Source organism: Bubalus bubalis, chromosome 15, assembly GCF_019923935.1.
Source record: "Bubalus bubalis isolate 160015118507 breed Murrah chromosome 15, NDDB_SH_1, whole genome shotgun sequence".
Classification (NCBI taxonomy): Eukaryota; Metazoa; Chordata; class Mammalia; order Artiodactyla; family Bovidae; genus Bubalus; species Bubalus bubalis.
The window spans coordinates 5,011,984-5,078,439 of NC_059171.1; the positions used below are offsets into that span (position 1 = coordinate 5,011,984).

The 66,456-nt window shown below is 41.2% G+C and overlaps 1 protein-coding gene across 1 annotated transcript; it reads right to left on the reverse strand.

Moving 5' to 3' along the window:
• Positions 1-30,251: 30,251 nt before the first annotated feature.
• LOC123329533 (carbonic anhydrase 1-like) lies at positions 30,252-40,231 on the reverse strand. The gene is made up of 7 exons (XM_045162770.1): positions 40,084-40,231; positions 39,402-39,599; positions 37,812-37,930; positions 34,956-35,051; positions 34,173-34,235; positions 31,767-31,922; positions 30,252-30,926 (listed from the first exon to the last, which is right to left on the reverse strand). The coding sequence occupies exons 1-7, from the start codon at positions 40,118-40,120 to the stop codon at positions 30,810-30,812; spliced, it is 786 nt and encodes a 261-aa protein (XP_045018705.1). The 5' UTR covers positions 40,121-40,231; the 3' UTR covers positions 30,252-30,809.
• Positions 40,232-66,456: the final 26,225 nt, after the last annotated feature.

A 66,456-nucleotide genomic window follows, 5' to 3' on the forward strand; every position in this document is an offset into this window, starting at 1 on the left:
AATTTTACGATAAGGAGCTTGTGATCTGAGCCACAGTCAGTTCCAAGTCTTCTCTTTGCTGACTGTATGGAGCTTCTCCATCTTTGCCTGCAAAGAACATGGGACTGTAAATTGGTGCAGCCATGATGGAAAATGGCATGAATATGCCTCAAAAAATTAAGAAGAGAAGTACCATGTGACCCAGCTATTTCATTTCTGGGTATTTATCCAAAGAACATGAAAACAATAATTCAGAAAGATAAATACGCGTGTGTTCATTGCAGCATTATTTCCAGTAGCCAAGATATGGAAACAACCTCAGTGTCTACTGACGGTTGAGTGGATAAAGGAGATATAGTGTATGTAAATGTATATTCACAATGAAATGGCAGTCATATAAAGCAATGAACTTCTGCCATTCGTGACAGCATGGATGGGCCTTGAGGACATTATGGTCAGTGAAATAAATCACACAGAGAAAGACACGGACTATATGATTTCACTCCTATGTGGAATTCAAAAGCAAAACAAACTCACAAATAAGTAAAACAAAATAAAAAGCAAACTCATAGATACAGAGACTGGATTGGTGGTTGCCAAGAGGGGAAAATGGTTGGCAGTTGGGCAGAGTGGGTGATGGCAGTCAACTGTATGGTGATGGATGGTGACTATTTGTGATAATACAGTCAACGGTGATGACTCTGTAGTGTATACAGGTGTTCAAGTATAACACTGTACACCTGAAACATATGTAGCTAAATATTTATCCTGGACACTCAACTTTAAAGCTTGTCTTAGAATAAAGCAGACATTAGCAAAGTTAGCATGTACAAAATGTACCTCTTCTCTCCTGGCCCAACAATTTTCCCTCTCAGTATTCCACCTATAAATGGCACTAACCGCCCTCCCTATTTCTTCAGGAAGAACTCTAAGTCTGTTTTGAGCATTTCTTCGGATAGAACCTATGTACAAACCACTAGCAGGTTTAATATTTTCTCCCTTTATAATATATTTTTAAGTTTATCTACTTTCCTCCATGAAATTAAAAGATGCTTATTCCTTGGAAGGAAAGTTATGACCAACCTAGAGAGCATATTAAAAAGCAGAGACATTATTTTGCTAAGAAAGTCCATCTAGTCAAGGCTATGGTTTTTCCAGTAGTCATGTATGGATGTGACTCTGCCCAACTGCCAACCATTTTCCCCTCTTGGCAACCACCAATCCAGTCTCTGTATCTATGAGTTTGCTTTTTATTTTGTTGGACTATAAAGAAAGCTGATCACCAAAGAATTGATGCTTTTGGACTGTGGTGTTGGAGAAGACTCTTGAGAGTCCCATGGACTGCAGGGAGATTCAGCCAGTCCATCCTAAAGGAGATGATTCCTGAATGTACATTGGAAGGATTGATGTTGAAGCTGAAACTCCAATACTTTGGCCACCTGATGAGAAGAGCTGACTCATTTGAAAAGATCCTGATGATGGGAAAGATTGAAGGTGGGAGGAGAAGGGGATGACAGAGGATGAGATGGTTGGATGGCATCACCGACTCAATGGACATGGATTTGGGTAGACTCCAGGTGTTGGTGATGGACAGGGAGGCCTGCCATGCTGCAATCCATGGGTCACAAAGGGTTAGACATGTTGAGCGACTGAATTGAACTGAACTGAACTTTCCCCCAGCTTCATAGCCCTTCCCCTTTTGCCATGATTTCTCTCTTGCCAAAGCACTGGGCTGTGGAAAGATTTCACTCTTAGAGAAAATGCTGATCATGCAACAGGTAGTTGATCCTTTCAGGAAATGCACAGTCTCTCTCCTAACCCCCAAATTAAGAGCTGGGTCTTAGAGACAGATGTGGCATTGCCCTTAGAATGGGTACCAATGATACTTCTGAGGCTTGGGCCACTGGGATTGAACCTCTGACTCTTCTGCTGAGCCTAGACTCTCAAAGAAACTGAACTGGCCCATGCATGGTGATGGAAAGATTGTCCAATTTAGAATTTAGGACTTTTACAAATAATGATTAAATGATAAGCTTGTGATAAAAGACTACTATTAGAAGAAGACAAGCACTGTATATCTCAAAGATATTGAAAAGGTTAATACACAAGAAAACATCTGTTTCCAACATCTGCTGGATCATTGAAAAAGCGAGAGAGTTCCAGAAAAACATCTACGTCTGCTTTATTGACTAAGCCAACGTCTTTGACTGTGTGGATCACAACAAAATGTGGAAAATTCTTAAAGAGATGGGAATACCAGACCACCTGACCTGCTTCCTGAGAAATCTGTATGTGGGTCAGGAAGCAACAGTTAGAAAGGGACATGAAACAACAGACTGGTTCCAAACTGGGAAAGAAGTACATCAAGGCTGCATATTGTCACCCTGCTTATTTAACTTATAGGCAGAGTTCAGTTTAGTTCAGTTCAGTCGCTCAGTCATGTCCAACTGTTTGTGACCCCATGGACTGCAGCACCGCAGGCCTCCCTGTTCATCACTAACTCCCAGAGTTTACCCAAACTCATGTCCATTGAGTAGGTGATGCCATCCAACCATCTCATCCACTGTCGTCCCCTTCTCATCCCACCCTCAATCATTATGCAAAATGCCAGTCTGGATGAAGTGCAGGCTGGAATCAAGATTGCTGGGAGAAATATCAATAACCTCAGATATGCAGATGACACCACCCTTATGGCAGAAAGTGAAGAAGAACTAAAGAGCCTCTTGAGGAAAGTGAAAGAAGAGAGTGAAAAAGTTGGCTTTAAACTCACATTCAAAAAGCTAAGATCATGGCATCTGGTCCCATCACTTCATGGCAAATAGATGGAGAAACCGTGGAAACAGTGAGAGAATTTATTTTGGGGGGCACCAAAATCACTGCGGATGGTGAGTGCAGCCATGAAATTAAAAGACATTTTCTCCTTGGAAGAAAAGCTTTGACCAACCTAGAAAGCATATTAAAAAGGAGAAACATTACTTTGCCAACAAAGGTCTGTGTAGTCAAAGCTATGGTTTTTCCAGTAGTCATGTATGGATGTGAGAGTTGGAGTATAAAGAAAGCTGAGCGCCGAATAATTGATGCTTTGAACTGTGGTGTTGGAGAAGACTCTTGAAAGTCCCTTGGATTGCAAGGAATTCCAACTAGTCCATCCTAAAGGAAATCAGTCCTGGATGTTCATTGGAAGGACTGATGCTAAAGCTGAAGCTCCAATACTTTGGCCACCAGATGCGAAGAGCTGACTCATCTGAAAAGACCCTGATGCTGGGAAAGATTGAGGGCAAGAGGAGAAGGGGATGACAGAGGATGAGATGGTTGGATGGCATCACAGACTCAATGGACATGAGTTTGGGTAATCTCGGGAGTTGGTGATGAACAGGGAGGTCTGCCATTCTGCAGTCCATGGGGTCACAAACAGTTGGACATGACTCAGCGACTGAACTGACCGACACAAGAAGAAGATGGAGAGGTAACGTATGTAAAGCATTTAGCACAATGGCCGAAGTGCAGCGGGTGTTCCTCACTAGAAGCTCCGTTTGGATCTCACTTCACACGTTCTTTTCTGAGTTAGTGCTCTTCGTACTGAGTCCTCCAGTTGCTCTCATACTGAAGTATGCACTGATCTTGACTGCAGTCTCAGCAGGCAGTGCACAGCATCATGGTCCAGGATTTATGGCAAATGATACATAGAAGAAATATAGTATTAATGGTTTTCTACTGTTGATGTAACAAACTACCAAAATTTAACAGCTTAAAACAATGCAAATTTATTCTCAACACTTCTGGTGATCAGAACTCTGAAATGAGTCTTAGGGACTAAAATCAAGGTTTTAGCAGGGCTGCATTCCTTTGCCAGGCTCTAGGGGAGATCTGATTCTTTGCCTTTTCTGGATTCTAGACACTGCCTACACTTCTTGACACATGGCCACTTTTCTGTCTTTAAAGCCAGAAGCTTAGCATCTTTTCTCTTTCTGCTCTCATCTCACGCTTATAAGGAACCTTGTGATTATATCAGGCCCACCTGGATAATTCAGAATAAGTACAATCTCAGGTTTATTAATCTGAGATTAACTAAGGATTAACTAAGATCATGGCACCTGGTCCCATCACTTCATGGAAAATATATGGGGAAACAAAGGAAACAGTGAGAGAGTTTATTTTTTAACTAAGGATCTTAGTTAATGCAAAGTCCCTGTAAAGTACCAAATTCATAGTTTCTGAGGATTAGGGCTTGATAATTTTGGGGGCCATTATTCAGCTGACCAATGACCAGCTGTGGGTGTGTCTGGTGGTGAAAGTAAAGCCTGACGATGTAGGGCACAATACTGCATGGGGACCTGGAAAGTAAGGTCCATGAATCAAGGTAAACTGGACATGGTCAAGCAGATGGCAAGAGTGAACACTGACATCTTAGGAATCAGTGAAGTAAAATGGATGGGAATGGGTGGATTTAATTCAGATGACCGTTATATCTACTACTATGGGCACGAATCCCTTAGAAGAAATGGAGTAGCCGTCACAGTCAACAAGAGTCTGAAATGCAGTACTTGGGTGCAGTCTCAAAAATGACAGAATGATCTTGGTTCATTTCCAAGGCAAACCATTCAGTATCACAGTAATCCAAATCTATGCCTCAACCACTAATGCCAAAGAAGCTGAAGTTGACCAGTTCTATGAAGACCTACAAGACCTTCTAGAACTAACACCAAAAAAGGATGTCTTTTTCATCATAGGGGACTGGAATGCCAAAGTAGGAAATCAAGAGATATCTGGAGTAACAGCTAAGTTTGGCCCTGGAGTACGAAATGAAGCAAGGCAAAGTCTAATAGAGTTTTGCTAAGAGAAAGCACTGGTCATAGGAAACATCCTTTCCCAACAACACAAGAGATAACTCTACACAAGCGCATCACCAAATAGTCAAGACTGAAATGAGTGTACAGTATACAGTCAGCAAAAACAAGAGCTGGAGCTGACTGTGACTCCGATCATCAGCTCTTAGAACAAAATTCAGGCTTAAGCTACAGAAAGTGTGGGACACCACTAGACCATTCAGGTATGACCTAAATTAAATCCCCTATAATTATACAGTGCAGGTGATTGGTAGATTCGAGGGATTAGACCTGGTAGACAGAGTGCCTGAAGAACTATGGACAGAGGTTTGCAACATTGTACAGGAAGCAGTGACCAAAACCATCCCAAAGAAATAGAAATGCAAGAAAGCAAAGTGGCTGTCTGAGGGGGCTTTACAAACAGCTCAGGAAAGAAGAGAAGTGAAAAGCAAGGGAGAAACGGAAAGATACACCCAACGTAATGCAGAGTTCCAGAGAACAGCTAGCAGAGATAAGAAAGAAAGTGGAAGTGAAAGTCACTCTGTCCTGTCCAACTCTTTGAGACCTCATGGACTATACAGTCCATGGAATTGACCAGGCCAGAATACTGGAGCGGGTAGCCTTTCCCTTCTCCAGGGGATCTTCCTGACCCAGGAATCGAACTGGGGTCTCCTGCATTGCAGGCAGATTTTTTACCAGCTGAGCTATCAGGGAAGCCTGACAGATAAGAAGGCACTCTTCAATCAACAATGCAAATAAATAGAGGAAAACAACAGAAAGGGAAAGATGAGAGATCTCTTCAAGAAAATTGCTGCAGTCCATGTGGTTGCAAAGAGTTGGACATGACTTAGCCACTGAACAACAACCAAAACAATTCAGCTGACCACAGATAGGGAGCAGGGAACAGCTTCTCAAAGATTCATTATTAGGGGTGCCCATTGATAGTGATGGTGGGGTATTTAGGAGGAAACTGTCTAAATGGGGAAAAGAGATGGATTTCAGCCCTGGACATGATTGCCTTGGTATATTTCAGAAAGGAGAGTCAGGGAAATTAACTTCATCTGGAGTTTAAAATGATCCAGAGATTTTGCTTTCTAAATTGCAGGTATAATTGTGTGTGTGTGTGTGTGTGTGTGCTGGGGCAGGCCTAGGGTGCCTGAAATAATATGCTAAAGTAATAGTTTCCTTAGTATTGTAAAGAATATTGCTCTTTGGATATTTTTTGTGGTTTCTTAGATTTTTAATGGGAGGATAATTGCTTTACCATGCTGTATTGGTTTATGCTGTAGAACAACATGAGTCAGCTAAAGCATAAGATGCCCCCTCCCTCCTGCACCACCCTGACAACCCCGCCGCATAGGTCATCGCAGAGCTGAGCTCCCTGTGCTCTGCAGAGGCCCCCACTAGCTGTCTGTTTCAAATGTGGCAGCGCACCTATGTCAGCGCTGGTCTCATGGCCCTCTCATTCACCGACTGCGTCCACAAGTCCAGTCTCCACATCTCCATCTCTATTTCTGCCTTGTAAATGGGGTCATCAGTACCATTTTTTCTAGAGTCTATATATATGCATTAATATACAAATAAAAACAATATTTGTTTTTTTTTTCTCTCTGACTTACTTCCCTTTTATGACAGGTCCATCTAGATAAAATGATACATTTTATCTAGGTTCATCCATATTACTAGAAAAGGCCCAATTTCATTCCTTCTTATGGCTGAGTAATAGTCAATGGTGTATATACACCACAGCTTCTTTATCCATTCATTTGTCAGTGGACGCCTAGGTTACTTCCAGGTCCTGGATATTATAAACAGTGTTTTAATAAACATTGGGGTGCATGCGTCTTTTTGAATTGTAATTTTTCTCAGGGTATATGCTCAGTAATGGGATTTCTGGGTCATATGCTGCCTTTATTCCTAGTTTCTAAAGGAACCTCCATACTTTCTCCATTGAGGTTGTGTGAATCTACCCTCCCACCAAGGGTGCAAGAGGATTCCCTTCTCTCCACATTGTCTCCAGCATTTATTGCTTGTAGACTTTTGATGATAGCCATTCTGACCAATGTGAGGTGATAATCTCATTATAGTTTTGATTTGCATTTTTTCATTGACTGTGGCTGGTAGAGCAGAAGGGAGTGGATTTTTCTATATTGATTCTTCTGGAGATCTGATTGGATTTTCAAGTTCTAATTAGTCATCCCTTGATTCTTTTGGATTTTTTAGAAAGATAACATATATCATATACTATTTTGAAGAAAATATCAATGCTGATGCCAATAATAGGTATGTAAGAGGAAGTGGTTAAGAAGAGCTGAAAACGTGTGGTTTGGCAACACAATTACCAATAAAGTCATTTATGTGCACTGTTCATCTTAATTCCCCTGTGGCACAGTTGCATAAAGGTGAGTCAGGTTGATTTTGATGTGAGTTTTATTTTATAAGGGCTGTTACAAAGCCACACAGGTTTGCTCTGTCATCATGGCTGGTGTTTGGGGGCATGTTCATCTCCTCACAGTTTAAGGAGAAAGGGAAGGGAACGCTTTGTTTTTCAATGCTTTGGCTTCAGGTAGCTCTTGTTACTTTTCCTAATAATGGGAGAAATGCCAATTTCTCAGTAGCTAATTCAAACACTAACTTATATCCATATCTTTTCCACCGCTGGTGGAGTGCCATGCACTGGGGCAGAGCACCATAAATATTTCCCTTCATGCAGGTGATGAATGTGGTCAAGTGTCCCACCCGTTAATCACTTAAGAGGTATAGACTTACATACTTGCAAGGCATCGCTATGAAAATGTTACTCTTTATTTTCCCCTAAATCCTATAATCAACTTTATTCAAAACTTTTTGGAAATGTACATCTGACAACAGCCACTGCCATTGATAATTGCTATCTGACAATAGCCAATGCTGCATTTCAAACCTGCGACCTATATTGGTTGTAAGTGAACTCAACCTTATGCTTAGTTAAGCAAGGCCCAAGATCAGCTTTACATGCGTTAGTGAATCCTGATTGCGACCATCTTCATTGTGATTCAACAGATATTCCTGTCCTTGTGAAGCTTACATTCTTACAGGAAATAGACATATGGTATACAAATAAGTCACATTAGTCTGTCTCAAACCCCTTTAACAAAATGTTCCTCTTTTAACTGAGAGCTCCTCTGGAGAGGGTAACAGGCAGGAAGGCCAGGGGTCTCCAAGCAGAGGAAATAAGCTGCAAGTGTCGGGCATTTTTTGTCTCTCTCTTAAGCTGAAGGAGGAAACAAATTAGTGATGTATTTTTTTTCCCCTTCTCTATACAAATTTAAAAGGAGGTTTCTCTTAAAATACTGTGTTGCCATAATGACACCTGGTTCCACCTGAAGTTAACTATTCTCAAGCCATTAGTTAACCAATGCATTTTTCTTATGGAGATGTTTGTCTTAAGCTATGGTAATGTACCATGCATTTACCCCAGACTCTGTCTTCAAGTCCTTTCTGCCTAATGGCTCAGAACCGACTTGACAAACCATCATGTTATACTCAGACATTGTTCCCCTAATCTATGTAAATGAAACTATTTGTATGGTAATCTTCCCTTCTACAAGATTCAAGTCAAGCATTGGTATGGCCCTGGATGACTCCTCTGGTGCCAAGATAATCCCAAATACATGCTATGGATGAGAGGCCTGGTGCTATTCTGAGTTTTAAGACATTCCTTTCTTTCATTAACAGACTGCTAGTGACTTTGTAATATCCAGCTAAAAACTAGCAGGGGGGCACTCTTTCTGCCTTCTTCTGATGTCTATGTCAGAAGCTTTCTCTATCTCCTTTATACGTTAAGAAAACTTTATTGCACAAAAGCTCTGAGTGATCAAGACTCGTCTCTGGCCCTGGATTGAATTTTTCTCTTCCAGAGGCCAAGAATCCCGGCATCTTTTTGCGGTTCAGCAACAATCTTTCACTCTGCTCAGTCTTTCTGCTGTGAGATCGGCACCGACTGAGTGACTGGCTGGCACTCAGTCTTCCCGCCTGCAGATGGTCTCGTGGTCCTTCTCCTGCCTCCAGTGTATCAGTTCATGTTGCCACAAAGCCTAGGGGTGGGGGCTCAGCCCCCAGGCCTGGACTTCTCACGATCCCCTCTCTTTCCTTAGGCTCCCACACATGAAAACTGAGCTTCCCTCATAGCTCAGTCAGTAAAGAATCTGCCTGCAATGCAGCAGACCCAGCTTTGATTCCTGTGTTGGGAAGATCCCCTGGAGAAGGCAATGGCAACCCACTCCCATATTCTTGCCTGGAGAATCCCATGGACAGAGGAGTCTGGTGGGCTACAGTCCATGGGGTCGAAAGAGTCGGACATGACTTAGCAACTAAACCATCACCACCACCAGCACACATGAATGCTGTAAATTCTGCCTCCACAACACCACTGGCACGCCTTCCTGCCTTTCCCTTTGCATTATCTTTCACCTGTTGACAAGACTTTGCACCCCCCAAACCTCACTGCCTGAGCCTCTGTCCCCTTCAGTGCAGCTCAGGTCCTCCTGTGAGGATCATTGCCCCAAGACCTGGTTCCATTCAGCTCATTCCTGGACTGTTAACTTTCAACAGCTCCCAAAACTTTTCATAAAAGGTGAACACCACAGCCTGGGCTACAAACTTGTTTCTCTAGTCTTACATCTTGCTAGTTCCTTTTATATTCTTTACATTTTAGTAAAACAGGATTATATGTTCTCCTCAAATTGATTTTGTCTTTCTCTTCACCTTCAGGCTTTGCTGTATGCTGCTTTTACGTCTGAGACATCCAGCTTTCCAGTCCAAACATACAAATCCACTTGGGAAAATCCAGTCATTATTCAACGTAAATCTCAGATGATAAGTATTTCCTTAATGAAGTCTTTCATGAAATTAGTAAATTTCCCAAGGTGGAAAAGATCTCTGGGTGGCTGTAGAATTTGTTTTATATCTTTCTTATGACATTTTTCATATGAAAACCTTGGTTATATTTATGTGTATACTTGTCTTTCTCCTAGATGATAAGATGTTAGTAATCTTCCACTACTCTTAACAGATCCTCAGTAATTACTTGTCAAATGTTGGGATGGATAAACGAGTGAGTTGAGTCTGTTCTTTATTTCCGTGGGACGTTTGTGACGCTGAGAACAAGCAATGTGAGGCGACCAGAATATGTAGCTGAGCAGGAGTGACAGCAACTTCAGTCAAGGAGGGCTGCTGCAGTGCACACCAAGCTGAGAATCATCTCCTCTCAGGAAGATGGGCCAGAGTCTGGGCACAGCATTTTCAGGAAAGGGATACTGTCTCTTTACTTAAGACTTGCTCTAATCTTAGTACTAGAAACCCGAAACCTAACTGGAGAATAAATGTTTCAGCGTTCACTATGTCATAAACTGTGACAGAGGTGAAAGTATTAAATTACCCTGAACACTGGCCAACTTGCAGTGCCAGCCAAGGGGTACGTGGTGAGGGAGGAGGTAGAGAAGGCTGGAGGGGGGTCTTCAGCTTCTGGTCATGGGACTGGCAGCAACAGCTGCTGCTGGCTCTGAAGGCGGCCCTCTGCTCTCTCAGTATGGCCAAAAGAAGGATGCAAAAAGCCCCAGCATCTAGGAGACCCACGCTGCGTGGGGGAGGTGGGCAGAAACACGGGCAGGGGCTTGAGGAAGACTCTGGCCTCAGAGGGGCTGCTGAGCTGCAGGAAGCAGAACGATTCATTCGATCATCTTCATCCTATAAATGGGTGACAATCTGAATTGCTTCATAATATCTGCTCAAGAGACTATATTGCATCAGTTTAAACAACAAATTCTATATTTCAGAAACATGGCTTTATCTGGGGTGTAAACTTACTCATTTTGGAGCAAAATGCAAAAATTACAGACACATAAATCTAGAAGTAGATACTTTAGGCTCCACCTTAATGGGTGGTGAAAGGTGAGACTAAATGATTTTGAAACTTTACCTGACCTGATAAACCTCTATGAGTTAAGAAAGTGAACCCTGCTTGGCTGGACACAGCCTCCCTAATATTATTACAGTAGAAGGAATTTCTCACATTGCAGGCGGGGGAAGCCAAATATGGTCTTCATGCCACAGCGGCCTGCACCCTACGTACCCAGAATGTAACTTCAAGATCAGCGTTTGCAAGAGTCTGTAAGTCACTTAATAGACTTTGTGTGAGTTTTATTCTAGATAACTTTATAAAAAGTTCACTTCAGTATTGTTGCCTTGAGAATCCCATGAACAGTATGAAAAGGCGAACTGATAGGATACTGAAACAGGAACTCCCTGGGTCAATAGGTGCCCAGTATGCTGCAGGAGATCAGTGGAGAAATAACTCCAGAAAGAATTAAGGGATGGAGCCAAAGCAAAAGAATACCCAGTTGTGCACGTGACTGGTGATAGAGGCAAGGTCCAATGCTGTAAAGAGCAAGATTGCACAGGAACCTGGAATGTCAGGTCCATGAATCAAGGCAAACTGGAAGTGGTCAAACAAGAGATGGCAAGAGTGACCGTCGACATTCTAGGAATCAGCAAACTCAAATGGACTGGAATGGGTGACTTTAACTCAGATGACCATTATATCTACTACTGTGGGCAGGAATCCCTCAGAAGAAATGGAGTAGCCATCATGGTCAACAAAAGAGTCTGAAATGCAGTACTTGGATGCAATCTCAAAAATGACAGAATGATCTCTGTTTGTTTCCAAGGCAAACCATTCAATATCACAGTAATCCAAGTCTATGCCCCAATCAGTAATGCTGAAGAAGCTGAGGTTGAACGGTTCTATGAAGACCCACAAGACCTTTTAGAACTAACACCCAAAAAAGATGTCCTTTTCATTATAGAGGACTGGAATGCAAAAGTAGAAAGTCAAGAAACACCTGTATTAACAGGCAAATTTGGCCTTGGAATACAGAATGAAACAGGGCAAAGACTAGTAGAGCTTTGCCAGGAAAATGCACTGGTCATAGCAAACACCCTCTTTCCAACAACACAAGAGAAGACTCTGCACATGGACATCACCAGATGGTCAACACCGAAATCAGATGGATTATAGTCTTTGGAGCCAAAGATGGAGGAGCTCTATACAGTCAACAAAAACAAGACCAGGAGCTGACTGTGGCTCAGATCATGAACTCCTTATTGCCAAATTCAGACTTAAATTGAAGAAAGGAGGGAAAACCACTAGACCATTCAGGTATGATCTAAATCAAATTCCTTATGATTATACAGTGGAAGTGAGAAATAGATTTAAGGGCCTAGATCTGACACACAGAGTGCCTGATGAACTGTGGACAGAGGTTCGTGACATTGTACAGGAGACAGGGATCAAGACCATCCCCATGGAAAAGAAATGCAAAAAAGCAAAATGGCTGTCTGAGGAGGCCTTACAAATAGCTGTGAAAAGAAGAGAAGCGAAAAGCAAAGGAGAAAAGGAAAGATATAAGCATCTGAATGCAGAGTTCCAAAGAATATCAAGAAGAGATAAGAAAGCCTTCATCAGCGATCAATGCAAAGAAATAGAGGAAAACAACAGAATGGGATAGACTAGAGATCTCTTCAAGAAAATTAGAGATACCAAGGGAACATTTCATGCAAAGATGGGCTCGATAAAGGACAGAAATGGTATGGACCTAACAGAAGCAGAAGATATCAAGAAGAGGTGGGAAGAATACACAGAACTATATAAAAAGATCTTCACGACCAAGATAATCACAATGGCGTAATCACTCACCTAGAGCCAGACATCCTGGAATGTGAAGTCAAATGGACCTTAGACAGCATCACTACGAACAAAGCTAGTGGAGGTGATGGAATTCCAGTTGAGCTATTCCAAATCCTGAAAGATGATGCTGTGAAAGTGCTGCACTCAATATGCCAGCAAATGTGGAAAACTCAGCAGTGGCCACAGGACTGGAAAAGGTCAGTTTTCATTCCAATCCCAATGAAAGGCAATGCCAAAGAATGCTCAAACTACCGTACAATTGCAATCATCTCACACGCTAGTCAACTAATGCTCAAAATTCTCCAAGCCAGGCTTCAGCAATACATGAAACATGAACTTCCAGATGTTCAAGCTGGTTTTAGAAAAGGCAGAGGAACTAGAGATCAAACTGCCAACATCCACTGGATCATGAAAAAGCAAGAGAGTTCCAGAAAAACATCTTTTTCTGCTTTATTGACTATGCCAAAGCCTTTTGACTGTGTGGATCACAATAAACTGTGGAAAATACTTCAAGAGTTGGGAATACCAGAGCACCTGACCTGCCTCTTGAGAAACCTATATGCAGGTCAGGAAGCAACAGTTAGAACTGGACATGGAACAACAGACTGGTTCCAAATAGGAAAAGCAGTACATCAAGGCTGTATATTGTCACCCTGCTTATTTAACTTACATGCAGAGTACATCATGAGAAGTCCTGGGCTGGAAGAAACACAGCTGGAATCAAGATTGCCGGGAGAAATATCAATAACCTCAGATATGCAGATAACACCACCCTTATGGCAGAAAGTGAAGAGGAACTCAAAAGCCTCTTGATGAAAGTGAAAGAGGAGAGTGAAAAAATTGGCTTAAAGCTCAACATTCAGAAAACAAAGATCATGGCATCTGGTCCCATCACTTCATGGCAAATAGATGGGGAAACAGTGGAAATAGCGGCAGACTTTCTTTTTTTGGGCTCCAAATTCACTGCATATGGTGACTGCAGTCATGAAATTAAAAGACGCTTACTCCTTGGAAGGAAAGTTATGACCAACCTAGATAGTATATTGAAAAGCAGAGACATTACTTTGCCAACAAAGCTCTGTCTAGTCAAGGCTATGGTTTTTCCATTGGTCATGTATGGATGTGAGAGTTGGACTCTGAAGAAAGCTGAGCACTGAGGAATTGATGCTTTTGAACTGTGGTGTTGGAGAAGAGTCTTCAGAGTCCCTTGAACTGCAAGGAGATCCAACCAGTCCATTCTGAAGGGGATCAGCCCTGGGATTTCTTTGGAAGGAATGATGCTAAAGCTGCAACTCCAGTACTTTGGCCACCTCATGCGAAGAGTTGACTCATTGGAAAAGACTCTGATGCTGGGAGGGATTGAGGGCAGGAGGAGAAGGGGACAACAGAGGATGAGATGGCTGGATGGCATCCCTGACTCGATGGACATGAGCCTGAGTGAACTCTGGGAGTTGGTGATGGACAGGGAGGCCTGGCGTGCTGCAATTCATGGGGTTGCAAAGAGTCAGACATGACTGAGAGACTGAACTGAACTGAATCTCTAATTCTATATCCTGTCCGCCTGCCTTATCCTGCCCAAATGTGCATAAAAGATCTGTTTACCCTTTTTTTAAATATAAATTACGATTAGAACACATATTTTACCAGAACTGAAAAGATTAAAACAAAGACTGACATGACAGAAGCAATAAATAAAATAGGCAAAAACTTCCTCAGGGAAGAGCACCACACTTTCAAGAATTGATGTCTTTTCAAGAGGAATAAGGGGCATGGTACTGAGGGGACGTTTGATAAGATGGATGAACCACAACCAGGAACTCAGAGGTACCATGGAGCCTCCCACACGAGGACCTTATGCTGGGACTTATAGCCCAGATTTCAGAGATGGAAGAGTGTGTGTAGCTGAGCTACAGATCTTGAGCTCAGTGCAAACCTAGATAATACTCTAAAATAAATATCAGATGGGTTGTGTTTATCAGGTAGGGAGTGATCTATAAAACAATAGGGTTATGGATAAACCAAATATGTAAAGGATAAAAACATGCAGATTCCAATTATGCCATGAAGACATAAGTTAAATTTACTCAAGTGCTGAAGAATATTAGCTTATAGAGTATAAACTACTAACCCGAAAAAAGTTATGAGATTAATGTTAAAAACTGGGGAAAGACGCACATCATGCACAGGCTGCACACGACGGAGTGAGCTGGAAGCATTCTACTGCCTCCAGGACACACCCCGCAGGTTGACCTTTGGCCCATGAGGAGTCCCCCTGGCCCCTGATAGCAACAAAGTGGGTCCTTGTTCCTCCCTGGAATTCTTTAATTGGCATTGATCTTCAGAGCAGTAACCTCAGCCCAATGAGATCATATGTCTCTTCTCTTCATTTTAGCAAGCAACTCTGAAAATTGGGAAAAAAAAGATAAAATGATGAAATGAATTGTAATGGTAAAATCAATTAAAATGAGAGTATTAACAGGTTTGTACTAGGTTTAGAAATTATTTAATCATTGGACTAATCTATGAAATATTACCTTTAAGGTGCTTGAAATAATGAACAGAACCTGACATTTTACAGTCTTACATATATGAGCCTTTTGATTTCAGAGGTTTCGGAGAACTTCCTTAAGTTTGTACAGTGTTTAAATTCTTAAGAGAAGATAACTTACTAATGCATATATTTGATTTATTTCTTTTATCAGAGTTACTTTATTAGAAAAGCCCATCCCCTACTCCACTCCAGCCTTTACTTGTTAAGTGTATAAAAGACTAACATGTTAGACATTTGAGATGCTTGAGAGACTCCATAGACTAAACCTATATTGACATATTTTAAAATGTTTAAAGAGATTTCATTAAGCAGGCCTATTAATTTCACTAATGGTTTAGAGGAATTAACATTGGACTGAATCTTCATCAAGGATTGAATATAAGTAATAACTACTTGTATTTCCAGTTTTATAAATATTTGTTTGCTAAACGCTAAAGCTTCAGAAATGAAATTAAAAGACACTTACTCCTTGGAAGGGAAGTTATGACCAACCTAGATAGCATATTCAAAAGCAGAGACATTACTTTTCCAACAAAGGTCTGTCTAGTCAAGGCTATGGTTTTCCCAGTAGTCATGTATGGATGTGAGAGTTGGACTGTGAAGAAAGCTGAGTGCCGCGAAGAATTGATGCTTTTGCACTGTGGTGTTGGAGAAGACTCTTGAGCATCCCTTGGACTGCAAAGAGATCCAACCAGTCCATTCTAAAGGAGATCAGTCCTGGGTGTTCATTGGAAGGACTGATGCTGAAGCTGAAAGTCCAGTACTTTGGCCACCTCATGCAAAGAGTTGACTCATTGGAAAAGACTCTGATGCTGGGAGGGATTGAGGGCAGGAGGAGAAGGGGACAACAGAGGATGAGATGGCTGGATGGCACCATCGACTCGATGGCTGTTAGTATGGGTGAACTCTGGGAGTTGGTGAGGGACAGGGAGGCCTGGCATGCTATGATTCATGGAGTCGCAAAGAGTCAGACACGACTGAGAGACTGAACTGAACTGATCTGAACTGAAAGCTTCAGAAAAGCTTGTTTTTAAACTTGGCAGCTTTAATACATTAAACAGCAATTAAAACCTATGTAGAACAGCAGATGACACCACTCTTATGGCAGAAAACTAAAACCTAAAGAGCCTCTTAGTGAAAGTGAAAGAGGAGAGTGAAAAAGTTGGCTTAAAGCTCAACATTCAGAAAACTAAGATCATGGCATTTGGTCCCATCAGTTCATGGCAAATAGATGGGGAAACAATGGAAATAGTTACAGACTTTATTTTGTGGGGCTCCAAAATCACTGCAGGTGGTAACTGCAGCCATGAAATTAAAAGACACTTGCTCCTTGGAAGAAAAGCTATGACCAATCTGGACAGCATATTAAAAAGCAGAGACATTACTTTGTCAACAAATGTCTGTCTAGTCAAGGCTATGGTTTTTCCAGTAGACATGTATGGAAGTGAGAATTGGACCATAAAGAAAGTTGAGCACTGAAGAGTTGATGCTTTTGAACTGTGGTGTTGGAGAAGACTCTTGAGAGTCCCTCGGACTGCAAGGAGAACCAAAGAGTCCATCCTAAAGGAAATCAGTCCTGAGTGTTCATTGGAAGGACTGATGCTGAAGCTGAAGCTCCAATACTTTGGCTAGCTGATGCAACGAGCTGACTCATTGGAAAAGACCCTGATGCTGGGAGAGATTGAAGGCAGGAGAAGGGGACAACAGAGGATGAGATGGTTGGATGACATCACCGACTCAATGGACATGGGTTTGAGCAAACTCTGGGAGTTGGTGATGGGCAGGGAGGCCTGGCGTGCTGTAGTCCATGGAGTCACAAAGAGTCAGACACGACTGATCGACTGAACTGAACCGAACTCAGAGACAAAAGTATGGAACGAAGTCTTAACCAGAAAGGATCAAACCTTGAAACAGATTCTGGATAAAGCCTGAAGAACTTCAAATACAAGAATGGTGTAAGCTTGGACCCAGGAGACAAGCAAACCTTCATGCTCCAGGGTCAGCGAGACAAGCAGTGTGCTCAATGAGCTCAACTGTGGGTGTCCTACCTGTTTGCTCACGAGCCCCAATACCTATGGGGATCTTTTCTGAATGTTGACCTAAACCAAAGAGACTGCCAGCTATTTCCCCATGAAAAAAGGAAAACAAAAGTTCATTTAAGATCAGCAGAGAATTGCAGTTCGGTGTCTGCAGCCTTGGAGAGCCACGTTCAAGTCCCACATCCACCCCCCCAAACCCCGCTACCACCCCACCCCCGCCCCCACATGACAAGGGAAGAAGGCTTTTACGGGGAGTGGAAGGAAGTTAGGAGGCTACAGGAAACAGAACCCACTGCTCTCTACCGACCGGGTCCTCATCAGGGAAGGTAGGTCTTTGGCTCCAATTCTTGCCGGGCTCTGCTACGGTCACAGGACGGGAGAGCACCCTATTCTGGTCTCCAGACTCTGTTCTGTTGAGATTTCTGTTTATTAACTTTTGGAATAGACATAGAGGATTATAGTGATCCAAGTTGTGTTTGAAAAGTTGGAACCAAAGGAATCACTTCAAGTGCAGAGGTGGCATCAGTTAGTCAGGGCCACATTTGACCTTTTCCACACTGCTGGAGGCTCAGTGGCAAGAATCCTCCTGCCAAAGCAGGAGATGCAGGTTAGACTCCTGGGTTGGGAAGAACTCCTGGAGAAGGAATACAACTTTTGCATTATTCATGAATGGACTGACTATGCTCTTTTCAGCAATGTATGGCAGTTCTTATTTCTTTACATCACTGACAACTCTGTGTATTATTTTAAAAATATTTACCAATATTATATGCAAAGAATCAGAGAACATTGTTAAAGCTATACTTCTTTGATGATTAAGACTGAGGATTTTTTAACACATTTGTCAATTATTTGTCTTCTTTACAGAGTTGCCTATGTATGTCTTCTTGCTATTTTCTCTTAGGAATTCGATTTTTATGTTGACAAATAATGAAAACTCTTTCTATAGGAAAGGCCTTGTTCCTGTGGCTGGCATTTCTATTGAACACTTTCTTCCAGTTGCTATGCTATGCTAAGTCACTTCAGTCGTGTCCAACTCTGTGACCCCATAGACAGCAGCCCACCAGGCTCCCCCGTCCCTGGGATTCTCCAGGCAAGAACACTGGAGTGGGATGCCATTTCCTTCTCCAATGCATGAAAGTGAAAAGAGAAAGTGAAGTCACTCAGTCATGTCTGACTCTTAGCGACCCCATGGACTGCAGCCTACCAGGCTCCTCCGTCCATGGGATTTTCCAGGCAGGAGTACTGGAGTGGGGTGCCATTGCCTTCTCCTTTTCTTCCAATTACCACTTTCCTTTTCATTATAATCTTTTGTTATTGTTGTTTGACCTACATATTTAGGTTATTTCTCAGTGTGTGCTTTGGTATTTGAGAAAAAGTTCTTTTACCATAGATTTAAATATTTATTTATTTTTATAACATATTATTTCATTGAAAAATCTAATCCATCTCAGGTTTATTATGGGGTATGAGTGAGATACACCAAAGTAACTAATTTTCTAACTAATTTTTTCTGAATAACTAAATATTATTCCTGTATGGTATGCTTGTTTGTTTTTGCTGGCATTTTGGGTGATTTAATAACATAATGGAAAATAACATATCCAAATAGCTTGGCTTGTATCTGCTTCTAAAAGTGTATTAAAATATTTGCTGATGGTTTGGGGAAGTTATATTCTCTAGTCTTTGAGGGGAAAAAATAAGGCCAAGTAAACGCTATTCCTCTCTGACATAATTGCTATTTCTACCTTCTCATAATAAGGGGATTAGCCTACATGCCTTTCTGAGAAACCTCTAATGAGTGCACTTGGGCTCTGAGCATTCTAATGCTTGCAAACATAACCCTTTGTCCATCGATTTACTTTTAGGATAAAGATACTAAAGATACTTGTAAAGATTCAAAATGAGGGTATGCATATATCTTTACGACTCTAGGTTACTCCTATGAGTTACTTCTCTGTTAAAAGTGGTATTTGTAAGCAGAAATACGTGTGGCCATTTCTCCTAACTTCTTTCAAGTATGTTACATTTCTATTAAGATCTTTTTAATTTTATACATTTCCCCTAGCTTTATAAATGTGTCTATAGAAGCCCAGGAACATAAAATCCACTATTTTCTTGCAGTAGGTTAAACATCCATATCCATGTTTCCATTATGTCAAATGGAGCAGTCCTGGAGTAAATGCAGCTTTTCATGTTTTTTTTTTTTTTTTTTTTTTTTTTTAATTTTATTTTATTTTTAAACTTTACATAACTGTATTAGATTTGCCAAATATCAAAATGAATCCGCCACAGGTTTACATGTGTTCCCCATCCTGAACCCTCCTCCCTCCTCCCTCCCCATTCCATCCCTCTGGGTCGTCCCAGTGCACCAGCCCCAAGCATCCAGTATCGTGCATCGAACCTGGACTGGCAACTCATTTCATACATGATATTTTACATGTTTCAATGCCATTCTCCCAAATCTTCCCACCCTCTCCCTCTCCCACAGAGTCCATAAGACTGTTCTATACATCAGTGTCTCTTTTGCTGTCTCGTACACAGGGTTATTGTTACCATCTTTCTAAATTCCATATATATGCGTTAATATACTGTATTGGTGTTTTCTTTCTGGCTTACTTCACTCTGTATAATAGGCTCCAGTTTCATCCACCTCATTAGAACGGATTCAAATGTATTCTTTTAATGGCTGAATAATACTCCATTGTGTATATGTACCACAGCTTTCTTATCCATTCATCTGCTGATGGACATCTAGGTTGCTTCCATGTCCTGGCTATTATAAACAGTGCTGCGATGAACATTGGGGTACTCGTGTCTCTTTCCCTTCTGGTTTTCTCAGTGTGTATGCCCAGCAGTGGGATTGCTGGATCATAAGGCTTGTCTATTTCCAGTTTTTTAAGGAATCTCCACACTGTTCTCCATAGTGGCTGTACTAGTTTGCATTCCCACCAACAGTGTAAGAGGGTTCCCTTTTCTCCACACCCTCTCCAGCATTTATTACTTGTAGACTTTTGGATTGCAGCCATTCTGACTGGTGTGAAATGGTACCTCATAGTGGTTTTGATTTGCATTTCTCTGATAATGAGTGATGTTGAGCATCTTTTCATGTGTTTGTTAGCCATCTGTATGTCTTCTTTGGAGAAATGTCTATTTAGTTCTTTGGCCCATTTTTTGATTGGGTCATTTATTTTTCTGGAGTTGAGCTGTAGGAGTTGCTTGTATATTCTGGAGATTAGTTGTTTGTCAGTTGCTTCATTTGCTATTATCTTCTCCCATTCTGAAGGCTGTCTTTTCACCTTGCTAATAGTTTCCTTTGATGTGCAGAAGCTTTTAAGGTTAATTAGGTCCCATTTGTTTATTTTTGCTTTTATTTCCAATATTCTGGGAGGTGGGTCATAGAGGATCCTGCTGTGATGTATGTCAGAGAGTGTTTTGCCTATGTTCTCCTCTAGGAGTTTTATAGTTTCTGGTCTTACGTTTAGATCTTTAATCCATTTTGAGTTTATTTTTGTGTATGGTGTTAGAAAGTGTTCTAGTTTCATTCTTTTACAAGTGGTTGACCAGAGTTCCCAGCACCACTTGTTAAAGAGATTGTCTTTAATCCATTGTATATTCTTGCCTCCTTTGTCGAAGATAAGGTATCCATATGTGCGTGGATTTATCTCTGGGCTTTCTATTTTGTTCCATTGATCTATATTTCTGTCTTTGTGCCAGTACCATACTGTCTTGATAACTGTGGCTTTGTAGTAGAGCCTGAAGTCAGGTAGGTTGATTCCTCCCGTTCCATTCTTCTTTCTCAAGATCGCTTTGGCTATTCGAGGTTTTTTGTTTTTCCATACAAATTGTGAAATTATTTGTTCTAGCTCTGTGAAGAATGCTGTTGGTAGCTTGATAGGGATTGCATTGAATCTATAGATTGCTTTGGGTAGTATACTCATTTTCACTACATTGGTTCTTCCAATCCATGAACATGGTATATTTCTCCATCTGTTAGTGTCCTCTTTGATTTCTTTCACCAGTGTTTTATAGTTTTCTATATATAGGTCTTTAGTTTCTTTAGGTAGATATATTCCTAAGTATTTTATTCTTTCCGTTGCAATGGTGAATGGAATTGTTTCCTTAATTTCTCTTTCTGTTTTCTCATTATTAGTGTATAGGAATGCAAGGGATTTCTGTGTGTTGATTTTATATCCTGCAACTTTACTATAGTCATTGATTAGTTCTAGTAATTTTCTGGTGGAGTCTTTAGGGTTTTCTATGTAGAGGATCATGTCATCTGCAAACAGTGAGAGCTTTACTTCTTCTTTTCCAATTTGGATTCCTTTTATTTCTTTTTCTGCTCTGATTGCTGTGGCCAAAACTTCCAAAACTATGTTGAATAGTAATGGTGAAAGTGGGCACCCTTGTCTTGTTCCTGACTTTAGAGGAAATGCTTTCAATTTTTCACCATTGAGGATAATGTTTGCTGTGGGTTTGTCATATATAGCTTTGATTATGTTGAGGTATGTTCCTTCTATTCCTGCTTTCTGGAGAGTTTTGATCATAAATGGATGTTGAATTTTGTCAAAGGCTTTCTCTGCATCTATTGAGATAATCATATGGTTTTTACTTTTCAATTTGTTAATGTGGTGTATTACATTGATTGATTTGCGGATATTGAAGAATCCTTGCATCCCTGGGATAAAGCCCACTTGGTCATGGTGTATGATCTTTTTAATGTGTTGTTGGATTCTGATTGCTAGAATTTTGTTAAGGATTTTTGCATCTATGTTCATCAGTGATATTGGCCTGTAGTTTTCTTTTTTTGTGGGATCTTTGTCAGGTTTTGGTATTAGGGTGATGGTGGCCTCATAGAATGAGTTTGGAAGTTTACCATCCTCTGCAATTTTCTGGAAGAGTTTGAGCAGGATAGGTGTTAGCTCTTCTCTAAATTTTTGGTAGAATTCAGCTGTGAAGCCGTCTGGACCTGGGCTTTTGTTTGCTGGAAGATTTTTTATTACAGTTTCAATTTCCGTGCTTGTGATGGGTCTGTTAAGATTTTCTATTTCTTCCTGATCGAGTTTTGGAAAGTTGTACTTTTCTAAGAATTTGTCCATTTCTTCCTCGTTGTCCATTTTATTGGCATATAATTGTTGATAGTACTCTCTTATGATCCTTTGTATTTCTGTGTTGTCTGTTGTGATCTCTCCATTTTCATTTCTAATTTTATTGATTTGATTTTTCTCCCTTTGTTTCTTGATGAGTCTGGCTAATGGTTTGTCAATTTTATTTATCCTTTCAAAGAACCAGCTTTTGGTTTTGTTGATTTTTGCTATGGTCTCTTTTGTTTCTTTTGCATTTATTTCTGCTCTAATTTTTAAGATTTCTTTCCTTCTACTAACCCTGGGGTTCTTCATTTCTTCCTTTTCTAGTTGCTTTAGGTGTAGAGTTAGGTTATTTATTTGACTTTTTTCTTGTTTCTTGAGGTGTGCCTGTATTGCTATGAACTTTCCCCTTAGGACTGCTTTTACCGTGTCCCACAGGTTTTGGGTTGTTGTGTTTTCATTTTCATTCTTTTCTATGCAAATTTTGATTTCTTTTTTGATTTCTTCTGTGATTTGTTGGTTATTCAGCAGTGTGTTGTTCAGCCTCCATATGTTGGATTTTTTAATAGTTTTTCTCCTGTAATTGAGATCTAATCTTACTGCATTGTGGTCAGAAAAGATGCTTGGAATGATTTCTATTTTTTTGAATTTACCAAGGCTAGCTTTATGGCCCAGGATGTGATCTATCCTGGAGAAGGTTCCATGTGCGCTTGAGAAGAAGGTGAAATTCATTGTTTTGGGATGAAATGTCCTATAGATATCAATTAGGTCTAACTGGTCTATTGTATCGTTTAAAGTTTGTGTTTCCTTGTTAATTTTCTGTTTAGTTGATCTATCCATAGGTGTGAGTGGGGTATTAAAGTCTCCCACTATTATTGTGTTATTGTTAATTTCTTCTTTCATACTTGTTAGCATTTGTCTTACATACTGCGGTGCTCCCGTGTTGGGTGCATATATATTTATAATTGTTATATCTTCTTCTTGGATTGATCCTTTGATCATTATGTAGTGACCATCTTTGTCTCTTTTCACAGTCTTTGTTTTAAAGTCTATTTTATCTGATATGAGTATTGCTACTCCTGCTTTCTTTTGGTCCCTATTTGCATGGAAAATCTTTTTCCAGCCCTTCACTTTCAGTCTGTATGTGTCCCCTGTTTTGAGGTGGGTCTCTTGTAGACAACATATGCAGGGGTCTTGTTTTTGTATCCATTCAGCCAGTCTTTGTCTTTTGGTTGGGGCATTCAACCCATTTACGTTTAAGGTAATTACTGATAAGTATGACCCCGTTGCCATTTACTTTATTGTTTTGGGTTCAAATATATACACCATTTTTGTGTTTCCTGTCTAGAGAATATCCTTTAGTATTTGTTGGAGAGCTGGTTTGGTGGTGCAGAATTCTCTCAGCTTTTGCTTGTCTGAAAAGCTTTTGATTTCTCCTTCATACTTGAATGAGATCCTTGCTGGGTACAATAATCTGGGCTGTAGGTTATTTTCTTTCATCATTTTAAGTATGTCTTGCCATTCCCTCCTGGCTTGAAGAGTTTCTATTGAAAGATCAGCTGTTATCCTTATGGGAATTCCCTTGTGTGTTATTTGTTGTTTTTCCCTTGCTGCTTTTAATATTTGTTCTTTGTGTTTGATCTTTGTTAATTTGATTACTATGTGTCTTGGGGTGTTTCGCCTTGGGTTTATCCTGTTTGGGACTCTCTGGGTTTCTTGGACTTGGGTGATTATTTCCTTCCCCATTTTAGGGAAGTTTTCAACTATTATCTCCTCAAGTATTTTCTCATGGTCTTTCTTTTTGTCTTCTTCTTCTGGGACCCCTATGATTCGAATGTTGTAGCGTTTAATATTGTCCTGGAGGTCTCTGAGATTGTCCTCATTTCTTTTAATTCGTTTTTCTTTTATCCTCTCTGATTCATTTATTTCTACCATTCTATCTTCTAATTCACTAATCCTATCTTCTGCCTCTGTTATTCTACTATTTGTTGCCTCCAGAGTGTTTTTAATTTCACTTATTGCATTATTCATTATATATTGACTCTTTTTTATTTCTTCTAAGTCCTTGTTAAACCTTTCTTGCATCTTCTCAATCCTTGCCTCCAGGCTATTTATCTGTGATTCCATTTTAATTTCAAGATTTTGGATCAATTTCACTATCATTATTCGGAATTCTTTATCAGGTAGATTCCCTATCTCTTCCTCTTTTGTTTGGTTTGGTGGGCATTTATCCTGTTCCTTTATCTGCTGGCTATTCCTCTGTCTCTTCATCTTGTTTGAATTGCTGAGTTTGGGGTGTCCTTTCTGTATTCTGGCAGTTTGTGGAGTTCTCTTTATTGTGGCGTTTCCTCGCTGTGTGTGGGTTTGTACAGGTGGCTTGTCAAGGTTTCCTGGTTAGGGAAGCTTGTGTTGATGTTCTGGTGGATGGAGCTGTATTTCTTCTCTCTGGAGTGTAATGAAATGTCCAGTAATGAGTTATGAGATGTCTATGGTTTTGGGGTGACTTTGGGCAGCCTGTATCTTGAAGCTCAGGGCTGTGTTCCTTTGTTGCTGGAGAATTTGCTTGTTATGTCTTTCCCTGGAACTTGTTGGCCCTTGTGTGGTGCTTGGTTTCAGTGTCGGTATGGAGGCGTTTGATGAGCTCCTGTCAATTAATGTTCCTTGGAGTCAGGAGTTCCCTGGAGTCAGGGATTGGACTTAAGCCTCCTACTTCCAGTTATCGGTCTTAATTTTACAGTAGTTTCAAAACTTCTCCTTCTATACAGCACCACTGATAAAACATCTACATTAAAGATGAAAAGTTTCTCTACTGTGAGGGTCACTCAGAGAGGTTCACAACGTTACATGGAGAAGAGAAGAGGGAGGAGGGAGTTAGAGGTGACCCAAATGAGATGAGGTGGAATTAATAGTGGAGAGAGTGGGCTAGCCAGTAGTCACTTCCTTATGTGCACTCCACAACTGGACCACTCAGAGATGTTCACGGAGTTATACAGGGAAGAGAAGAAGGAGGCAGGAGACAGAGGTGGCCAGAAGGATAAAAGGGGGAAATGAAAAGGCGGGAGACAGATCCAGCTAGTAATCAGTTCCTTAAGTGTTCTCCACCGTCTGGAACACACAGAAATTCACAGAGTTGGGTAGAGTAGAGAGGGGTTAGGGAGGAGATACAGGTGACCTGGTGGAGAAAATGGAGAGTCCAAAGGGAGAGAGAGCAGTCAAGCCAGTAATCTCGTACACTAGTGAAAAATGGGTCCTGAAGATTGGGTTCTTAAAGGTACAAAATTGGTAACAAATACATAAAAACAAAAATTAGAAATCTAGAGTAGAGTTTGGAATTTCAAAAAAGCGATGTTAATGAAAAGGAGAAGGAAAAGAAAGAGAGAAAAAGCGAACAAAGAAAAACAAACAAGGTCGTGAAAGTAATAAAGAAACTACAGGTACAAAATTGATAACTAATACCAAACAGCAAAAATTAAAAATCTAGAGTAGAGTTTGGAATTTCAAAAATACAACGTTAAAAAAAAAAAAGAAGAAGAAGAAGAAGAAAAATAAAGAGAGAAAACAAACAAACCAACAAAAACAATGTCGCAAAAATTATAAAGAAAATACAGGTACAAAATTGATATCAAATACCAAAAAGCATAAATTAAAAATCTTGAGTAGAGTTTGGAATTGCAGATATACGATGTTATATAAAAGAAGAAGAGAAAGAAACAGAGGAAAAAAAAAGTCACAGCAATTATGAAAAAAACTATAGGTACAAAATTGATAACATATATCAAAAGGCTAAAATTAAAAATCTAGAGTAGAGTTTGGAATTTCAAAAATGCAATGTTAAAGAAAAGAAGAAAAAGAAGAAGAAAAAAAAAAAACCACGGTCAAAAAATTATAAAATATATATATGAAGTTTGCTGAAGAAGAAAAAAAAAAAAAAATAGGGTCTTTTTTTTTTTTTTTTTGCAAAGTAATAGTTATAAAAGTGAAAATTAAAGGACAATAGAGGACTTAAAAAAATTTTTTTTTTAATTAAAAAAAAAAAGAAAGAAAGAAAGATTGATCGTAAAAATAGTAAAAATATATCTAGGTCTTTCTCTGGTTTTGTTGTGAGTATTGTGGGTTCAGTTCATTTTTGGCAGTTCCTTAGTCCGACTTATATTTCTCAAGATCTATAGGCCCCTTCCTATGTAATCCGTAGTAACCACAGGGTTTTAATCTATGGCCTGTAGCTTCCAAGGCGTTTCCCTCTGTTATAGCTTCTTCTGTTTGCTGGTCTCTTCAGTGTCTGGTTCCCGCCGACACAAAGGGGACGGTGGAGGACCCTATTTTTTTTTTTTTTTTTTTTAATTTAGGCTCACTTGTTCAGCCGCGCTGTGGGGAGGGAGGGAGGGATGCTGCAAACAGATAACACTGGCGTGCGCTCGAAGTGCCTCGGCCACACTGGGTCTGCCCCCGCTCACGGCGCGTGTAACCTCCCTGCCCACACTGCTTGGGCTCTAGGTTGTTCCGCCGGGAACAATCAGAGGCCGGGCCCTGGACTGAGCTCCCAGGTCCAAGCCGCTCAGGTTCAGGCACTCGGGTAGTCCTCAGAGGCGCAGACTCGGTTGGGCCTGCGTTTTGTGTTCTTCCCAGATCCGAGCAGCTCAGGTGATGAGGTGTTTGGCGGGCGCCAATGCTGCGACTTATCGCCTCCCCGCCACTCGGTTATCTGGGTGTAAAACCGGCGCACCTTCTCAGGCAGATATTGACCGTCCAGACCCCCAAGAAGTTTTAGTTAGCAAAGAAGCCTGCTTACAGTTTTATAGATAGTGTCTCTCTGGGGCTGCGATTGCCCCCTTCCGGCTCTGGCTGCCTGTCACCGGAGGGGGAAGGTCTGCAGCCGGCTATCTCTGTTCAGTCCTTTGTTCTGTGCGCGGGCCTGGCGGTGTCTTAGGTTAGGGCTGGCTTTTCGCGTGGTAGATATCCCACAGTCTGGTTTGCTAGCCCAAATTATTTCGCTCAGATAGCGCTCAGGACATTCGGCCCGATTCTTACTCTAAGGGACACAGCCCGCGCCGCACTTCCCTGCCCAGCCCCCGCTTGCTAATGCTGTGTGCAGGCGTCTGCGCTGCTTCTCCGCTGGGGGAGTTACCGTAGGGCTCACAATCCGCGATTTTTAATTGTTTATTTTTTTTTTTTCCCCTCCCTTTTATGTTGCCCTCTGTGCTTCCAAAGCTCGGCACAGATTCGGCAGTGAGAGGGTTTCCTGCTGTTTGGAAACTTCTCTCTTTTTAAGACTCCCTTCCCGGGACGGAACTCCGTCCCTCCCTCTTTTGTCCCTTTTTTTGTCTTTTATATTTTTTCCTACCTCCTTTCGAAGAGTTGGGCTGCTTTTCTGGGTGCCTGATGTCCTCTGCCGGCATTCAGAAGTTGTTTTGTGGAATTTACTCGACGTTTAAATGCTCTTTTGATGAATTTGTGGGGGAGAAAGTGTTCTCCCCGTCCTACTCCTCCGCCATCTTGGCTCCTCCCAGCTTTTCATGTTTATCTATGCCTGTCTTTCTCTTTGTCTACCTTGTGAAATTTAAAATAACCAAATCTGATAAGAGTAATAAGGGAATCCTAGTACAATGACTCATAGAGAATAGTAGGTAACTAAGTATTTGGTATTTGTAGATAATCATGAAGATAATGTTCAGAATGTAAGTATTTCCTTATGCTTTCCTGGTCTTAGATACAAAGAGTGTCGATGACTTTCAGAGTGATTTGAGTCCATTATTATCGGATGATCTCTTCCTCAAAAGATATTTTTCTTCTAAGCCCTTATACTCTCATTATAATTCTTGGTTAGTCTGACCACAAATAAATGAACAAATTCACAGAGATTGGATTATCTTTTTTTTTTTTTTTTAATTTTTCATCTCTTTTACAATGGGACCTCATACCAACTCAAAATTATATTTGGAAAATAGAAAAACAGCAAAGGGTTAATTCATGAGCTATATTGGAAATACACTGTTATTCTATCTCTAAGGACCTGCTATAAAAAATGAGGCACAAAAGCAAAAATAAATGTTAAGAAGCGAGATAGAGAGAGACCTGGAGTCTGTGGTAGCTCAGTTTTTGTTTTTTTAATATACTTTAGAGTCAGGATCTTGTCCTGGGGTCCAGGATTGACTTTGTTATGGGAAACCAAAGAAGGGAATGAGTCTCTAAATACTCTAGAAATCTATGTCAGATTTCACATATATAGAATTCTTTTCATTTTGTGGGGAGGTAGGGAGAAGTTTCATAGCTTTACTCACATATTTATTGAATTCGTGATCGCAAAAAGGTGAAGAACCACTAATATAGAACAACCAGAATTACAAGAAAGGACAATTTTCTCTGGAGTTCTGTCGGGAAATTAAATCTTTCAACATTTCCCCACTTCCCTTCCTTTGCTCTAATTCTCTTTGATGAATTTAATGCTTTCAGAGTTATTTTGCTGAAGCTTATCGAAATGAATAATTTAGAAAAGACCTGGAGGTACCTGGACTCACAGATTAACTAAAGGGTTTCATGAAAGCTCAGCGTGATATTTATGAAGAGGGTGGTCCTAAGACAAAAGACAGCAGGGAGTAGAAGCACCTTTCTACTCCTGAACCTATTGCTGAGCCCATCAGCTGGCAGTGTTATTCTGGATGGTTAGAAGCCCAGCAGATTTGGCATAAAGAAAGTCAGCGGCCAAACATCGGGGAAGAAAAAGAGAATCCTTGCAGGACGTTCAAATCCTCCACCTAAGTTGGCAACAAAGGGAGAGGGCACAAAACAGGAACGTGAGTCAAAGAAACATTCAAGCTGCATGCTTAGGTGATCCGATGTCTTGTCCACATGCCTCCTCTCAGCAGCTGCTTTTATCGGCTACTTCAGAGAAACAGGGACAGCTCCCATAATGCACCTCACGAGCTCTGCCAAATATGTGAAATTCTGGCAGAAGCAAGTAACCGGGAACCACGCTTTCCAACTGGCATTTAGCTAAGGGATAAGGTTTGATGACCATCATATATCTTCTGTCATTTCTTTGCCCTTTCCATACTAAGACTTACAGACGTATTTAAATCCTGGAATCCATTTTTAACTTTCTTAAAAAAAAATATGGATCATCAAGTCAGGTCCTTTTCTTTTCCTTGCCATGAGATTTATTTTTAAATTGTTCAATTTATTTTCAGAAAATACTTCCAAACGTTATAGGTCCTGAGCCTCTTTGCAAAGGTATTTCTTAAAATCATACTCCTCTTTCTTTGGCCCTCATGTTGACCTTTGATAACTTAAGATGAAAATTTTATCAAGCCTGTTTCAGGCCTTCTCAATATCTGGCAAATATATATTAAAACACACAGTCAGAGTAGGTTTGCAAAGAAAGTATTTAATTCTTTAGAATGCTTATGCGGGCTGAGATAAATGAAGTGTTCCTTGGCCCTTCCATTTTTAATAAAGATTCACTTAAATTCTGGGCCCAAATAAAATATCCAAAGATGTCTCCTAGGATTTTGAGGTACAAAGATGTCTCCTAGGATCTTTATTGCCCTCAGAGCAATAAAGAATCTGGTTTGTCTGTCTTTTTAACCATGATTACATGAGAAGTTTTGACTGATTCTGTGACATTAGACAAGACTAGAACATGGGAATGGATGTGGGTTTTGATCGTCATTATGATTTCTCAGAGAAGAGAAAGTAAGTATATCACAAAACTAAACGCTGGACATGAGATTTGTAGAATTCTGAGTGTAGCTATGGCTTCAGAAAGAGCTGACTTCAGGTTAAGTACACACCAGACGAAAAGAGTATGTGATGTTTCTATATGATTCTAAGTCAAGTGATTCCTTCATTATTTGTAAAAATAAGTCACAGGTGATTTTTCTGCCAAATTTGACGTACAGATTCTTCATGTAGGCTAACTAGTTATAATGATGGAACAGCCCCATTGGCCTTGCTAATGGATGGAGGAATAACCAGAAGTGTCAGTTCTTATATGAGATACATCGTGTTTATAATAGAGCACACAAACGGTAGCAATGTTGGGCCATTTATTTTATCATAATATAAAATCCAGTTGTCATCTTAGCTGCATATTTGTCTTCAAGAGTAAGCGAATGAATTCTTAACATTTCATCTCAAGCTGCTCTTAGGGCATTATATTTGAGTAATAGACCTGATATTGCATCAGAATAATGTTGCAAATGAAAGCATTTAAGATTCTTGAATGTAAACGGAGTAGAAACCCAATGCCATTTAAAAGTATAGTATGTAATAGACAAGAAGAAAGGGATAAAATGATTTTTGGTCCAATTAAATGGAATAAAATGGGAAGGGATAAAAGTCATTAAGAAATCAAGTATGCCTTAATTGCAATGATAAGGAAGTCAATGCAATAGATTTGAATTTAAGCACAAGTTTAGTGAACTTCCAGATTACTGTTTGAGTTCAACAGAAAGAAGAAAAAGATTTTGCGTTCTGCAGAGTAAATTCGCAAGCAGGCTGTCTTGCTAATATTGAAATAAATGTGTTTTTAAAGCTTGTTTTGTTGGATTATGTCAGAAGCAGAGCTGTGCTTCTTGAAGGACGATGAGCTTCCTCCTGGGCCCATCAGAATGAGGCTTTCACTGTCCTGCCCTTCAGAGGCTGGGGTGGTCGGTGGTTCTGCTTGATGCAGAGTTCTCCATCGCCTTCAGCACTTGCTAGCAGACAGCGGAACTGCGCCAGCTTGGGGGAAGGATAACATGTTTAGAGAAGCAAAAGCTATTGATGTCACACAGAACACTTTTTTTTTCCCTAATATGATTGATGCAATGTTATTTAGAAAATCAGGTTGAAGACTGCAATGGTTTCACTGATGGAAAGGGAGGAAGCCAACAGTTCTTCCACATGTCTTTGCACCAAGCATTTGGCTTAAATTATCGATGACTGACTGGATTAGCATTCCAGCTTTCTCACACTTGGGTAAGAGACTTCCCTGCTTGGCGCCTCAGTTTCCATATGGTACTATTTCATTGTGTTTTGGTGAAGGCTAAATGGCTCAACACAGATAAGGTTCTTAGAAGGCATTTGGCATGTAGCTCTTATACCAACAGGTCACACTGCAAGTTTGCTGTGAGACTTGACTGACAGAATGTATGTAAGGCACCTGATGAAAAGAGCTGCTCAATCAACGGCAGTTTTTATCAAAATTATGAACAATGATTAATGAGATATTTTACTGAATATTGAAGAGCTTAAGCTTTAAAAAAGAACGGAAAACCAATGTCAATGATCAAGGTATGCCACTGGAGAGTCACAGTTCCCTGAAGAGGTTGGATTTTTCCTTATTAAGGTGAAAAGAAGAGCAGGAATTCTGAATTTCTACATAGAGGAAAAAAAGTGCTTATAAATACACTCTACTTTTTGACTATTAAGTAGACCTGATGTCACTAATAAATCTTTTTCAGTTGAAAGGCAAAGGGAACTCTCCAAAATCGAATGGCAGTAATAATTGCTCTCAGTATGAATTGAACTGATATTCCTGCTTTGTACTTCCAATTCCCGCGCATGCCCCTCTGACACTACCTGTTCCGAGCTCGCACTGATGGTCTCTTTAAAGATGATCCAGGTGACACTCTCGTGAAGAGGAGGGTGAGTCAGTGAACCAGAGTAGGCCCAGTAATCCAGGGATGGAGGCAGGAGGACAGAGGGGTCGAAATTTGTGAATGGAGCTTTCTTGTTCTGAAAGAAAAAGATAAGTGATGTATCATTATGCCCTGATGTAAAATATTTACATCATTGCATATATGACATACATATTATTTGGTAGATAGGTCTTAGCAAAGAATTTAATCAATGTTTCTACTATATAGTATTGCATAAGTGGTATGTTTGTGGTGGCTCAGCTGCCCATTAATGCAGGAGACACAGGTTTGATCCCTGGGTGGGGAAGATCCCCTGGAGAGGGACATGGCAACCCACTCCAGTATTTTTGCTGAAGAATCCCATGGATGGAGGAGCCTGGTGAGCTACAATCCATGGGGTCACAAAGAATCGGATACCACTTAGTGACTAAACAACAACATGTTTGTAGATATAAACAGTAAAAGTAACAGATGACTGAAAATAAGCTACAATAGAATTGTGACTGATCTATCTTCCTTCTTCATTTGGCTAAGTGTAAGCAAAGGTTAAACATTTGTTTATCATCTATATTCTTTATTCTTATTTCTTTACTGATTGGTCATGTTGGTATATACAAATAAAATGATATTCATATGTTAATATTTTATGTAGTCGACTTTATTAGAACTTGTGAATTAATTATGTTGATTTTGTAGTTTTCCAGGTGGATGTCAATGATCATATCCTCAATACTTGATGACAGCTTTGTCTCTGTTTTTCTAATATTTATCCTAGTATGTACTCATTTGTTTCCTTTAACTACATTGAATGGACAATCATTGGAATGTTCATCTGTGGTGGTCACAATTGATACCCTGGTCTTATTCTTGATTGAAATGAAAAGGCTTCAAATATTTCACTACTAAGTTTGATGCTTGTTTCAAATTTCTATTTGATATTCTTTCTTAAGTTCAGTTTAAATTTTAGAGGAATATTTTTCTTTCTCTCTTTTACTCTTCAGGAATGGATATTGAATTTTAATCAAACATTTTTCAAGCATCTAACAAGTGAAATTTGCTAATGTAATGGATTATATTGGGAGATAGTTTAATACTGAATCATCTTTGCATGCTTTGGGTAAATTCTACTAGTTTGAAAGCATGGCTCTTTTAACATACTGTTGAATATGATTTTTTGTAATCTATTTTAATATTTCTTTTAGCTACACTGCTAAGTAAGATTGGCCTATGATATCCTTTTTGTGGTGTTCTTACCCAGTTTGTGTATTAGGTATCATTAAATTAAATTAATTTCATTAAATTAAATTAAATTAATTCATTAAATTAGGTTTTTTGCTCAGGTAGTGGGGTACCGCTGACCCTTGAGCAATGTAGGGATTGGGGTGCTGGCCTCTTGAGCAGTTAGAAATCCGCACATAAGTTTATGGTCGTCCCTCATAATCGTGGTTGTGCCTCAGCAGGTGCATTTAAGGGACCATTGTGTGGCGCTAGAGCAAGCATTTATCCAAAAAATAGTCCGCAGGTTACTGGACCTGTGCCGTTCAAACCCATGCTGCTCTAGGGCCCACTGTACAAACTTCTCTCTTTTAAAACCTTCTAATGCGTCTTAAGTTATGACCCATTTCCCGATTTGTAATAATTTGTTGTATTTCTATTTTCCCCCCATCATTAAACGTGCCAAAAGTGTCTTTTTTGGTTGTTTTTTCCCCAAAGAATTAGTTTTTCACTTTATTAATAAAATTTTACCTGTATTTGTTCATTTTCTTTCTTATTTTATTAATGTTTTACTTCATTTTAATTAATCATTTCCTTCTACTTTCTTTTCACTTATCATCTTTTACATTCTTGAATTGAGTGCTTATTTACCTTTAAACATTCTCACTTTATAAAAGTATAACTTTTTTGGACTCAACATGAACTAGATTTATTTTATATAAAGGTATGATAGTTCTACAAACTGTGAATGACAATGGCAAATCTCTGACAATGATTTAACTCTTTATTATCAAAACGGTGAAGCTAAGGTTAAATATATCAGAACAACCCATCTTTTTCTAAGCTGACAGTGGGCATCACAGTTATGATATATGAAAAGGCTATGAAAACTATTCTTCTACAGGCTTCATCTTGCTGAAATAGATAAGCGGTAACTATGAAAAATGAAACCCAAATAAATCACTGCTCAGAGACCTCAGAAACCAGGAACGTGTAAGCAGCACCTTGATTTTCAGATTGATGGTTGTGCTCAGGACTTCCTACTCCTCACATCAAATATTCAATTAAATGATTTCTGAGGTTCTGTAGATTCTTGTTCTCTGATTTAAACTAACTTAATGAGTTGATTTACCTTATTTTTAACTGCTTTTAGGGCATCAAGTACTTTCTGAAGGTTTGGGTTGGCCTGACCCACCTGGAGATTAAAAAAATAAAGTGTGAGATAAAAATTGTTACCAAGTAAAATCCTATTTAGTTAATTTTTAAAAAATTAAAACCAGTAATTGAAGAAAAGATATGCAAGTCAAAATACAGGAATTTAGCACAACTAAAATACAAAAGCAAACCTCTTTGGTCTGTTCTATTAATTCTAATCAGTAAAATGAATGGTATGTTACAAGCGTTCAATAAAGATTCACTAGAATTACTATAATTCCAAAAGTTAGTCACCCAAATAGCCTGAATTTAATAGTAACTTCCCTATAGGACTTTTCAGGGACTCTCCTACAGAAGATTTGAATCTTCCATATTAAATATCAGTTCAACTTTCTTTATGGGAAAAAAGTCCTCTTCATATTTTTTTCTGATGAAAATTAAATTGATAAACTCCTGCCTCTGTGATGTACAAAGTTTAGAAGAAAAGTGAAAGGTGAGCTGAAAAATAAAAAAATTAGTGCCCCCATCAACACCTTCCCATTTCCTCTCTGCCTGAAATGTATTTCTCTCTTCAAGAGGGGAAAGTCCAGCGGAACAAACATATACCAGAGACCTGCTTGCTCACCTGTGCAGTCGCTAGGAGACGGGCACACTTCAAAAAAGAGAGACGCAAACGTCCCGCTGCTCTATTTCACCCTAGTTTGCGGTCTGATTGGTAAGGAATAATTTTAGCAGAGCTCCGAGACGCTCTATGACTCACCTTCACCAAAACGCCAATCATGGCCAAACCATCAGCCTTCGAGGCAGCATCAGCAAAGCTGGGGTACTTGGCAGAATTCCAGTGAACTAAATGAAGCTAAAAAACACAGCGGGATGGAGCAGTTATTCACACCACGGTGAAGGGAAAAAGCAGGTTAGACCTTAACATGTTGATATATACAGATACATCTTGGCTTGGGTAGACAAAACTTGTGTGACCCTTTATCCAGGGCATGGGAAGGGCTATGTTTGCACTCTTAAGAAGGGTTTTCTTAAGAACATAGAGTTGAAGGGAGTGGGCACGTTGCAAATCCTGGAACCAGTAAGTAGAACTTGTTTTTTCCACAATATCATAACTATTCAATATTACTTCTTAAATCAAAACAAAAAACCAAACACCTCTCTGTTTGGTGTGAGAAGATCAACTATTTCTGGCTAACTAGTTTGGACACAAAAACTGAAATAATTTTCTAACTTGAGGTACCCGGTAACTTTGTGAGAAGGGGCTCCTGAGATGTCTGGAGTGGTGGCCAAGGGCAGGTTCTCCTGAGCAGATCCAGACACCTTTCAAACCAACATCCCCTTCCTACGTTCTCTGTGAAACTCTAGCCCTGTATATCCAACCAAGTGCGTGTGCACGTCTTCCTGATGCTTTCTTGATATCTCCACGTGGATGCCTGATATGCACCTCAAACTTAACATGGCCAAACTAGCACTCTTGACTTTCTCTTTTCCAGATCCATTTCAATTTCCCGCTTTAGGAAAAGGCATCACCTTCCATCTGACTGCTCAACCGAAAACTGCAGCCGTTATTCATTCTTACTCTTCTCCACTGATTGGCATGCATCCTTCCGTGCAGCGCATAGATGTTACCCTGGCACTTAGTCCACAGCTTTAAGGCTTTGCATAACTGCTGGCTGTCCTCTGGGAAGTCAAGTCAAAATGGGAAGATTTTGACTTGAATTATGGCTGAACTCAAATGCTACCCCTGAAAAAGTGTTTTTCTGACCACCTAATGTCAAGTGATCACCGGGTCGCTTGGATGACTCTAAACCAAAGCAGTCTTCTCCCCGCCACCCACACGTCTCCTCTCTATCTCAGCTCTGTCTTTCTCCCCACCACTCCCCTCTCCTGGTCTACTTCCCACCCTCCCTACCCTCTCTCATATGTCGAACTTAGTGACTAGTGCCTGTCACCTCCAGCCTGGATTAACTTCACTTTTCTCAAATTAGAAGAGATTCATTGATTCAGATTTCTTCAGTTCAGTTCAGTTCAGTCGCTCAGTCGTGTCCGACTGTGTGCGACCCCATGAACCGCAGGGCCAGGCCTCCCTGTCCATCACCAACTGCCGGATTTCTTAGATACAGCCAAATATCCTCCCCCAGATGTAATACTATTACTAATTTAGACTTTCAGCCCATTTGATTTCAGTCCACTTTCAATTTTATGAAAAATAAATAGGAAAAAACAAAACATGTAGTAGATTTCTGCACCATTGAAAGTGCCTAGCCTGCCTTTCTAGTGTAACATAAAGTAAGTTTTAGTTGTGTACTATTCCCAAGTCTTCTCTCAAAATGAATGCTACACATACTCTGTACCTAACAATCCCTCTTACAAAAATGCCCTATACAATTGCTTTCACCAGTGTGTAAGATATTTGTACAAATGTATTTATTACCCATTTTTTTTGGTAAAGAACAAAAAACAACAGCAGAATGAAATGCGAAAGGCATTGCAATTGTTCCTATATAGTAGTTAGTTAATAAATTCTACCATATGCATACATGGAAATACTGTACAGACTTTAGGAATTCCTACTGACTTGGAAAAATGATCATGATCATTGGTAAATGAAAAAACAAAAAAAAGATTGTTGCAAAATTATGTGTATTACAGATTCATTGTACAAGAGTAAAACAAAAAAGCCAACCAGTCTGTATTGGTACAAACTTATTGAATAGTCATGCATACAAAGAACAAAAGTTTTTTGTTTTCAGTCTCTATACCCTCTTTGAGAATTTGATGCACATTTTCTTGATTTTACTGTGGATATACAGGCAGAATGTCTTGAACTGAATCACAGACTTCCATGTGGAGGCAAGTCAAGAGGACAGAGGGTAGTGGCCTGCTGCCAGGGAGCCCCAAACCCTCGTCTAGAGTATGCTGCTCGTTGTGATGACTCCTGAGGTTAAACTGGCCCTCTTAGTCAAATCTTAATGGAGTGCCTCGGCCTGGCTACACCTCTGCTGCGGGTGTGTGCACACTCTAACCTTTAAATGAGAAGAGAATGATGGTGTGTTCCCCCTGGGGCTCAGAGCATTAAAAGGACAGCAGCAACTCCCCTTGAGGATAGCCTGATGTCAGGCAGCAGTTTCTGAGACATTCTGAAATGAAAGCGGATTCTGAAGCTCAGGAGTTTGACTGCAAATTCTCCTGCCTCCCTCACGTGAAAAAATTTCCCCTATTGCCAAATGCAGTGTGTCACTGTTTAAGTTTAAATGAGCCTAGGAGTTCTTCACAGGCCCCAAAATGCTCATTCCTTTGGGCCATTGAAATTGTGTCTTAAGTGATAAGGGGGGCTTCCCTGGTGGTTCAGACAGGTAAAGAATCCTCCTGCAATGCAAGAGACCTTGGTTTGATCCCTGGGTGGGGAAGATCCCTTAGAGAAGGGATAGGCTACCCACTCCAGTAGTCTTGCCAGGAGAATCCCATGGACAGAGGAGCCTGGCGGGCTGCAGTCCATGGGGTCACAACGCATTGGACATGGCTGAGTGACTAACACACATCCACATGTTATAAGGGTGCTACCTCTGGGAGGACTCTGTGTAGCTCTCCCTCACTTACTAAGCTACATTACCTCTGCAGAAAATTTGGCTCCATCCACTAAGTGCTCAGAGCCACAGTCATCCGTGACGCCCCAGTGAAAATGGAACTGCCGCAGCCTGTAGCTTTCAGACAGAGGACCCCCTTTCAGCACTGGAAGAAAAAGGAAACTGGTATTAGTGTTACAATCATGAGCTCCAGCTTGTCTTTGCATTTACTACAAATTAACATTAAATTGGGGCGAGTAGAAATGAAAATAAACAGTAGTCCGAAGTTTCCATCTTGTTGGTTTTTCCCCATGTCCAAATGATGGGCTTCAGATGTGCGGAGCACCTTCAGATAGTGCGTGAGTTCCATGGTTCTCAGCACATGGGCTATAATTTTATCTTTTCCTGTTTTCAGGAAAACATATTGGAAGATGAGTGAATTCTAGGATTAGAGGTCTTTCCTTGAATCTGCTTTAGTTTATAAGTTCATTCATTCTTTCAACAGACAGTAATGGAAAGTATGCATTAAGATATCTAGCAATTTATTTTTAGTAACAAATCACTCTGCACATATCTTGTAACTGATCAAGATACAACAAGGTATTCTGACAGCGTTACTGAGAATTCCTAGCCAGGGACCAAAAGAAAGTTCCAGCAGGATGGTAGAGTCACTTTTAAAATTCTAACACTGAAGGATCATTTTGCTTTAGAGAGTCTATCCAACCATATGAGTAATAAAACACAGGTAGTACCAGACCTAATCCAATATTAACAAAGGACGTAGCCCCAAGATGTCTAAAACTTAGGCTCAGAACCTCGTAGGAAAGTGCTATGACTAACTTTGCCTTTTGACAATAGAGCTGATTTATGAAATTGCCATTTAGTAAATTATTCAGTAAACAGTTTTGAGAATTTTCCTGTGAGCAAGAAAGTATGCTAGATTCTGGGAGATGAAGATAATTCAGTTACTATGATCTAATAGGGAGAGGGGAAGCTAGACAAAAATACTTATGCACAGAATGATTCCATGCAAGATACACCCAAGACCAGTTTTTTTGTTTGTTTTTTTTTGGTACTGGTACCCAAGCACTTCATGAGCTGGTGATGGACAGGGAGGCCTGGCATGCTATGATTCATGGGGTTGCAAAGAGTTGGACACGACTGAGCGAGTGAACTCAACTGAACTGAAGCACTTCATTGTTATGGAGCCATTTTCCTGGCCACAAAAAATAAATATACTCTTCATCTGCATTTCTTCCCTAATGCACTCCTCCAACCTCATCTCAGTTAGAAAATATTTGCTTTTTCAGTTTTTACATTCATGATGATTCATAGACTTTTGTGAAAAAGTACTGTTTATTCAGAGGGTGTAAAGTTAGCATAAAGATATTGGAAACCAGAAGAGATGGAATAGAGTCACTGAGAAGGAGAAGGGATGAAAAAAGACCGAGCTGGGAGTCCCCAGAATCATCTTTAACACTTGGAAATATTTTAAAACTTCAAGACACCTCAGTAGATGGCATCAATGCTACCCGTGTGCACCCACTGAACATGGGTGTTCGTGTTTCTGAAAGCCCTACTGTTTACATTTCCCCAGTAAAGTCAAAGACAAAAATTAGAAGGATCTTTTGGCTCACCTGATCTATTATCACTGTCCTCAAAGTTTACATGAAAGGAATGTCCCACGTTGACGATTTCTTTGGCTGTGGCTGGATTGTAGGAGACACTGAGGGGTTTTAGAGAGGGATCATGCTTGGTTTCACTGGTTTTAATGTCGATAGGAGATTGGTTATTTCCATTTGCGATGGGGTACAGCTTGCCCCAGTGTTCAGGACCTACCAGGACAAACACGATTACAATCAAAACTGATCTAATGCTTGAGTCCAAGTTTTAGGGATATAATTTTACTAGATTAGGATTTATTCAGGTATCTCAAATGGTATTCTGGTTAGCTTAATGGAAATCCAAGGTTTGAGAACACCCCTTTTCTATGCTACACTGGCAAATAGTCTTTGCCAACAGAAGTCACATAGTCTATGGGATCAGACTATACATATTTTGCTGTTCGCAATAGACCTCTCTATACATAGGGAGGGAGAGAGGCTGAGAGGGAGAGAGGAGAACAGAGGCAGAATACATTTTGTAGACAATCATGGGCCCTAAGGACAACTGTTGAGAATGCATGCAAAGCTGGTATAAGTCAAAGGCACTTCAAACCATTAATCTATGACTTTACCGTTATTTTAAGGGCTCAGTATCTCTTTTCCTGGAAAAGGGAAGAAGCCGTTATTTGATCTACATGAGGAGAAGAATGCTTACCGTTTTCACCATCATATCCCCAGTCAGGACTTGCCATGATCTTCTACTTAGTTTTCTTTTCCTGAAAACAAAGAGAATACCTGGAATAACTGACTGTAACTGAGTGTGCAATAGACAACTGAAACCACAGTTCGCAGGGTTTTTATAGAAAGTCTCTGCCTTTGTGCATGTGTGTTAGTCACTCAGCCCACTATTTCATCATCTTTATCTATCAGGAAGTATATGCATGTTAAAAAAAAAGGTATTGTTTAAAAAAGCTCACAAAGGTAAGGTCAATTCCAATTGCTTTATTCTCTTATATTGTTAAAGAGAAATATCAAAATCTTAGCTTCTGCAAAACCAAGCCCTGTTATTCTCATGTTAGTAGAAGATATGGCTGAGTTATCACACATGATGCTTTGAATTTCCAGTTAAAAAGGACTGCGCATTTGAGATTCCCAGCTTTTACCCTTGCTGGACACTTAAGCAATACTAGCAACAGGAATTGAGTGAGGAGAATAATTTGCATATTTACAGGCAGAGCAGAACCAATATCATGATGTTAATTTAAAATCAGATAAGAGAATCACTCATCATTTGTAATACATTGGGTTTGCAGTTTGTAGTATATTGTAAAATCATAAGGAAAAATGCAAACTTTTTGGCCAACTCAGTATATTATTGATGACAGTACATTTCGAAGACCTACAAGGTGAGAGTCAAGTTCCTCGTTTTTGAGCAGTATTGGAATTTACAAATGGAGATTTGTTTTATGTGTGAGCACGGTCGTGTCCGACTCTTTGCAACCCTCTGGACTGTAGCCCACTCCCCGCCCTCTGTTGCCTCACAGGCTGCCAGCTGTGAGCTGTGTGCACTCAGTCATGCATTCAACAGATCATTGTGTGTGCTTAGTCATGTGTGAGTCTTTGCAACCCTATAGACTGTAGCCCGCCAGGAGCCTCTGTATGGATTCTTCCAGGCAAGAACACTGTAGTGGGTTGCCAGTTCCTTCCCCAATGCATGAATGCATGCTAAGTCACTTTAGTCGTGTACGACTCTGTGCAACCCCATGGACAGCAGCCCACCAGGCTCTTCTGTGCACGGGATTCCCCAGGCAAGAACACTGGAGAGAGTTGCCATTTCCTTTTCCCTAGAGCCACCATAAATGGAGAACATTTTATTAAGACTGAAATTACATACAGTGCAATATTTTTTTACACATCAAATATGAAATAGAAGCCTTTCTATAGTATAGTTCTATACGATCTATAGGAAAAAAACCCAAACAAACATACCTGCTAATGCAGGAGATTAAGAGTCATGAGGGTTCAATCCCTGGGTCAGGAAAATACCGTGGAGGAGGAAACGGCTACCGACTCCAGTCTTCTGCCTGGAAAAATTTCACGGACAGAGGAACCTCATGGACTACAGTCCATGGGGTCCCAAAGAGTGAGGCACGGCTATGCGATTATAGGGCACTTTCATATTATTTTACCATCACACCACACATAAAAATCCTATACAATGAGTTATCATTTTGCACCTGAGAGAAGTTGAGGGGTTCACCACAACCAGGGAGAAGCCAAGACTCCAGCCTCCACATCTAGTTGCTTTCTTTGCCTCCATCTCCGCTGAAGGCCCCACTGGCGGAGCCAGGAGGCGGCTGATCCCCAGTTTCCCGTCTCCTCTCATGATCCTCTTAAGTCCAGCTGAAGCCTGGACTGAGGTGAGACTTGCCAGCTGTTGAGTGATGAGAAGATTCACAGGACTTGTCAAGGAGGCAAAGAAGAGTGATGAATGTGTGTCAGATCTTGGCTAGGTCTGCATTTCCAAGGCTCTAAATGCGCTCAGAGGAAACGCAACCTCAAAAAAGACGCTTTCATAGTAACGCTTTCCATGCCTGGGAGTCGTACCTGCTTCCATATTCGCATACTGTGAGCTCCCTGGGCTTTCTGAAGGAAGTGGGTCTGTCACAGCTCTTAGCCAGGCTTATCAGAGCCACGTTTTCTGCCCCTTTGGGTGCTGACAGCCCACCGGCTCAGACGTAGAATGGGAAGACACCTGAGTTTCCATTCCTCACTTTAGTAAGTGGAAAGAATGATTACGTAAAGGGAACTTTTAAAAGATACCATTTATTGAGGGTCCAGGATATCTCAAATGCTATGCTAAAAGTTTATATGCAGCAAATAATTAATTCTCACAATAACCCAATCAGGTATTAGCATTTGTATTCCACATAAGAAGAAACTGAAGACAACTCTGCAGGGTTATAAATGCTTTTAAATGGATGTGTATATTGTGTCAGGCGAGGGTTTAAACTTAGATCTATTTGTTTCCAATGCTTCTTTCTTGACTTTCCACTGTCAACAAATACCTACTAATCTCCACTTGATTCTGGTTGCAGAAGGACTGACTTGGTGGATCCAGACTAGTCTGTCTCAAGATGACCCTCAGGTCAGTGTTGACCCTTGGGTTACTTTATTTTAGATTTAGAGTCACAGGTTGTCCAGAAGCTCATAGAGGGATAGAAATAGGCTTCTGCTGCTGCTGCTGCTGCTGCAGCTGCTAAGTCGCTTCAGTTGTGTCCGACTCTGTGCGACCCCATAGACGGCAGCCCACCAGGCTCCCCCGTCCCTGAGGTTCTCCAGGCAAGAACACTGGAGTGGGTTGCCATTTCCTTCTCCAATGCATGAAAGTGAAAAGTGAAAGTGAAGTCGCTCAGTCATGTCCAACTCTTAGCAACCCCATGGACTGCAGCCTTCCAGGCTCCTCCGCTCATGGGATTTTCCTGGCAAGAATACTGGAGTGGGGTGCCATCGCCTTCTCCAAGAAATAGGCTACCCTTTGTCAATTATTGCCCTTATTTCTTTGTTTAGTTGCTAAGTTGTGTCTAGTTAAGATGCCTGCTGACTGATTCTTTGTTAAAAGTAACTTTAAGTTGAACTACGATATTAATCAACCTATTTGAGAAGAGATAACTCCCTTTTTATTTCATGATTACATGATAACTCATCACATGAATGTTTAACATTCATATAGGAATGGTAATTTATTTAAAGTTTAGGCACAAAATTGGCTTGAATCCTAACCATTATGACCCTTTATTCGATTATGTAGCTTGGGTGTGTTTGTTTAAGACCACAAGCAGAAAGCTATATAGAGAAAGATGTACAATTTAATGAGCATCTGTGGTTTACGTCCTAACACTCCTCTCATTTACTTGCATCAGTTTTTCTGCTTACAAACGTCACCTTTCAGCTTAACATTGGTACTAAATCCAAATGGCTCCCTTTGTGTTCCTTCCACTTTCACCTGTAGCATCCTCACAGGACATTTTCCTAGGCCTATAATCTTTGGACTGCTCCTGCATACCAAAGAGTTTAGTCTACACTGAACTCTGCTCTTCTAATTTAAACAGTTTATTCCTTAAAAATTACCATCAAGGATGCAAGCATATATTGTAGAAGGCTTCCCAAGCCCTGTTAGAATATTCCAAAGAAATCCATAGGTACTTGGAACTGGTGCAGGAGCAAGTAACCTGATGGGAAAACATATATATTTTTTTAAAGTACTGTAAAACTGCATAAATCAATTTTCATAGAGTATTGGTTAATTGATAACATTTAGAAGTATCAAGCTATATGTCAAAAAAATGGAGAAAATAAGAATAAAATACTGTAGTATTTTAAATAAAAAATTTTAAATGTTGAAAGAATGATGTGCAGAATGTTTAATTTTAACAATTACATTGGCTTAATTTTCAAATTTGATGAAAATGTATTAATGGGCTAGGGGAGAGGGAAGAAAGATTCCTTTCTTAACCTTCTAAAATGGAATTTTAGAAGTCAAATATTACTGATAAAAACTTAAAGCTAAAATGTTGATATTATCTTTACTCTTAAACTATATGCACTAATTTTATCTCTTGACCATCCTTTGCAATAAATAAAATTCTTGCAGCAAACACACAAACAAAAAGAACTACTAAGAGGATAAAAGATTTATTGTGGTTCTTAAGATGGCTGGATGGCATCACTGACTCAGTGGACATAAGTTTGGGTAGACTCCAGGAGTTGGTGATGGACAAGGAGGCCTGGTGTGCTGCGGTTCATGGGGTTGCAAAGAGTCGGACACGACTGAGTGACTGAACTGAACTGAACCGAACTAAGTGGTGCTAGTGGTAAAGAATCCGCCTGCCAATTCAGGGCGCATAAAGACATGGGTGTGATCCCTGGGTTGGAAGATTCCCTGGAGGAGGAAATGGCTCCCCACTCCAGGATTCTTGCCTGGAAAATTCCATGGACCTAGGAGCTTGGCGGGCTACAGTCCATGGGGTGCAAAGAGTCAGACATGACTGGGCATCTGAACACAAAAGATTTACTGTGATTAAAGTGAACTATTTTACTATGCACACACTTAGGAGTATTGCAATAGGCTAGAAAAGACTATGGTTCACTGAATAACATTAAAAACGATGATCTAATTCAGTTCTCACAGTAGACTTAGGGTTAGGTTAATCTCACTCCACTTTTAAAAAGGAATGACTGAGGCTCAGAACATTATAGTGGAAGAGGCAGGATTTGAATCTAAAACCCAAAAGCGCGTCCTCTGCTCTATTTTATCACATGACCATCTTTAACAGGCTGTCCATAGAATGTTTGCTTTAAACTTACTTAATAGCTGATGACATTTATTTATTGAGTAGCATCAATTAACTTTACCGAAGAAAATTTTAGCGCCCTAAAATGTTTTCAACAGAGTAGAGATATTTTCTCAGTGTTTCACAAAATTTGAAAACCATATTTCAGCTCAGTTCAGTCCCTCAGTCATGTCTGACTCTTTGTGACCCCATGAATCGCAGCACGCCAGGCCTCCCTGTCCATCACCAACTCCCGGAGTTCACTCAGATTCATGTCCATCAAGTCAGTGATGCCATCCAGCCATCTCATCCTCTGTCGTCCCCTTCTCCTCCTGCCCCCAATCCCTCCCAGCATTAGAGTCTTTTCCAATGAGTCAACTCTTCGCATGAGGTGGCCAAAGTACTGGAGTTTCAGCTTTAGCATCATTCCTTCCAAAGAAATCCCAGGGCTGATCTCCTTCAGAATGGACTGGTTGGATCTCCTTGCAGTTCAAGGGACTCTCAAGAGTCTTCTCCAACACCACAGTTCAAAAGCATCAATCCTTCGATGCTCAGCTTTCTTCACAGTCCAACTCTCACATCCATACATGACCACTGGAAAAACCATAGCCTTGACTAGACAGACCTTTGTTGGCAAAATAATGTCTCTGCTTTTCAATATGCTATCTAGGTTGGTCATAACTTTTCTTCCAAGGAGTAAGAGCCAACTCTAAAATATATTTTTAAGTCTTAGTGTTTCTTAACTGAGTTTTTTTCTCCTAGTCTCTTAAACGAACATTTTCCTCTGATTCCTACTTTCATATTTTAAAACTGAGAACATGAACTATTATGAAGGCAAGTAAATTATGATGAGTTCCAAGTTTAAATTTATAATTAAAAATAGTTCTTTGGTAGAGAAGGAACTAAGAATGGGAAAGAATGATGTCTAATTATGGTAGAAATCTGTTAAATTCCACTGAAGAGAAATTCCAAAAGACAGTAGCAGTTCTATAATGCTTAGTATTCTATAGGATATGTGGATTTCCTGGGACCCATATTTTCCCTAAAATAAGGAAATATACATAGTGAAAATCAAGTGTCATGTTTATTAAATTGGCATAACTCTCACATCGTTTCTTAATTTCCCCAGCTTCTCCAGAATTGATATTGTTTAGGGTGACAAGACAAAGCTTAATTCTAGTGGAGAAGTGGGACATGGAAAATGGTAATATTAGCTCAGACATTTCTGCAGTAAGACAATTGGAAATTCTGCTGAATCAATTTAAATGGCTGGATTATTTCTTCCAGACTTGTCTTCCTCTCCCCTTGTAACCAGCTGTTTTACCAGCTTCATCCTTTCCAATGGAAGTCCGTGTCCACCTGTACCACGCTTGTTCCCATTTTAGGACTTTGCACTTGCTCTCCCCTCTGTCTGGATTTCTCTGTATCCAGATCTTTCCACAGGCTCAAATATCACCTTCTCAGAGACAGGTTTCCTGACCTCCAAACTGAACATATTCCCCAGTTCTCAGTCACTCTATTGCTTCCTTCCATCTTAGTTCTTTCATTACATTTGTTGCATCTTGAAAGTATTCATTCTTTTCCATTCTGAAATTTATTTGTTTCCTTGCTTAATACCTACAACCATCTCTATAGTGACACCTTGATAACAATGGGCTATGTTATTGTTTTTTTATCTCCCTATGTTAACTTTAATTATAACATGCATGGTAAATTGTGGTGTTCAATAAACACTTTAGAGAGAACAATTAAATGATCCTTTTGAACTTTAATTATTGTATTTTTATAAAGACTTGGAAGAATAGAATCCTCATCGGGAACTATGCCCACTCAAATGCACTGGTCTGAACTCAGGTGTGAATGAACTTTGCTGGAGGTAAACTCATGTTCATATTTGGAACTCAGAAAACAGAGCTTTCCCTTTTCACTTCTATTAATGGAGGAATGAAGTGACCCGTCTGTGTCTGTCAGTCACTGCTGGGAGAGTGAGAATGTTGGTCTTTGTAAGTGTCAAATTTGTTGATACGTTGTAAGTGTCAAAACTTAACTCTTGAAATGTGGTTTGAAGTTTTGACATACAAATTTCATAAATCCCTAACTCTTAAAGAAAACTTTTAACTTGATATTTCCTGCATTGGAACATTTTATTTTTATTTTTAGGGGCAGTTTTAAAATTCACTAATGAATATTTTTCTAATAACCAAGTCAACCAAAGTGACTATTTTAATCCACAGCATAGAGGCTTTGGTTTCTTACAATTTCTTACTTTTGAAAACATTACATTTTAAATATGTCTAGTTGATTGTTATACATGTTAAAAATCACTGATTGGAAAGATATATCCTGAATACACTGAAAATATAGGCTTATGCACTTTAAAGCTAATTGTTGAGCCTCTTCTACTAGATGAATGGGTAACTTGAGCAGGTTAAGTGTGTTATCCTTGTATTTGTTTTTAAAACAGACAAAATAATATTTATGTCTTATCTCCTATAATGTTTAGGGAATTAATGAGCTCCTCTATAGTAGATGACATAGTTAAACAATATTTTTCATCTAAAAAGAAAATAGCATGCATAATGCTTCAAAAACCTTAAAGTACTGCACGAATGTAAATGATTAACTTCAGCCTCAAAAAAGTTTGCTTTTTAACTCTCAGGTAAATACATAATATAAATACATGAAATTAAGTAAAATAGTTCAAGTGATTGCATGTGGCCTGAAATTTAAATGGTTGTGTAACAGAAATCTGCTTGCCACAGATTAAAAGTAATTCCCACATGTAAACATGAAAGTAGATAAGTTCTCAAACTTAAATATTAAGGGGGGGGTGAAGGTCAGTCACATCAATTGCCTTGTAACATCTTTCATGCAAACTTTGTTGGGGTCCATCTACCAAAAAGTTATTTGAAGAGTTAAAAACATTTTTTCCTGACTTCCCAAATAATTCTGTTAGCTCTCAAACCATTTTTATCAAAGGCTAGATTTCTAAAACAAGTTTGCAACTGAATACGTCCTCTCTTGATCCTGGGGTTTGTAACATGCAGGCTGTAGATCACTGGCTTTGGAGTCACGGACATGTGAGTGAAAATGCACGTGCACGTCTCATCGCGTCCCTTACTTTTGGGAGATGGCCCAAGCCAGTCTGGACTGCTAACAAACTTCAGGCTCTTTCAGGGGCGTTGCATTAGTGGTATTGTAGGAGAAGGCAATGCCATCCCACTCCAGTACTCTTCCCTGGAAAATCCCATGGATGGAGGAGGCTGGTGGGCTGCAGTCCATGGGGTCGCACAGAGTCAGACATGACTGAGAGACTTCACTTTCATTTTTCACTTTCATGCATTGGAGAAGGAAATGGCAACCCACTCCAGTGTTCTTGCCTGGAGAATCCCAGTGATGGGGAGCCTGGTGGGCTGCCGTCTATGGGGTCGCACGGAGTCCGACACGACTGAAGCAACTTAGCAGCAGCAGCAGCATTAGTGATATTGCAGCCTTTTCAGATGCATCTGGGGGCTATAGGAATCAGCCTTCACAATGTAACTAATGAAAGATATGCTTCAGTGAAAACATCTCTGATCAAATACATTTAGACACTTTTACAAACACTCTTTTAAGAGAAATGTCATCTTCCTAACTGCCTTCCACCTTTAGGAAGAATACAAATATGAGCAGCCACTGAAAGAAATATTTACTTTTTTACTAGCTTTTAATCTCTCTAAGATTTTAAAAATCCTTTGAGCCTTTTACTAGTTCCTGACTTCAGAAAAGAAAATCTTTTTTCCATTCTTTTTTTTTTTTTTAAATGCTTTTTTATCTATTGGGTCAACATGCTAACAACAACAGAGTGATAGCTTGGCCTGCAGGGGATTTTGAATCGAGTGTTCAAGTCAGGTCCATGATTAAGTGAAGACAAGCCTAATAACCAAATGCCTTTTAGTAGTGGAAATATCCAGGGCTGCCTGCCGGAGGCTGCCATTTTAATTTACTGTTAACTGATCCTCGTCTTCCTGAGGCTTACCAAAGGAGAGTGGCAAGACCACCACCTGAAATAGCAGTGTGCAGAGGGACTCGGAGTGCTCGGAGGACGCACGTTGCCGGGATTCTGCTTATTGATCTTAAGCGAGCGATCGCAGCCACCCAATGGGGACGGAGCCATTCTATTAACACAGTGCTCCCGAGGGCTCTAAAGACTGTCACGGCCTCACGGCTGGTTCAGTCGTTAGCATTAACCAAAACTTGTCTATCCCAATTTCTCTGAATCATTGCATTATTTATTTTGAACTGGTTTAATGATAGTACTCTCTTGAAGGTTTTTCTTTTTGTATCAGGATTAGAGATACAGGCACATAGCTGATGCACAGTAAAACACAGCTGTGATTTTTTCCACTGAGTGTAGTGCTGATGATGGGAAACTGCATGGACTGTGGTTAACTTGGACAGGAGAGTTAAATGCCCCTGACACTCTTTCAGTGCCCACACTTCCAACGTGTCTTTTGAGAAACCAAGCCCCACATGACTTCAACTCCTGTTTCCGGTTTAGCTGGTAAACATATTTCTACATTCACGCAAAAGTCTACTTTATTTCTTCTAGTCCTAAGGGTAAAGGATCAGAGCACAGGATGGACCATAATATATCCTCCTCTCTTCTATTCCTAGGGCTAAAAGAAGAAAAAGAAAATTTACATTAGAATCCCTACAATAGGATTTCAGAAAAGATTCTTGTCCTTTGCGCTAAAGGCCAAATAGCAAGATTTTAATGAAAGTCCCTTCAGGTCTTGTCTCCCATATACAGATTATTTGTTAGTTGCTATTATTTAAATTTCTGTTTAGTTGCTGTTATTTAAATTTCTCAGTTGTATCTGACTCTTTGCGACACCATGGACTGTAACCCTCCAGGCTCCTCTGTCCATGGGATTCTCCAGGCAAGAATCCTGGAGTAGGGTACCTTTTCCTCCTCCAGGGGATCTTCCCAACCCAGGGATCAAACCCGTGTCTCTTACATATCCTCCATTGGCAGGCAGATTCTTTCCCACTAGTGCCGCCTGGAAAGCCCTGAGGCAAATGAGAGCTACCTAAATACGGAACTTACATTAAGCTGATCTCTAAGAAGGACTTGGCCATAAGTGAAGGATTTTAAGGACTCTTAAGCATCTCTGATAAAATGCTCCTCCTTTAGCAATGACTCCTTGGCAGGAGTGCGCAGGGTCCTTCCCTGCGGTTTCTTACGGCTCCTTTTTGGGACCAGAAAATGTTGGAGAGGTTAGCCAAGCAGCAGTTCTCAACTGTGACTTGAAAGGCCTTGGGTTTCCAAAGGTCACGGTTGAGAGTGAAAAGGCGATGACTGCATTCCCTTATACCTCGTTTACCTGGGCGGTGGCGGAGCTGCTTAATATGCAATACTGGGGAGTGCATTAACAGTCCTAAATCGTTGAAGACTGCCCGGGGCTGTGCCTTTGACTGCTTGGGAAAGTTCCACATAACCTTTGTGGAGCTGCCTGATGATTACAAAATGAGGGGATGACATGCTGGCTAGCGCCTTAGTTTTCCATCATCACCTGGGAGGCAGCCGGAACCAGTCTGGGGAGAAAGAACTCCAGGAAAAAGCTCCCCAGCTTCATGTCAATAATGCTTTTGAAGTGGAGACCCACAGAGTCCAAAGGAGTCCTTAAGGGCCCCAGTGGCTAAGAACCAAGCTCCACTTAGCATGAAGTTCATGTGCATGGACCTCCTAGAACAAACAGGGCTGATTTTACCCAGTGATTGGATCTAAGAAGATGAATTCCTCCTGTTGCTGATTTCAGGGGGTGCTAGCTGGCTGGGTTTAGGTGTGACATTCTTACTAAGTGGTCTGTTGTTCTTCTTGTTCCAGGCTCCAAGAGTGCTCAGACTTCGGTCTGTGCAGTTAGACAAGATTCCACTGTGCAGTTGCTCGCAGCTGGTTCCAGCTGTTGCTGCATGTTTCGACCCTGTTTTTTAGTGAAGATTGTGTTTCCAGTCCTTCCTCTCCCTGCTTACAATCCTACACAAACAGTGCCGTGTGGTTTGCTGGGGAAGTTGATAGTATTCGTAAAGGCCAGTGGCTCCTTCCAAAGGCACACCGACTATTCACATAAAGTTACTTCTGCAAATAAAGCTGTTTACTTTGGTTGCCATCTCTTTAAAAGAATCACTTTAAAATGAGAGGTGGCAAATAAAACTTTGCTGAAGGTTTCAAGTCCTTAGAACACAAAGTTGGAATGATGAGGAAGAAAGGAATGATCATCTAACAGCAGCTAGACGTCATGAAGCTTGAAGAAAACATAGGGTGCCTTTTATTAGATCAAATATTAGCAGCAGCGTTCTGGCATGGAGAACATGCCTTCTGCATGAGATGCGTATGACGTCCACTCAGAAAGCAGCTCAGCGGGGAGAGCAACGCCAACCGTAATAGACGTGACCTTTCAGTGCGTTGACCGTCGGCATCACGGGAGGGTAATCCTAGATCACCCATGTTTCCATTTGGATGGAGCAAAGACTGACAGGGCAGGTGTCCTGCCTCAAGCAACAGATTTATGGCCTGCTCTTGGTCTCCTTCCCGCTTGCCTCTTTCAAAGTGAGCTGGAAAGTCCAGTTCTTGCCATTCCCTCTGCAGAGAACCGAGAGGTGAGGCTGCATTATATGATTTTTGTCAGGCTCCTGTTGAGCCAGTGCAAAGATGGATGATAAACGGAGGACCTGAGAGATTTTTAAGTCTACTAGATTTAGGAGGATTGAAATACAGCTATGGACAAGCCTTGAATTGCAGTGTCTACACAAAGCAAAATTGAGCCCGGCTTAATCCCCTCATCACAAAATGAACAAAGCATAAGAAAAATGGTACCACGGCAGTCGGGCACCAAGACTTCTGGTTGTTGCAATGAGCTGTGGGTTGAGTGTGTGACTCACCGTTGCACCCACACTGCCGTTGAGGTCACCAGCCTGCCTCCTTAGCCTTCAAGGCTGCCCCCAGATCATTTCAACCCAACTTTTGGGGAAGGACAATGCAAGTTTGCAGGGATTTCCATGACCTGTTGCTTCTTAGAGTATAAAACTGGGCGGGACAGCCCTGAGTGAGGGAGGGGAGGAAATCTCATCCACTCTGTGTTACAAGCAGCACGTACAGAACCCTGACCTTTCTCATTTTCCTCAGGGGGAAAAGTGCTTAAACTAGTCCAGTTCATTCAGTTCAGTCGCTCAGTCACGTCTGACTCTTTGCAACCCCATGGACTGCAGCACGCCAGGCCTCCCCGTCCATCACCATCTCCCAGAGTATGCTCCAACTCATGTCCATTGAGTCAGTGATACCATTCACCAGTCTCATTCTCTGTAGTTCCCTTCTCCCGCTTTCAATCTTTCCAAGCATCAGGGTCTTTTCCAATGAGTCCTTTTTTCGCATCAGGTGGCCAAAGTATTGGAGCTTCGGCTTCAGCATCAGTCCTTCCAATGAACGCCCAGAACTGGTCTCCTTTAGGATGGACTGGTTGGATAACCTTGCAGTGCAAGAGAGTCTCAAGTGTCTTCTCCAGTCCAGTGGGAATGCTATAGCTCCATTCTGGCATAAACATGTATGAGCCTGTCTTTTCTGGAAGCTGAACTCTGTTCTACGTGCCCAGCTTGAACGTCAAGCCGACACTTGCACCCCAGCTTCAGTTCCATCGGGTGCCAGCCTCAGTGGCTTTGGCCTCTGCAACTCAGCCCCTGTCCCCGTGGCACACCCGGCCTTTGCCCTTGTCCAGGGCTGCCCGTCACAGACCGAAGGCTGCCTGCCGAGACCTGCAGGCCCGCTCTGACCACCCCGCCCACCAGCCTTGCCCAGCCTCCTGTTCAGGACCCTCTCATTCTGCCCTGGCTCAGATGACCACTTAGGCCAGGGGCTGAGAGCTCTGGCCAGAGAAGAATACTCTCCGGGACTGAAGCGGCAGAGAGGGCAGGCTGGCATGAGCCAGAAACAAAGGCCAGTGTGTGCTCTTCAGGGATGGAAGATGAGGGGAAACACCTGTCCTAAATGGGAATGGGAGAAAGCAAGGAAAACACGGGCCATTAACTGTGTGCCCCGTGAATGACTGACACAGGCTGTGAACTGTACCTCCGCTGACTTGGCACCTGTGTCTCGAGTCTCTTGCACATTGTGAAAAATCACTCGTGGGTATGTTGACTTATGACTATAAGTTTCTCCGTGGATAATAAGTTCATGTGGTTCTAAACTTAAAGGTACAAAAGGGTACAAAATTAAAGAAAAAAATCTCCCTCAATCATCGCAGAGAGAACCACAGTTATCAATTTTTCTCATACTTTTCTAGTTGATAAATACACATGAAAAAAACTGAAGATTTTCTCTTTCAAAGAATACAGTTAGCATACTCTGTATACATTTTTTGCCTTCACCTCCCTGCCTTGGCATGTTATTAATTTTTAAAATTAATTTTTTTTTCTCGGACAAATAACCGCAAAGTTCTCTTGACATCAAGTACAGCTAATACCTTGAAACCACAGAATGAAGTGGCTTTATAGAAAGCAAGAAAATAAGGCATGTTAGAAAATTTTCTCAATTCTTCTTTGGGTGTGAGAAGAAGATAAGAAAAAATTACTTCCACTTTGTAAAAGCTTTGTGGACGATAGGATCACTCACAAATATAACAGATTCCCGGTTGCTCATCTGAAACTCCTGGGACCACATGAGCTTCAGAGTTTAGAACTTTCAGCCCTTACAGGAGCACTACAGGGCAGATACTATATGCATAATGACCTAATGGGGCACTAAGGAGGTGGAAGAGCACCCTGTCATTTCACATTTTACTATTTGTATAACACAATGTAAGACTAGTCACAATAAGTGGCATAAGCAAGGAGTATAATTAGCTTCATATCAGTTCAGGTCAAGTTTTGTTCACAAATGAGTTCAGACCAAGTCAGGTCAGATTTTTGCAGAAAAGTTTTTGGTTTGCAGAAAGTTTTGGATGTCAGGGTTGGGAGCAAGCCATGGTGGATCTGTATTTCCCTCTCCTGCGTGAAGTGGGTCAACAGAATGGCAATGTGGGTGGTAGGAACACCATCAGCTCTAGACTCAGGAGTCTGATTATCTGCTCTTCCACTCAACCCTGAGATGAGACTGTGGACGTTTCTTGACCTCTGACAGTCTGTTTCCCCACCTGGAAAAAGAGGAAAAGAATTCCTACCTTGCAGGATTGAAGGGAGGGCTACTAATATTATGCTTCAAGTGTCTGCTATCTGCTAAGCAAAGTAGGATGATTGACCCCTCTATCAATGTTCGTGGCAGGTGGTGTCTAAAGATAAAGAATTAAAATCTTTTTCTTTTTTCCCCATGAAGAATTTTTGAAAGTAGCAGGAGAGAGAGGTAGGAATTTTGTATAAGAATCTCTGGAGAGTTTTTAAGGAAACAGACTCCCAAGTCTCCTTTCTGGGTTTTAAAATGAGGGAAAACCGTTGAGGTATTCACGGCAGTGCTGACCAAGACTCAGAGTCCAGGAAGCTCCAAGGAGCTTTGAAAATGAAACCTCCGGAAAGCGGATGCCCCAACCAGCCTGCAGGACTGCAGAAGTCTGGACTCATCAAGAATCGGACTTGGGAACCTGTCCCACGCCAGGCATTTGTGGTCATCCTTTCAGACTGGGACTAGCTTAATTCATTTATGTATTTGCTTATCCAATATTTGTGAATGCTGAATAATCATAGTTCTATCGGATGGCATCACTGACTCCATGGACATGAGTTTGGGTAAACTCCAGGAGCTGGTGATGGACAGGGAGGCCTGGGCTGCTGCGGTCCATGGGGTCACAGAGAGTCAGACACACCTGAGTGACTGAACTGAACTGACTGATGAAATTATTCAAGAAACATTGGGACATGACCCTATTTTCATGGGAATTATAGCTTATTGGGGACTTGTAACAAGTAAACTTAACTGAACTGAACAAGTAAACAACGACCAAATACCTGAAAATTGTAAGTTCTTTAAAAGACTAAACTAGGTAGGGAGTGGTGAGGGCAAGAATAGGCTACTTTAGGTTAGGCAGACAGAGAGAGCCAAGCGAGAGAAGTGGCCTTCAGGTCGAGAGGAGCCGGCACCCGCGGCGTGAAGAGGCGCCTGGAGGGCCTGGGCCTGGTGGAGGGCGGGCTGCTCCTCTGCCTGGAGCCCTCCGCGCCTGCGCCACCCCGGGCCGGCTCCTTCTCTTCCTGCAGACTTCAGGTCCCGAGCTGTCTGTCAGGTCTTCCTGACCTCTCTCAACTCAAAGTCTCCACCTCTGCCAGCCACTGTCTCCCCGCGACCCTGACTGACTTCTTCAGCTCTCTTATAACCATCTGAAATCACCTTGCTTACTTTTGCACTTGCTAGCTGTGTTTCCCCTCTTAAAAGAAAAACTTCGTAAGAGCCCCGATGTCCGGTACCCGTGGGTATCTAAATATTTGTTGAATGACTAAAGGAGGAAACGATGCAGCCCAGGGTAGAAAAGAACCTGGTGAATTCTAGGAAATGAAATCAGGCCTTTGGGTCTTGTCACGTTAATGGCCTCCAATGAGCCCTGCCTGCTGGTGTTCATACCCTTATGAAATCCCCCCTCCACCTCTATTGACTTTGGGCTTGGCTGCATGACTTCATTGGCTCGTGGGACATCAGCGAACAACAGAAGCTTGATAAGCACTCATTTGGGACACAGGTGGGCCTTGAGAGAGAGCCTGCCTGGTCTTGCCTCCTGCAAATGGAAACACTACTTGGAGAGCCAAGCCTGATCACCCAAGGGTGCCCACAGAGTTTAGCTTTCTGCTGAGCCTCTGGTTAAACACAGCTGCAGGAGTGGGTCCAGGCAAAACCAGAACAGCCCTCCTGACCCCCTGATCCCCCACACCGCACAATTGTGAGATAAAAAAATAGTGGCTTTAAATCACATATTTTGGGGGGTGGTCTGCTACCTGCAAAATGAATGGAAACAAAAACTGAAACACAGTGAACAGCGGAAACTGATATGAAATGCTTTTAAAGAAGTAGACACTTAAATAGTCATTCAGGGCCTTATACGTGTAAAGTTCTGTTGTACTAAATGAGGTGGAAAATTATTAATAGGTTTGAAGGAAGGAAAGGATTTATGATTGATGAGATCAGTTAATAGACTGTTCCAGTCTCTAGTCCTGCTTTGACAAGTGGAATTGGGTGAAAGAGACTGCACTGATTTCCAGGCTCAGGCCTTGAGGCTGATAACTTCAACTTTCTTTATCCAGGAATAAGCTCTGGGAGGCATGAGTCTGCATTTAAAAAGTTGATTGCCCTGTTAGAGAAATCATATTAAGAGGTGCTAAGTCACAGAGTTCCCCAGATTCAACAGGAGGGGACATACTCCAATTTTCTTTAGGAAGAGTCTAATCTGCCTTAAGATCCCAGATATTATCTCTCAGTTTTTCAATAACACTCAAGTTATTAATATTATTTTAAATTTTATGGATGAGAAAAATAAAGTTTGGTTGGTTTATACCACTTTGTTCAAAGTTTCATAGAGGTAGAAATTCCAAATGCAGACTATTCTACTAGAAGAGATTAGGTTGGCTCTAATGGCTCTCATGTTCTTGGTGCCAGAAAGAGAAGAGGCAAAAGTTGTTAGAGTCGGGAAGAAGGTACGAGAAAGGAGCGGATATTCTAGGAAAACAATTCTTTCTTACCACCCTTCTCTTACCCCAAGCCAAGTACTTTGACCTTCCCCAACAACCATAACCACAATCTCCAAAGAAAACCTCCTTATTCTAAGTTTTCCACACTATAATTGCTTTAAATTCCATTAGAAGGAAAAAATAATTATTGAAGTATTATTTTCAGTGGTTAATAGCTGAAAGCTGGAAACAAATATCATCCAACAGGAAAGTGGACAAATTCATTGTCATCCAGTGGAATATAAACAGAACTATATGCATCAACACAGATACATTTCAAAAACATAAGTAAGCAAAAAATTAAATTGGATAATAATAGATATAGTATAATACCAATTACATAATTACGCCCCCTTCTCCTCCTGCTCTCAGTCTTTGCCAGCATCTGGGTCTTTTCCAGTGAGTCAGCTCTTCACATCAGGTGGCCAAAGGTTTGGAGTTTCAGCTTCAGCATCAGTCCTTCCAATGACTATATAGGGTTGATTTCCTTTAGGATGGACTGGTTTGATTTCCTAGGAGTCCAAGGGACTCTCAAGAGTCTTCTCCAACACTGCAGTTAAAAAGCATCAATACTTTGGTGCTCAGCCTTCTTTATGGTGCAACTCTCACATCCATATACAATTACTGGAAAAACCATAGCTTTGACTATACGGACCTTTGTCAGCAAAGTGATGTCTCTGCTGTTTCATATGCTGTCTAGGAAACAGTGGCAGGCTTTGTATTCTTGGGCTCCAAAATCATTGCAGACAGTGACATAGCCATGAAATTAAAAGACGCTCCTTGGAAGAAAAACTGTGACAAACCTAGAGGACTCCAAGGATGAATGGGGTATAAGGTTTCATTTGGGGTCAGAGAGTACAGAATCTTATTCCAGCAGATTCAATCAAGACATCAGTGACTTAATTTGTCCTTACAGGTTGGTGGGTGAGGCTTCAGGAACTATAAACTGCACCAAAAAACAGATATACTGGAAATAGCTAACAAAGCAAAATGAGGTTCAACAAAGTGCAAATGATCCCAAATGGACCTTTCTTATTTTAACTGGTGGGGAGAGTTTGAAAGGAGTAAAATATTGGGTTTCAAACTAAAAGAAAGGCTGACATGGAGATAGAAGTGAGGCTGAAGGGAAGCTGGAGAAACAGACCGATTGTATCAAAGGTTCTGTTCTCTTCTCTGGGCAAGAACCCAGTGGAAGCGGCTTGCAATGGCATGTTACATCTAGCTGACAACGTGGTGGAAGTTATAACACAGCTTATTCCACCATTGCCCGTATGACCTCCTCAGTTACCCTGGGATGTCTAGACTCTCTGAAAAGTGTCTTGGAAGGAAAGTCATGACCAAACTACATAGCATATTAAAAAGCAGAGACATTATGTTGTCAACAAAGGTCCAGCTAGTCGTGGTTATGGCTTTCCCAGTGGTCATGTATGGATGTGAGAGTTGGACTGTGAAGAATACTCAGCGCCAAAGAATTGATGCTTTTGAGCTGTGGTGTTGGAGAAGACTCTTGAGAGTCCGTTGGACTGCAAGGAGGTCCAACCAGTCCATTCTAAGGGAGATCAGTCCTGGGTGTTCATTGGAAGGACTGATGCTGAAGCTGAAACTCCAATACTTTGGCCCCCTCATGCAGAGTTGACTCATTGGAAAAGACCCTGATGCTGGGAGGGATTGGGGGCAGGAGGAGAAGGGGACTACAGAGAATGAGATGGCTGGATGGCATCACTGGCTTGAAGGACATGAGTTTGAGTAAACTCCGGGAGTTGGTGATGGACAGGGAGGCCTGGCATGCTGCAATTCATGGGGTCACAAAGAGTCAGACATGACTGAGCGACTGAACTGAACTGGACTGAAGGTCAGCACAGCTGACTCAAAACCCATTTACTAGAGTTATATATGACATACCACTGAGGAGACCGAATTCTTTGGAGGAACATGGTGAGCGTGTGATAATTGTCCCAGACAGATTATGTTTCCTGGTTGTAGCATTTGGTTAATGGAAGAAAAAAAAAGAAGAACAAGACACAAAGATACAGAAAGAACAGTTTAAGCTTCATTAAGTGTCCATCATCCAGTCTCTGGGAGCAAATTACATAGTCCTTTTCCCATAAATCCTTCCAGGAAAACTTAAAAGATGAGGTTTCGTGTTGTTTTTTATAGTCTTTACCTGTCATGTTTGAAATAGTCACTTCTTAAATAGTCATATCTTAAATAGAAAATCAAGCCAACCATTTAATTTATAAGTTGAAATACCAGTGTTCCATGAAAAAAGGCACACATGTGTTCCAATGACACTTAAATATCAAATTTGGCCTAAGAGTTGTGTTCAAGATGGTGGGCTAGGAAGATCCTGAACTCATGTTCTCCCATAGACACAGCAAGCCTACAGCTGCATGTGAAATAATTCCTTCTGAAAGGGAGATAACAAGTAGATAAACAGAGACTCCACAACAGAGGGTAAAAGGATATCACTGAGATGGGCAGAAAAAACTGAGACATGGTCATACTGAGGATAAAACAGTATCCACGCCTCAGTGATCCACAGTCAGGAAGGATCACAAAGGCGTGATTATCTCCCTGAGAAGCAAGAGATTTGAGCTCCACATCAGGCATCCCAAGGGATTCCCTCATGGTTCAGTTGGTAAAGAATCTGTGTGCAATGCAGGAGACCCTGGTTCCATTCCTTGGTCAGGAAGATCCACTGGAGAACGAATAGGCTACCCACTTCAGTAATTTTGGAGGTTCAGCTGGTAAAGAATCCGCCTGCAATGCGGGAGACCTGGGTACAATCCGTGGTTTGAGAAGATCCCCTGGAGAAGGGAAAGGGTACCCATTGCAGTATTCTGGCCTGGAGAATTCCATGGACTGTATAGTCCATGGGGTCACAAAGAGCTGGACACGGCTGAGCAACTTACACTTTCACTTTTCAGGCATTCCAACCCTTAGAGTCTGCACAGGAGAAATGAGCTTCCAACACACCTGACTTTGAAAATCAATGGGAAATTCAGGAAAATTATTAAAACTACAGGGGATGGGAAACTCACTTTTAAAGGGCCTGCACATAGACTCACTTGACTCTAAAACCATCACAGAGACATTACATTGGTCGTTTCAGGCTGTAAGGAAAGGAGATCCGCTTACGAACTTTGGAGTGTGTGTTAGAGAGGCAGACACCATTCGGGATGCTCTCTCTGGAGACTGAGACACTGGTGGCTGATGGTGTAGGTGCAGAGTTCATGGTCTCCAAAGCAGAAGACTTAACTCTGAGACCAAAGACGGGTCTCAGTCACTCAGAGCTTCGTGCAGTGAAATTTTATTTAATGAGACAGGACTGAGAAAGCTTCCAACGCAGACGTCAGCAGGTGGAAGAAAGAGTACCAACCCTCACTAGTTTAAGCAGGTTATTATATACTTCTCAACTGGCTGTTGAGAACAGATGAAAAGATCTCGAGGTCTGTAAAATTCCACCAGACCCTTTCCCAAGGCAGACAACCTGAGATAATTTTGGCACAAGTTTAGCCAGGGAGAATGGTTTCCAGGCAAGGTCTGGGTAAGAGATGCTGCTGCTGTGTCATCAGGGGTGCAAGTCTTGAGAGACAGGTTCCCAGGCAAGATTTGTAACAATTATAATCATTAATATAGAGCCTAAGACAGCATTTCCATGAGTAAGACTTTGTGCTGTGTATTCTTTAGCTCTGCATCTAAAGAAAGATCAGCTTTCCTGCAAGATCCATTGTTGCATGAGACTCAAGGAACACATGAGCGAGAAGGTTCACCTCCTCCTCCGTAAAGGGCCCTAAGCTTCACTCTCCAAACACCAGCTGGAGCCACCTTGCTAATGGCAGGGTGGGTTCCATTTTGTAAACCTCCATCTAATCTGTTAGTACCAGAAGCACACCGCCAGAAAGCCTCCTCTACCACTGCAACCCAGACAGGACTCACAGCTGACTGGGCAATAACCCCATCGACCAGCAGGTGGCAGCTCCCGTGGCTAGGTCCCATCAGTTCTGAGATCCAGCTCTGCCGTTGCTGTGTCTGGGCCACGCTGGGTCTGCCGGGTCAGCAGCCATCCCTGGCCACCAGCGCCCCTCAGCAGCAGCTGTAGCCCTGCCCCGTCAAGAAGCGGCACGCAGCCCACACAGGAGAGAGAGCCCGAGCTTCGGCTCAGGTGCCAGCCCACGTCTGAGCCCCACAGCACGTCCTACACAAGGCTACCCCTTCAAGTCTGGGAGAGGCAACTGACTTACCCCGGACACAAGAATGGAAAACAGAGAATTAGGCAAAACGATGAGACACAGAAATAGGTCCCCATCAAAAGAACAAGACAAAACCTCAAAAAAAGAACTAACAAAACCCAAGACACACAATCTACCTGGTATGATGTTAAAAGTCAGGTCATAAAGATGCCCATTGAACTCGGGAAATGAATGGACAAACACAGTGAGAACTTCAACAGAGAGACAGAAAATACAAGCAAATGCCAGACAGCAGTTACAATTGAGCTGAAAAATACACCAGACCAGTTCAGCGACAGATTAGATGAGGCAGAGGAATGAATCAATGAGCTGGAAGACAAGACAATGGAACTCACCCAGACAGAGCAGCGAAATGAAAATGGAATTTAAAACAGTGAAGATACTCTAAGGGACCTTTGGGACACCATCAAGCAGAATATCCACATTATTGGGGTCCCTGAAGGACAAGAGAAAGAAAAATTAGTTAAAGAAGTAGCAGCTGAAAACTCCCCTAACCTGGGAAGGAAACCGACATTCAGGTCCAGGAAGCTCAGAGAGTTTCAGATATGGTGGACTTAAAGAGAGTCACACCAAAACATGTAATTAAAATGGTAAAAGTGAAATATTAGAATTAAAACACATCATAATTGTGATGGTAAAAATAAAAGAGAAAAAGAGAATCCTAAAAGCAGCAAGAGAAAAGCAAATTGTTAAATACAGGGCCATCAGCAGATTTTTCAGCAGCATCCTCACAGGCCAGAGAGAGGAGTGTGAGATATTCAAAGAACTAGAAGGACAAAATAAAATAAAAAACAAAACAATCTCTGAGTCAGGAATGCTCTACCCACCAAGGTTATTACTCAGAATTGAAGGAAAGTTTAAAAGTTTCCCAAACAAAAGCTAAGAAAGTTCACCACTGTTCAACTGGCCCAACAATGTTAAAAGGGACTTCCTTAAACTGAAAGAAATGGTACTGATTCATAATAATAAATCACCCTAACCCTAACCCTAACCATTAGGTCCTTATCATTTCTGTCCTTTATTGTGCCCACCCTTGCATGAAATGTTCCCTTGATATCTCCAGTTTTATTGAAGAGATCTCTAGTCTTCCTCATTCTATTTTTTCCCTCTATTTGCACTGTTGATTTATGAAGGCCTTCTTATCTTTCCCTGCTATTCTTGGGAACTCTGCATTTAGTTGGGTATGTCTTTCCCTTTCTCCCCTGCCTTTTGTTTCTCTTCCTTCCTCAGCTATTTGTAAAGCCTCCTCAGACAAGCACTTTGCCTTCTTGCATTCTTTTTCTTTGGGATGGTTTTGGTCACTGCTTTTTGTACAATATCATGGATTTCTGTCCACAGTTCTTCAGGCACTCTGTCTATCAGATCTAATCCCTTAAATCTATTCATCACCTGCACTGTATAATCATAAGGGATTTGATTTAGATCATTCCTGAATGGCCAGCTGGTTTTCCCTACTTTCTTAGATTTATGCCTGAATTTTACAATAAGGAGCTCGTGATCTGAGCCACAGTCAGTTCCAAGTCTTCTCTTTGCTGACTGTATGGAGCTTCTCCATCTTTGCCTGCAAAGAACATGGGACTGTAAATTGGTGCAGCCATGATGGAAAATGGCATGAATATGCCTCAAAAAATTAAGAAGAGAAGTACCATGTGACCCAGCTATTTCATTTCTGGGTATTTATCCAAAGAACATGAAAACAATAATTCAGAAAGATATATACGCATGTGTTCATTGCAGCATTATTTCCAGTAGCCACCATATGGAAACAACCTCAGTGTCCACTGACGGGTGAGTGGATAAAGGAGATATAGTGTGTGTAAATGTATATTCACAATGAAATGGCAGTCATATAAAGCAATGAACTTCTGCCATTCGTGACAGCATGGATGGGCCTTGAGGACATTATGGTCAGTGAAATAAATCACACAGAGAAAGACACGGACTATATGATTTCACTCCTATGTGGAATTCAAAAGCAAAGCACACTCACAAATAAAATAAAACAAAATAAAAAGCAAACTCATAGATACAGAGACTGGATTGGTGGTTGCCAAGACGGGAAAGCGGTTGGTGGGTGGGCAGAGTGGGTGATGGCAGTCAACTCTATGGTGACGGATGGTAGCTATATCTGGGGTAATACAGTCATTTATGATGACTCTGTAGGGTATACAGGTGTTCAAATATAATACTGTACACCTGAGACATATATAGATAAATAGTTATCATGGACACTCAACTTTAAAGCTCGTTTTAGGATAAAGCAGAAGTTAGCAAAGTTAGCATGTACAAAATATACCTCTAGTCTCCCAGGCCAACAATTTTCCCTCTCAGTATCCCACCTATAAATGGTACTACCGCCCTCCCTATTTCTTGAGGAAGAACTCTGAGAGTCTGTTTTGAGCATTTCTTTGCATAGAACCTATGTAAAAACCACTAGCAGGTTTAATATGTTCTTCCTTTAAAATATATTTTTAAGTTTATCTACTTCCCCCATGAAATTAAAAGACACTTACTCCTTGGAAGAAAAGTTATAACCAACCTAGCCAGCATATTCAAAAGCAGAGACATTACTTTGCCAACAAAGGTCTGTCTAGTCAAGGCTATGGTTTTTCCAGTGGTCATGTATGGATGTGAGACTTGGACTATAAAGAAAGCTGAGTGCTGAAGGACTGATGCTTTTGAACTGTGGTGTTGGAGAAGACTCTTGAGAGTCCCTTGGACTGAAAAGAGATCCAACCAGTCCATCCTAAAGGAAATCAGTCCCGAATATTCATTGGAAGGACTGATGCTGAAGCTGAAACTCCAATACTTTGGCCACCTGATGCGAAGAACTGACTCATTGGAAAAGACCCTGATGTTGGGAAAGATTGAAGGTGGGAGGAGAAGGGGATGACAGAGGATGAGATGGTTGGATGGCATCACTTACTCAATGGACATGGGTTTGGGTGGACTCCGGGAGTTGGTGATGGACAAGGAGGCCTGACATGCTGGGTGGCAAATGGTCAGACATGACTGAGTGACTGAACTGAACTGAACTGAACTTTCCCCCAGCTTCATAGCATTTCCCTTTTTGCCATGATTTCTCTCTTGCAGAAGCACTGGGCCCTGGAAAGATTTCAACTCTTAGAGACAATGCTGATCATGCAACAGGTAGTTGATCCTTTCAGGAAATGCACAGTCTCTCTCCTAACAAACCTCCAAATTAGGAGCTGGGTCTTAGAGACAGATGTGGCATTGCCCTTAGAATGGGTACCAATGACACTTCTGAGTCTTGGGCCACTGGGACTGAACCTCTGACTCTTCTGCTGAGCCTAGACTTTCAAAGAAACTGAACTGGCCCATGGATGGTGATGGAGAGATTGCCCAATTTAGAATTTGGGACTTTTACAAATAATGATTAAATCATAAGCTTGCGATCAAACATTACCATTAGAGAAGACAAGCACTGTATATCTCAAAGATATTGAAAAGGTTAATACACAAGAAAACATCTGTTGCCAATATCCACTGGATCATTGAAAAAGCCAGAGACTTCCAGAAAAACATCTACTTCTGCTTTATTGACTTTGCCAAAGTCTTTGACTGTGTGGATCACAACAAAATGTGGAAAATTCTTAAAGAGATGAGAATACCAGACCACTTGACCTGCTTCCTGAGAAATCTGTATGCAGGTCAGGAAGCAACAGTTAGAACTGGACATGGAACAACAGACTGGTTACAAACTGAGAAAGAAGTAGGTCAAGGCTGTATATTGTCACCCTGCTTATTTAAGTTATAGGCAGAGTTCAGTTTAGTTCAGTTCAGTCACTCAGTAGTGTCTGATCTTGGCGACCCCATGGACTGCAGCATGCCAGGCCTCCCTGTCCATCACCAACTCCCAGACTTTACCCAAACTCATGTCCATTGAGTAGGTGATGCCATCCAATCATCTCATCCTCTGTCGTCCCCTTCTTGTCCCACCCTCAATCATCATGCAAAATGCCAGTCTGGATGAAGTGCAGGCTGGAATCAAGATTGCTGGGAGAAATATCAATAACGTCAGATATGCAGATGACACCACCCTTATGGCAGAACGTGAAGAAGAACTAAAGAGCCTCTTGATGAAAGTGAAAGAGGAGAGTGAAAATGTTGGCTTTAAACTCAACATTCAAAAAGCTAAGATCATGGTATCTGGTCCTATCACTTCATGGCAAATAGATGGAGAAACCGTGGAAACAGTGAGAGACTTTATTTTTGGGGGCACCAAAATCACTGCAGATGGTGAGTGCAACAATGAAATTCAAAGACACTTGCTCCTCGGAAGAAAAACTTTGACCAACCTAGAAAGCATATTAAAAAGGAGAAACATTACTTTGCCAACAAAGGTCTGTCTAGTCAAGGCTATGGTTTTTCCAGTGATCATGTATGGATGTGAGAGTTGGACTCTAAAGAAAGCTGAGCACTGAAGAATTGATGCTTTTGAACTGTGATGTTGGAGAAGACTCTTGAGAGTCCCTTGGACTGCAAGGAGATCCAGCCAGTCCATTCTAAAGGAGATCAGTCCTGAATATTCATTGGAAGGACTGATGTTGAACCTGAAATGCCAATATTTTGGCCATCTGATGCAAAGAGCTGACTCATTGGAAAAGACCCTGATGCTGGGAAAGATTGAGGGCAGGATGAGATGGGGACGACAGAGATGAGATGGTTGGATGGCATCGCCGACTCATTGGACATGAGTTTGAGCAAGCGCCAGGAGTTGGTGATGGACAGCTAAGCCTGGGGTGCTGCAGTCCATGGGGTCCCAAAGAGTTGGACACGACTGAGCAACTGAACTGACTGACACAAGAAGATGCAGAGGTAACTGGCTTTAAACTCAACATTCAAAAAGCTAAGATCATGGTATCTGGTCCTATCACTTCATGGCAAATAGATGGAGAAACCGTGGAAACAGTGAGAGAAACCGTGGTAACTGGTATGTAAAGCATTCAGTACAATGCCTGAAATGCAGTGGGTGTTCCTCACTAGAAGCTCTGTTTGGATCTCACTTCACACGTTCTTTTCTGAGCCAGTGCTCTTCGTACTGGATCCTCCAGTTGCTCTCATACTGAAGTGTGCACTGATCTTGACTGCACTCTCAGCAGGCAGTGCACAGCGTCATGGTCCAGGATTTATGGCAAATGATACATAGAAGTAATATAATATCAATGGTTTTGTACTGTTGATGTAACAAACTACCAAAATTTAACAGCTTAAAACAATGCAAATTTATTCTCAACACTTCTGGTGGTCAGAACTCTGAAATGAGTCTTAGGGACTAAAATCAAGGTTTTGGCAGGGCCGCATTCCTTTGCCAGGCTCTAGGGGAGATCTGATTCTTTGCCTTTTCTGGATTCTGGATACTGCCTACCAAGCCACTCCAGTATTCTTGCCTGAAGAATCCCAGGCACGGGGGAGCCTGGTGGGCTGCCGTCTGTGGGGTCGCACAGAGTCGGACACGACTGAAGCGACTCAGCAGCAGCAGCAGCAGATACTGCCTACACTTCTTGACTCAGGGCCACTTTTCTGTCTTTAAAGCCAGAAGCTTAGCATCTTTTCTGTTTCTGCTCTCGGTCTCATGCTTATAAGGAAACTTGTGATTATATCAGGCCCACCTGGATAATTCAGAATAACTACAATCTCAGGTTTATTCATCTGAGATTAACTAAGGATTAACTAAGATCATAGCACCTGGTCCCATCACTTCATGGCAAATATATGGGGAAACAATGGAAACAGTGAGAGAGTTTATTTTTTTAACCAAGAATCTTAGTTAACAAAGGATCTTAGTTAATTCAAATTCCCTAT

What these genes read in the sequence shown, in the direction of transcription:
- LOC123329533 (XM_045162770.1), bottom strand. Translation starts at nt 40,120, where the DNA reads ATGGCAAGTCCTGACTGGGGATATGATGGTGAAAACG. An exon ending in GAGCCAAATTTTCTGCAGAG is followed by an intron (nt 35,052 to 37,811) that starts GTAATGTAGCTT and finishes TGTGTTTTTTAG; the next exon opens with CTTCATTTAGTTCACTGGAA. An exon ending in TAAAAGCAGTTAAAAATAAG is followed by an intron (nt 31,923 to 34,172) that starts GTAAATCAACTC and finishes TTTTTCTTTCAG; the next exon opens with AACAAGAAAGCTCCATTCAC.